The sequence below is a fragment of the Salvia hispanica genome, chromosome 1, assembly GCF_023119035.1.
Source record: "Salvia hispanica cultivar TCC Black 2014 chromosome 1, UniMelb_Shisp_WGS_1.0, whole genome shotgun sequence".
Taxonomy (NCBI): domain Eukaryota; kingdom Viridiplantae; phylum Streptophyta; class Magnoliopsida; order Lamiales; family Lamiaceae; genus Salvia; species Salvia hispanica.
In genome coordinates this window covers 15,649,227-15,721,315 of record NC_062965.1, presented here as the reverse complement: position 1 = coordinate 15,721,315, position 72,089 = coordinate 15,649,227, and the positions used below count along the sequence as shown (strand labels likewise).

The 72,089-nt window shown below is 36.4% G+C and overlaps 6 protein-coding genes and 4 pseudogenes across 7 annotated transcripts; all 10 read right to left on the bottom strand.

Annotated features, from left to right (window-relative positions):
* Positions 1 to 7,442: 7,442 nt before the first annotated feature.
* Positions 7,443 to 10,258, bottom strand: LOC125188159 (annotated as a pseudogene).
* Positions 10,259 to 19,874: 9,616 nt separating this feature from the next.
* LOC125188152 lies at positions 19,875 to 20,965 on the bottom strand (annotated as a pseudogene).
* A 504-nt stretch (positions 20,966 to 21,469) lies between these two features.
* On the bottom strand, positions 21,470 to 28,170 carry LOC125188144 (cysteine-rich receptor-like protein kinase 44). Its single transcript, XM_048084893.1, has 7 exons — positions 27,387 to 28,170; positions 26,889 to 27,017; positions 26,679 to 26,800; positions 26,385 to 26,595; positions 22,074 to 22,311; positions 21,857 to 22,010; positions 21,470 to 21,772 (listed from the first exon to the last, which is right to left on the bottom strand). Exons 1-7 carry the CDS (start codon positions 28,168 to 28,170, stop codon positions 21,470 to 21,472), a joined length of 1,941 nt encoding a protein of 646 aa, XP_047940850.1.
* A 3,296-nt stretch (positions 28,171 to 31,466) lies between these two features.
* LOC125188134 lies at positions 31,467 to 39,061 on the bottom strand (annotated as a pseudogene).
* Positions 39,062 to 44,475: 5,414 nt separating this feature from the next.
* Positions 44,476 to 47,937, bottom strand: LOC125188125 (cysteine-rich receptor-like protein kinase 44). Its single transcript, XM_048084872.1, has 7 exons — positions 47,118 to 47,937; positions 46,070 to 46,204; positions 45,870 to 45,985; positions 45,565 to 45,775; positions 45,249 to 45,486; positions 45,031 to 45,184; positions 44,476 to 44,949 (listed from the first exon to the last, which is right to left on the bottom strand). The coding sequence occupies exons 1-7, from the start codon at positions 47,935 to 47,937 to the stop codon at positions 44,635 to 44,637; spliced, it is 1,989 nt and encodes a 662-aa protein (XP_047940829.1). The 3' UTR covers positions 44,476 to 44,634.
* A 4,889-nt stretch (positions 47,938 to 52,826) lies between these two features.
* On the bottom strand, positions 52,827 to 53,465 carry LOC125188115. Its single transcript, XM_048084861.1, has one exon. It carries the CDS (start codon positions 53,463 to 53,465, stop codon positions 52,827 to 52,829), a length of 639 nt encoding a protein of 212 aa, XP_047940818.1.
* A 690-nt stretch (positions 53,466 to 54,155) lies between these two features.
* On the bottom strand, positions 54,156 to 58,648 carry LOC125188105 (annotated as a pseudogene).
* Positions 58,649 to 60,715: 2,067 nt separating this feature from the next.
* LOC125222061 lies at positions 60,716 to 62,382 on the bottom strand. Of its 2 annotated transcripts, XR_007176460.1 has the most exons (3): positions 62,192 to 62,382; positions 61,293 to 61,729; positions 60,716 to 61,121 (listed from the first exon to the last, which is right to left on the bottom strand). XR_007176460.1 is itself a non-coding variant. In XM_048124473.1 (2 exons), exons 1-2 carry the CDS (start codon positions 61,488 to 61,490, stop codon positions 60,823 to 60,825), a joined length of 345 nt encoding a protein of 114 aa, XP_047980430.1. In that variant the 5' UTR covers positions 61,491 to 61,840; the 3' UTR covers positions 60,716 to 60,822. The 2 variants fall into 2 exon arrangements, 1 of the variants encoding a protein (XP_047980430.1); XM_048124473.1 differs by lacking the exon at positions 62,192 to 62,382 and having other exon boundaries at positions 61,445 to 61,840.
* A 1,308-nt stretch (positions 62,383 to 63,690) lies between these two features.
* On the bottom strand, positions 63,691 to 64,318 carry LOC125188096 (cysteine-rich receptor-like protein kinase 15). Its single transcript, XM_048084839.1, has 3 exons — positions 64,307 to 64,318; positions 64,088 to 64,220; positions 63,691 to 63,929 (listed from the first exon to the last, which is right to left on the bottom strand). The coding sequence occupies exons 1-3, from the start codon at positions 64,316 to 64,318 to the stop codon at positions 63,691 to 63,693; spliced, it is 384 nt and encodes a 127-aa protein (XP_047940796.1).
* A 172-nt stretch (positions 64,319 to 64,490) lies between these two features.
* LOC125188086 (cysteine-rich receptor-like protein kinase 26) lies at positions 64,491 to 65,078 on the bottom strand. The gene has a single exon (XM_048084827.1). It carries the CDS (start codon positions 65,076 to 65,078, stop codon positions 64,491 to 64,493), a length of 588 nt encoding a protein of 195 aa, XP_047940784.1.
* Between the last annotated feature and the right edge of the window lie 7,011 nt (positions 65,079 to 72,089).

Genomic DNA, 72,089 nt, shown 5'->3' with positions numbered 1-72,089 from the left:
CTCAATCAGGAGAGACATCCTCAAAGATGAATCAAATGCATCCCTTGAAGCAGCCTACGGCTGGGTTAAACGAGAAGCTTCCCAGAGGAGTATCAACACCTCATCTCAAACCACCGAAGACGTCGACGGCAGAGGAGCCGATTCGACACCCAGAGGAGGAATTGGGCACGGTCTCACTGCCCAGAGCCACCGCCCTAACTATCGCGAACCGCCACGACCCACCACAGCCACCCACTGACAGAGAAGCAAGCCAAACAAATCCCGATTGATCTGCTCTCATTGCGGGAAACCGAGGCATACCCGGGAGGAATGCTTCCTCTTAATCGGATATCCAGAGTGGTGGGAGGAGAAGCAGAAGGCACGAGCTCAGGCAAAGGTGGTGGTCGCCATCAATGGAGGAGGGCAGCAGGGGCAATTTGCTACCGGAGTGAAGGAACCGGCGGCGGCTGACCAGGGGAAGCCACTGGGAGCTTCGACCAGCGGCGGCGGCGTGCGAGGGGTCGGCAATTTCGCTGAGAGGGCGGAGGAGATGAGAAGCGGCGCCGCTTCTAGAGGTAAAGGGTTTGGTTTTAAACCAAACCCTAGTATATTTTGAAACTATACTTTTGAACCCCATGGAATACACTTATCTCATAATATACCCCACTTTATTAAAACTAGACCCCCAGACTGTGTGATATATAAAATATCACCCCAAACTTTGATTAAATCCCGAAAAAACCCAAATATGTGTAGTTATGTGTCAAAAAACCCTTTTTCACCTCTAGAAAATGTTTCCGCTGCATTCCATGTTTATAATGATGATAGAACGAGAACTAAGGGTTGGATTTTTTATTGTGAAGCCACAGACACTATGACCCCCGATAGAGATGATTTTAGTAGCTATGATACAGTCACTGATACATATATTAAGATTGCAAATGGAGAATTGATTACTGTTGTTGGGTCGGGAACCATTGATATATCCCCTACACTTCGTTTGTCGAATTGTTTACACGTTCCTACATTATCTCAAAGATTGATGGCACCGAAGACTAGTGACATACTTGGATTTTACGTGGTTTTAGAGGGTGGTTATGTATGAATTTGATCATATTTTGTCTATTATTGGACATGTTTATATCTACTTCTCTATTATGTTGGTAGTTGACCATTTTGTTAAGAATGTGTAGAAAAGGTACAAAATATGTGGATGTACAGTAGCCTTAGTTTGAGATAATATTTACTGGATATTTTGAAGTCCAATCAGCCCCTAATGTATATCAATCTCTTCGTCTTCGAAAGAGCTTCGCGTGGGTATCTCGCACACCTCAATCGGAGTTCGGTAGAAGAAGTTATGGCCGTTACAAGAACACTGCGCTGTCCAGAAACTTTCACGCGGCCGGGTGAATTATTACACTATAAATTCACCCGGCCGGGTACAACGATTCTGCGCGAAAAGGGTCAGAAAGTGGTCGAAAATGACCACCCGGCCGGGTGAATTTTGCTCTTTATAATTCCACCCGGCCGGGTACGCTATTTTGGCGTATTCTCTTGCCAAAAATGCGATTTTTTATGGGAGATTAAAGGAAAAACGCCTAGGGTTCATATCATTCGACACTTACCGCCTCCATCACTCACACACACCCCCAAAAACACTTTGAGAAAGAGAATTGAAGATTGAAGACTTCCAATCGGAAGATTGAAGTTGTCATTCCATAGATTCATTATCACAGGAGTATCTTAATCTTTTATCCATGTATTTCATAGAATCTTTTGTTTCAAACATGGTTTTTGTGAAGAACATGGTTTCAAACACCTTTTTGTAGAATTCTTGGTGAAGATGCATTAATTTCATAGTTTTTATCCAATTGATTTTGTTCTTACCTTGCTCTTGTAGTTATTTGATTATTCTTGGATTTATTCTTTTCAATTGCTTGATCACCACTTGATTGTGTAGGATTAACTAGATCAATCAGGAGATGAAATAATTAATCTAGAAATAGGAATAGTTCACACCTTAATGCAATAAAACTCGGGAGAGTTGAGGTTTTGAGTGAGGTCTTTGACCTAATCGAGCTTTTGGGAGTTAGGGGTTTTAGGATTAGAAGGGGACTTCAATACTAGCACTTAATCTACAGGTTTCTCACCTCGGGAGGGGGTTTAATCTATAATTGTGGTCGACTTAGTAACTCTAGAGACACCAAAAGGTAAGACAATTTGATTGGATAAGAGCTTGGAATTGTGCATCGGATCCTTGAGTTCTACAATTTTCTCCATATTATCTTTTCACTCTGTGTTTATGCTTTTATTTATCTATTTGCTTATTATATGCTTTTCGTAGTGTTAGAACAAACCAAACCTTTCCCGATTCTCTAGATAGTAGTCAACGTTTGTTCGTGGTAGTTAAGTTGATACGAATTTGTCTCTGTGGGATACGATACTCTTGTTTGCTAATTGCTACACTAGCCCCGTACACTTGCGGGTATCACTTGTGTTAAAATAAGTTGAGTCAACTAGGATACCCTTCTCCTGGTTACTTTAAACTTCTTTTTCCGAATATTTCAATTCATGCTGATTTTTCATGTGAAACATGTGTTTTGGCCAAGAGCCATAGACAGTCTTTTAAACCTACAAACACTCGAATGAATTCCATTTTTCCCTTGATACATTCTGATGTGTGGGGTCCCACACCAATTTCTGGTGGGGGCAGTTTTCGTTATTTTGTGATATTTGTGGATGATTGCACTAGAATGACTTGGATATATTTTTTAAAACATAAATCTGAAGTTGTCGAAAAATTTATCCTTTTCTATAAAATGATCCAAAACCAATTCCAGACCACGATCAAAACCCTTAGGTCAGACAATGGGAGGGAATTCCTTAACAGTTCAATGACCCAGTTTTGTAAAGACAAGGGAATAATCCACCAAACTTCTTGTGCCTACACACCAGAACATAATGGGGTAGCCGAAAGGAAAAATAGAACAATCCTCGAGATGACCCGAGCCATAATGATCGAATCCAAAATACCAAAACATTTTTGGCCCGAAGCCATAGCCACATCTGTCTACCTCATGAACCGACTTCCTACAAAAATTCTCAACAAAAAAACCCCACTTGATATCCTATCCACAAAGACCAAAGTACCTCAACACCTAAACCTTTCCCCAAAAGTTTCCGGCTGCACCGTCTATGTCCATATCCCGAAACACGAGAGAACCAAACTATCACCCTGTGCAACCAAATGTGTCTTCATTGGGTATGAGATAAACCAGAAGGAATACCGATGCTTCGACCCCCACACCAAAAAAATCACCACCACCATGAACTGTAACTTCCTAGAAACCAAGTTCTTCTACTACACCCACCTTAGTAGTCAAGGGGAGAGTGAACAAGGTAGTTCATCGGACTGCGTAAGTTGGGTTGTGTCACTTCCAAACTCTTCGATTGAGGATCTAACAGAACCAGTTGTCATTGCCGCCGAGCAAATCTTACCATAAGAGTCATCTCATCCGCGATCCATAGATCCTCCTCCAATGATATCCGAGATAATCAACGAGGTAATCCCTGAACCGAGTCCCAATGAAAATACAGTTTCTCCTAACCCTATGAGTACAGAGTCTCTAGGAGAACACAACACAGTGGACAGTGACACTGGGAGGTATATTCTTCCTCATCGGACGACAAGTGTAATCCCACCAAAGAAGTATTCTCCCGAAAAGATTGGGAAGAAGAGTCGTTATGGAGTAGCAAACTTCGTGCAAGGGAATTTGGCTAAAATGGCACGAGCCTTTGAAGCCGCATTGTATTAAGAAGAAGATATTCCACAATCGGCAGAGAAAGCGATGAAACACAAACACTGGAGGGATGCTATGATCACAGAGATGAGAGCACTAATGAGGAACAACACATGGGTGAAGGGCAAGTTGCCTGAAGGAGTGAAGACAGTTTGGGTGCAGATGGGTGTTCACTATAAAGCGAAGGCCGGATGGCACGATAGAAAGGTACAAAGCCAGACTCGTGGCAAAAGGATACACCCAGACTTATGGTATTGACTATGATGAGACTTTTTCACCTGTGGCAAAGATTAATACTGTGAGAGTGTTATTTTCAATTGCTGCTAACAAGGATTGGCCGCTTCACCAGTTCGATGTGACCAATGCCTTCTTGCATGGAGAGCTACCAAAACCAGTGTTCATGGAGCCTCACCCGGTTTTACCAATGAGTTCCAGGTTGGGGAGGTGTGCCAATTGCAAAAGACATTATATGGACTTAAGAAATCTCCAAGGGCATGGTTTGGAAGGTTCACAGAGGTGATGAAGAAGTATGGATACAAACAGTGCAATTCCGACCACACACTATTCATCAAGAAGAGAAAAGGTAAAATTACTTGCCTGATTATATATGTTGATGACATGATTATCACCGGAGATGATACAGAGGAGATGACCGAGCTAAGGAGAAACTTGTTCACCGAATTCGAGATGAAGGATCTAGGACTCCTTAAGTACTTCTTGGGAATAGAGGTGCTGAGGTCGAAGAAGGGAATTTTCATAAATCAAAGGAAGTACATACTCGACCTCTTGGCAGAAGTCGGGATGTTAGACTGTAAGCCCGCAAAGACTCCAATGGTCCAAAATCACGGATTACAGATGAAAAAGGAAGCAAAACTGGTAGACATGGGGAGATATCAGAGGCTAGTTGGGAAATTGATTTATTTATCTCACACTAGGCTAGACATTTCCTACGCCGTGGGAGTAGTAAGTCAGTTTATGCATGCACCGCAAGAGGAACACTAGGAAGTAGCTATAAGGATCTTCCGATATTTGAAGGGGACAGCAGAGCATGGACTTCTGTTTGAGAAACAGGGGCACTTGGAAATACATGGATTTACTGATGCAGATTGGGCAGGTAATCTGAATGACAGGAAATCAACTGCAGGATATTTTACCTTTGTTGGGGGGAATCTTGTGACTTGGAGAAGCAAGAAACAGAAAGTAGTGGCACTACTAGTGCAGAGGCGGAATTTCCCGGGATTAAGAGTGGACTGACTGAACTACTATGGCTGAGGAAGCTTCTGCGAGAACTAGGCTTGCACTCATCTCAGACGTGCAAATTATTTTGTAACAACAAGGCGGCTATTAGCATTTCGGAGAATCCAGTCCAACATGATCGGACTAAACATGTCGAAGTAGACAGACACTTCATAAAGGAGAATATTGAGGCAAAGATAGTAGAGATGCCATTTGTCAAATCTGAAGATCCTCTGACAGATATCCTTACCAAGGCGGTGAACTCGAAGCTATTTCGAGAAGTGTTGTGCAAGTTGAGCATCGAAAACCCTGTAGCTTAACTTGAGGGGGAGTGTTGGAGAAGATTGCACAATATCAGTCGGGAGATACACGAGAATATTTCCTTACCAAAGATAGAAGATTGTAATCAATGTAATTATGCTAATTAGATTTACCATGTATAGGAATCCTTAGCATTATATATTGGTACTCATATATTGGTACTCTGTGTACAATGTAAATCATCAAGAAATAATATACTCCCTCCGTCCCACAAAAGATGACACACTTTCCTTTTTAGTTTGTCCCACAAAAGATGTCACATTTCCCTTTTTGGAAAAAGTTCTCTCTCACATGAATATAAAAATTATATTTTCTCTCTCCATTTAACACACAAAACAAAACCTCCTAAAATCCCGTGCCATTTTCAAAGTATGCCAACTTCTCTGGGACGGAGGGAGTACATATTTTCTACCGATCCTTTTATCAATGAGCATTCAGTATTCAAGTATTTTCACAATTACTTTTCCTTCATTACCCCTTTCATTTTTCGGTTCCCACTTTTTACCCTCTTTCTCTCACTAGTTTATGCAAAAAAGGTAAAGGATGTTTTTGTCTTTCCATAAGTAATACTCCCTCCGTTTCACTATAGTTGAGTCATTTTACCATTTCGGGAAGTTTCTTCATAGTTGAGTCATTTCCTTATATGACAATTTTTTTCTCTTTCTAACTTTACTCTCTCTTACTTTATTCTCCCTTCATTATTCACTTTATACTTTATTATCTCTACCTTTTTCTCTCTCTTACATTTTTATCTATTTATTTAACACATCCAATATTCATTTCTAAAACTCCGTGTCGAAAAGTTTCGCCTCAACTATGGCGAAACGAAGGGAGTATTAAATTAGTACACTCCATCACTCCTTCATTAATGGTAAATGCAATCTCATTCAATAAAGACCGAACAGTGCAAGTGAACTCACATTTGGTGGGCCCAACCTCCTCAATTCTAATCCAGAATTAAATCTGCTGAACCCACATCAAAAACACTGAACATGCCAGTAGAAAACAAATTGTGAATTGCATTGGTTGTTCAAAACAGATTATAAGGAGTAATAATTACATAAAGTACAATGAAAGTGTAAAGACAACCATGATTTGCGCGTGGACTGAATGACGAAGACTGGAGTGTATTTTGACAATGGAAGGAAGATGCCATGAAATAGAGACCAAGGAAATTAATTATGGAAAAAATTAAAAATTATAGAATAAATTGACTTGAGTGTATATTGACGTGGGCGTGGAATGAATAAGATTGGGTGTTTATTAAGAAGCATCCTGTTGATGCTAGGGCCTATATATGAAAAATCATTATGACAAGAAATTTTAAGATGAACTAATATATATAATAAAATGAGAAAATTTAGAGAAAAACTATGATTTTGAGTGTGAATGTAATGAAATAAAGAATTTAAATAAAAGTTAAGTAAGGATGAGCCCTAAAAATACATCCTTCTGATCATTATGGTTTATATATAGTTTAAATAGAGTTTTTACAAACCCGAACAAATATTTTTGGCCTCAATTCACAACAAGGAAATGGTAATAGTGTGAAACCGGTTGCTCAACTAGTAGTACTCCATCTGCACCCATTAAATGACCTGTTTTTCTTTTTTAATCCGTCTGTGTCTTATTTCATTTTTATTTTTACTTTTGTAAATGAATCTCAACGTCATACTAATTTATTTCACTTGCATTTTATTATAAAACCAATATATAAAGTAGTTTGGGCCTTTATTATTATTGTTTCAGGCAAACAAGTTATAATTATTTAGGATAGAGTTTGGGCCTTTATTACTATTGTTTCAGGCTAACAAATTAATTATTTTGGATTGAGTTATTTATCTTACTCTTGGGCTAGATAAAAAGTGTGGAGACGTGGAGTTTTAGTAGTTAACCTTATTTTGGGCCTTTGGCTATGGCTAAAAATTTTAATTATTTCAGAGCCGACATTCAATTCATGAATTCAGTTTGAGCCTTCAATATAGACTTCTTGGATCTTCGATTTTGGGCTTGGGCTCTATCCGAGCTCAGTTACATAACATGGCAAAACGTGAATTTGGAAACCCAAGTTGATGGGATAAATTTACTTATAAACAACACCGTTTATGTAAGCTATATTTCAAATTTAAACCAATTTGTAGTATAATACAAATCACAAAGTTGATAAAATTTCAGATTAACCTTAACACTTCAACCGACAAAGAAAAAAAATAAAATAAAAACTAGTAACATTTTTACAAGGACTCGGCGTGGATGCAAGTCAGTAATGGAGGTATCATTTTGCGAGGAACGGAGAGACTGCTGAGACGGTCGAGAAGTAGTCGTGAATCAGTGACGCATCCGAACCTTAAACAGTGGTAGGGTAAAATGCTGGCTTCGAAGGAAAGTTTAAGGTTATGGAAAAGCTACTCAACATAAGCACCACCGAGGCCATGGTTGGCCGATCTGCTGCATCATCCTGTACACACAGCAAACCAATATGGATGCATCTCAGCATCTCATTTGTCGACCCTGAATCCCTCATAAATGGATCCACCACTTCTCCACCTCTTCCTTCTTGCCAACTTTCCCAAGCCTGCAACATTCATTAATCCCCCTTTTCAATCACTAACTATAGTCAAGGGGTCAAAAAAGGTTATATGCCTAATACTTACAAAGCTCAGGAGGTCTCCTATGCTGTCTCCCCCGCTTCGAAAGCCATTATTTCTGCGTCCGCTGATGATTTCAAGGACTAATACTCCGAAGCTGTAGACGTCGGACTTGGTTGAGAACTGGCCGTGTAGTAGGTACTCTGGTGACATATAACCACTGCAGTTCACGGTTTTTAGTATTCTTCTAACTCAAAGGAAGTGTTTAACTTATTTAACTTACTATGTTCCCACAACTCGACTTGTATTTCCCCGAGTTTCGTCTTGACTGAACAATCTTGCCATACCGAAGTCGGCAATCTTGGGGCTCATTTCACTATCTAGAAGTATATTACTGGTTTTCAAATCACGATGAATGATTTTGAGACGGGAATCTTCGTGCAAGTACAGAATTCCCCTCGCAATACCTCCTATGATCTTGTAACGTGTATCCCAATCCAAATATGAATGTTTGACCGAGTCTGCATTTCCAAATGAAATGAGTTAGCTTAAGTTCACATATCATTAAGGAAGTAATTAAGGATGAATAAATGTTAGTACCGAATATGAAGTTATCCAAGCTTGCATTTTGAACAAATTCATATATTAGCAACTTCTCCATTCCTTCCAAGGCAAAACCCAAAAGTCTAACTAAATTCTTGTGTTGAAGCTTAGCCAATAAGAGAACTTCATTCTTGAATTCTATATTCCCCTGCCCAGAATCCGCCGACAATCTTTTCACAGCAATATCTTGACCATTTGGAAATTTCCCCTGAAATTGTGATACAACAAATTATAAGTATTTAGATTATGAATTTGTTACACGCCCACTCTTATATCTAATCCGTAGTATATCTACCTTGTAAACTATCCCAAATCCACCTTGACCCAACTTATTTTCATCAGAAAAATCATTGGTTGCGGCTTTGATTGTGCTGAAAGCATGCTGCAGAGATTCGGCTGAGCTAATATCGTCGATAGCTTCAAGAAATTATGAAGAAACATTTGAGTCCACTACTTAAAACAAATTTATAAAGACTGTGTGTATAAAAAAAGATGAGTAACTTACTTTGAGGAATTTCTGTTGGTTTCTGTTTCCTTCTCTTTTTTAGAAAGATGATAGCAGATACAGCCACTATCAAGCACACAACAATTACAACCACAATTATGATAATAGTTGTGTTACCATTTTTCTTTCCTGCAAAAAAAACCCCAGAAAACTGACGGATTGATTCAATTGGTCCAAGATGCTAATTCAATCTCAATACTAATTAATCATACTCAATACATGAGAATTCAAAGAGCTCATCTGACCAATAAACTAAAACTAAGAGAATCTAGAATTCAGACCAAACAATAGAATTTGATCAGTAAAAGCAAACACGAGAATTCGTACCAAAAGACTAATCTAATAAGCTTTAATGTCAGAGACCAAATTCATGTCAATTGAAGTACACCGGAAACAGAGCGAAACCTTAAGAAGCAGAGTTTATAACAAAAGATAGGCAGTTATGATTACCTGACGGAGGTGGAGGTGGCTGGATAGGAGGATGAGAAGGAGGAACAAACTCTAGTTCCTCAAGTCTAGTTTCATTGAAAAACGGAGTGGTGTTGAAACGAAGATTGCAGCTGGGCTTGAGAACTCTGCCCCCTCTTTTCCCATCACAGCATTTCGGTATTTCTTGAATGGCTCAATCAAACAACTTGTACAATCCTCCTTGCTCAAATCGGGGGTGCACTGAACTAACCCAAAAATCATTTGAAAATCGGGTCCAGTTGCATTCCCAGCTGCCACCTTCCTCGTAGACGAGCCCCCAGCGGCTCGTCCACGAAGATCTTCGAGCAGCGTCCTCAGATTCTCCTTAAACCGCCCTGGACTCGTCACGTTCTGTGCAGTCCTGGTGTAGTTACTGGGGAGAGTCGCTAGAGTCCCCTAGATTGTTTTATTCGAGTATCGTAGCATGCAGACTCCTTCCCACCCGATTCCCTCCTTCTGAACCGGGCACGAGTCCACGAGATTGGTGGCGACTTTCTGCACGCGTTGAGCTGCACGTCGCCTCTGCACAGCACGAGGGCGTTGACTCTGCCGGGACCCTGCCCGGTTGAGGCGTTGTAGAATCCATCGTTGTCGATGTTAGCAGAGAGAGAAGAGAGAGTGGCGTTGAGGTTAGCGCCGTATGCGCTGTTTCTGCTGTAATTGCCATTGCTGCCGCAATTCGTAATTTGGCCCAAGGCTAAGAGATCTGTCTGCATCAACAACACCAACAACCCCACCGCCAATCTTTCATAACTCATAATACTCATGAAAGTCTGAATGAATGCAGTTGTTCTGCAAATTTTAGAGCATAAGTGGAGAATTGTTGAATCTTCCGATTGCTTATCACCATTATTATTAACATTGACACCCTGATTAAATTATAGTACCTATTACCGAGTACTGATTGAATTTGTGACGAGGAGAGAATGTTCATGATTTTTTAATAATTGTACTCCGTCAGCGTCACTCTTATTGTGGGAACTGGGAAGGGTTTTTAAAAAAGTGTAAAGAATAGTGGGTTGAAAAGTTAGTGGAATTTGAGACTCACTTTTTTATATTGGTTTTATAATAAAATGTGAGTGAAGTGAGTTAGTGGAATCCGTGACTCACTTACCATTTATGGTAAAAATAAAGTGTGACTCTTATTTGGAACGAGGGAGTAATTCATTACATTGGTGCGAACCGGGGGAATAAATCTGGAAAGTCGTCATTTGAAGCTTTGTAGCTACTCCCACCGTCCTCAATTAGACATCCCGTTTTTGACCGATTCAGATTTAAAAAAAAATTATTTGATTTTATAAAAGAAAGATAAAAAAAGTTAGTGAAATGTTGGTCCTACTTTTATATATTGATTTTATATTAAAGTGAGTAAAATGAGTTATTGGAATGTGGGTCTCTTGCCAAATATAGTAACGATAAAATGAGAAATTTATTGACGAATAAAAATAAATAGAATACTTAATATTGGATGGAGAGAGTGTTTTATAAAGTTGATTACAATGCACCATAAAATGTGGTGCATTGTATACTTGTAGTTATTGGATGTTCCAGAATGACAAGTCAAAACAACTTATAGTTGTACTACTTAAGATAATTACATAAATAAACTAGCGTGATTCCTCCGAGTTATGGTGATTACATAATTATACAAACGTGATTTCTCCGAGTTACTACGTAATGGTGTGTAAATTCCATATATACACTTCACTTTTTTTTTTGAAATGGGCACAATTTTATTTTTATCTGACCCATATGGATTAAAAGAAATCTTCTCTCTTCTTATACTTTATTATCTATGAGATTCACCAATTTATTATATTATTTTAATTATTTTTTGACCTAATTATTGTAATGCTGATGAAAATAGAAATATCAAAGTTGACTTTGAACAATTAATATAGAGGAGTGAATTTATAATTTTGAGAGAGACAGAACTAGGAATTGAGCAAATCAGATAGAGTTTCTCCATTAATTTATTTCAAAGGCCAAAATCTTCATTCCGCATTAGCCATTGACATAGTCCTTTTACTTTATCGGTCACAATCAAGATTATTTAAAAGTGTATAAAATCTCCTAGAAATCACCAAATACTTTTCCTACACCATCTCCTACTTCACCATTCACAAACATAAAATATGATGGTGGACTTATTACTTATGTTTGTGAGAGAAAGAGTAGGGGATGGTATTAAAAAGTATTAGGTGATCACAACTGAATAAAATTAAAGATCATGATATTATCTCGTACACATAAACAATGTATTTGGCATTAGAGGATTTAGTTAATAATTTTTCATTATTTTCTATTTTTTAATTAATTTTGAAACATATTTATGTTGTTGGAGAGCAAATCACATCCACGTCGGAGAATGATCAAAGTTGCAAGTAATATATACGTGTTACTCCAATTCCGTTAGTATGAGACATTTTTGGGAGTATTCCACGAGCAAATTCGTGAGGACATTGTCCAAAACGGACAATATCATACTCCATCCATCCCACAAAAGGTGTCACACTTGTGGGACGGTAAGGGATTTTAATAGGTTTTGTTTTGTGTGTTAAATAGAGAGAAAAAATATAATTTTTATATTAATGTGAGAAAGAACTTTTTCCAAAAATTGAAATGTGACATCTATTGTGGGACAAACTAAAAAGAAAAGTGTGAAATCTATTATGGGACGAAGGGAATACTAATGTGGAGTTGGATGTATCGCCACCAAACCCTAACAGATGTGTTACCCTTCAGCTATTTCAGATTAAAAGTTTACAACAATTTTATTTTTAATTTTAATAAAATCATCTATATTTATCAACACAATAAATTATACTCCCTCCGTCCCGCTTTATCAGTCCCATTGACTTTTCTGCACTCGTTTTGTAAAAATGATAATAAATAGTTAAAGTGGAGAAATAATAAAGTAAAAAAGAGAATAATGTAGATAAGACTTATCTACATTATTCTCTTTTTTACTTTATTATTTCTCCACTTTAACTATTTATTATCATTTTTACAAAACGAGTGCAGAAAAGTCAATGGGACTGCTAAAGCGGGACGGAGGGAGTATATAAATCCAAGTCAAATTGGAGCATGGAACATAACTTTGCGATTGATGATGCTTTGAGCAATTACTTATTACACCTTCCGTTCATGAGATAATATCAATTTATTATTTTAGAATATCCATAATTCGAGGTCCTATTTACTTTTCTCTATTGTAGATAGTACCCATACTCTATTAAAAAATAGACTTATATTCCATTTATTTTTTGTCACTTCTTTTATTTCTATTTCTTAAAATTTGTGTCAATTTAAACTGAAACTTTAAATGTAGGACGGGGGAGAACTTTAAGAAATAGTTCAGACAATTAGTAATAAAGTGTGTATTTATTTCCTGATAAATTAAGCTTTGTATGCTTACTTTGAAAAAATGATGAAAAAACATGAAACATCTATGCATCGTCATAATGTAATTAATACTCCTTATATACAGGCGAGTGCAACAAAAATAAAAAACTTGAAACAGTTGGAAATTGATAATTCAAGTTAGATTTTGAAACAGAATGAACCATCTTTACTTGAAAAGCATAATGACAAGATGTAAACTGATGAAGATTCTCTCCCATTTACCACACTTGTCTAATGAAAGCCCCAAATATTCAACAGTATAAGAAATCATTGTAGATGTAAACGGTGAAAGAAACATCATTGTTAGATGTACTGATCCGCTACAGAAGCTCAGCTCTGCACCCCGTCGAACTGTAGTATGAAGTACGAACAGGCTCGGAAGGCATAGCAAGGCTTATAGAGCCGGCCACTCTGCCACATTTTACAGGGATTCAGCGCAGATGCAAGTCAGTAATGGAGGCATCATTTTGCGAGGAACGGCCAGACTGCTGAGACGGCCCAGAAGTAGTCTTGCAGTGAGAATTTATGGAGTCGGAGTCGTGAATAATTGACGCATCCGAACCATTACCATTGTCAGCGTAAAATGCTGGCTGCGAAGGCAAATTTAAGGTTATGGAGAAGCTGCTCAACATAAGCACCACTGAGGCCATGGTTGGCCGATCCGCAGGATCTTCCTGAACGCACAACAAACCAATATGGATGCATCTCAGCATCTTTTGTCGATCCCGAACCATTCCTCATAAATGGAGCCACCACTTCTTCGCCTCTTCCTTCGTGCCAATTTCTCCAAGCCTGCAACATTCATCAATCCCCCGTTTTCAGTCACTAACTATAATTAATGGGTAAAAGAAAGGTTACATATTTAATAGTACTTACGAAGGTTAGGAGGTCTCCTACGCTGTCGCCCCTGCTTCGAAAACCATTATTGTTAGAAATTTGGGCTTCAACATGACTAATTTAATGTGTCTGGCTATATTTCATCTTTTAGTTGCCCAATTAAAGTGATCCAATAAAGATTAAAGTTTGGCGAAAGTGTATTTAATTGTTATGGAAATAAGTGTAGATACCATAAAGTGATTTTCTATTGATGAGGTACCAAATAGAAAATAAAAGGGTTTATATTTAATATAAATATAAGCTAGGATTATGGTCCCCAGACGCCAGAAGAACGTTAGTATCTCTGTATTCTCTCGTCAGACTATTGTAAGGACGTCTCTGATCGTTTGGAAGATCCATAGCCGCTGCAAAGCAATTCCGCCTTTCAATTCGTTATGAATCAAGGTACGCTTCCGCTCTACAGTTTATGCTCCTTCTCCGTCGTTCTGGGTTAATCATCATAGATAGCTTTAGGTAATTGTTCATTCAATTATTCCAACAAGTGGTATCAGAGCCATTCTATTGATGATTCTCTGAGAATTGGAAAAAGGAAAATTAGGTTTTATTTTTGTTCTCGCTTGTTTTTGGTGAATCCATAAAATCTAGGGTTTATATTTTGTGGATTTATTTGATGATTTTGGTTGAATGATCTTCCCTTCTCAATTGACGTTACTGCACCTTGTATGCATATGCTGCTGCAATTTAAGTTGATTTAGATTGGCTGGTTTATGAAACAAAATTTCACCGCACATGTGCTATGTTTTATTGGGACATATAAGCGTTGATAATTATGTGTTATTCTTTTAGAATTGCCGCCGCAACTTTTAGAATTAATGGTTTAGATGTATTGGAATTAGTGAATTCCTATATTTTATTTTTGTTGGTGATCTGTTTCGCACAATTGCGGAGAACTTGTTTTCATATAAATGTTAGTATGGAAATTTTGGTTTATGTTTTTGATTCTCAATTCGTGCGAAACAAAATTGCGTATATATACTTGCACACTTACCGAGAATCGATTGGTTACTTTTGTGTTATTTATGTTCATTCCAATCTTGCCGAGAATTATTGGTTGTGGCTATGGTGGGTATATGTGAATTGCAATCATGTAAATGTGTGCTTAAATTATTTGAATTATAGGAGAATTCTTTGTGGAATTATCATCATGCACGCTTTTATGTATTATTTGGATGATTAATTCAGAATGAAACGGTTGTTTCATAATTGTGGTTATAAATTCATTGTGATGGTGAATTCAATTTTTATATATGCATACATTACAATATGGAATGTGAAATTGATGATTCAATTGATTGGGTATTATATATGTTAAATTTTAACGTTAAAAGTTTAGGAATTGAATAATCAATTCACATAAAGTCTCTCAAATTTATTGGCTAATTAATCGAGAATCAAGAATTCTTTTGAGAATTTAATTAAAAGTTTTAAATTTAATAATTTTGGTGCATCTTAAGTTCCTTTACTGATGTGTGTATTTTAATGCGAATATTAGTCGGCTCACAAGAAGATTAATATTTGGCACGAGATACACACATACCTTTAGTGATAAATACGTGACAATTATTTAGTTTTCGTGTAAGTAATGTGTGATGCCCACAGGTGGACACTGCTTAACATGATCTTATTGTCAGTGTTTGATCATTATAAAGAGAATATCACTTACAAATTCACATTACTGTCAAAGGACTTATTGTGAATGTTGTGCTCGGTACCTCGATATGGTTTACTAATGTTCAAATAGATTAGTCGAAATAAGACGTTGCAACAGTAACCTCTCTTGTCTAGACTTCTTTACTGCGAATGTTAGGACGGTAAGTGTTTGTGTATTTTAATGCGGATATTAGTCGGCCCACAGGAAGATTAATATTTGGCACGAGATACACACATGCCTGTGGTGATAAATACGTGATGATTATCTAGTTTTCGTGTGAGTAAATGTGATGCCCACAAGTGGACATTGCTTGACATGATCTTATTGTCAGTGTTTGATTACTACAAAAGGTTACCACTTGCAAGTTCATATTACTGTCCATAGACTTGATTTGAATGTTGTGCCGGTACCTCGAGATGCTACCATTTTATTTGAATTTTATGATGTGAGCATGACAATTAATTTGGTTTTGTTCTCTATTCAATTGTGATGTCTGCTTCTGCAGTTTCTTCCAACATGAACAATATGTTAGTGTTGAATGGGTCATATTTTAAGGATTGCAAAGATTATATTTGGATTGCTCTGGGTTGCATGGATCTAGATTACGCGCTAAGGATTGGGCAACCTACTTCTCCTACGGACTATAGTGCTTCTTATCAAAGGAGAAACTATGAGAAGTGGGAATACTCTAATCGTGTAAGTCTACTGATCATTAGGTGTGGCATCCCAGAAGCCTTTCGAGGCACTGCATCAAAGTATATCACTACGGCCAGTGAATACCTTGCCAAAATTAAGGAACGTTTTGCAAAAAACGATAAGGTTGAGACAAGCATGCTTGATCTCAATAAAGTATATATGGGCAAGGGCAACATAAGGGAGCACATTATGAAAATGTCTCACGTTGCTTCATTTAAGCTTGAATTCTAAAGACTTGTTAGCACATTTGGTGTTGCACATCTGGTCAGTATCTCAAGAAATAAAGTAAAGGGCATTAAGAAAAAGTGTATTGAGAATGCTGTTATGGATAAGGGTTTATCCCAAAAGAAACAACATAAGGATAATGATAGTTGTTTCTTTTGTGGTAAACATGGATATAAAAAGAAGAATTGTAAATATCACGCATGACGTGCAAAGGAAGTCAATTCTTGTTTTGGTCTGTTCTAAAGTTAATTTGGATTTAGTCCCTAATGATATTTAGTGGGTAGATTCTGATGCTACTACTCACATAAGGTTATCAGTGCAAGGCTGTTTGAGCTACCGAAAGTCAATTGATGGTGAAAGATACATCTATGTGGAACATGACAAATCGGTGGAAGTAGAGACTATTGAGAATTATAGATTGTTATTAAAGACTGGAATTATTCTGTATTTGAAGGATACTTTATTGTACTGTCTTTTAGACAAAATTTGGTTTCTATTTCTGCTTTGAACAAATTTGGTTTCTCTTGTTCATTCAGAAATAGTAAAGTTATTCCTTCAAATAATTCTAGTATTATGGGCACTGTTTCCTTAAGTGCATATAACAATCTTTGTATGCTCAATTATGTTACTTCATATTCAGAAGCTTTACATGTTGAATCAAAAGGGACTAAGCAAATTAAATAATTAGAATTTGGTTAATTTATGACACAAGTGTTTTGGTTATATCTCAAAATAAAGGATTGTGAGACTTATGTCATATGTTGTATTGAATACACTTATCTTTTCAGAACTTGATTTGTGTGTTTAATGTATCGAAGGAAAGCAGACCAAACTTAAGAAATTAGGTGCCAATAGAGCTATACATTTTAGAATTAATATATACGGACATTTGTGGTTCATTCCCTTCGGTTACTTGGAATGATCAACAATATTTTGTATCATTCATAGGCAAATATTCTTGTTTTGGACACCTACATTTAATATATTATAAGTCTGGGGTTTTGGACAAGTTCAAAATATTTAGGGATGATGTTGAGCTCCAACTCAACAAAGGCATTAAAAAAGTCGAATCTGGCCGTGGTGACGAATACTACGATAGAAATGACTGCTCAAGTGAACAATGTCAAAGACCTTTTGCCTTCTATTTGGAGGAGAGTGGGATCGTCGTTTTGTACACCATGCCGGGATCGCCTAGCATGAGTGGTGTAGCTAAAAGACGAAATAAAACTCTTAAAGATATGTGAAGGAGTATGATTTATCATTCTTCCTTGTCGCATTAGCTTTAGGGAGAGGCATTAAAGACTATAGCATATATTCTCACTATGGTCTTCTGGAAAAATTTAGGGGTTTCTAAATATTATGATCCCACAAAAGGAACTAATTTTTGGGACGAAAAATATAGTATTCCTTGAGGAACAGAGTTTGGGGGGAAGAATGTGTTAAGGAACATTACTTTTGAGGAGGAGTCTGTATACACACCTACTACTGCTCCTGACAATGATCAGGTATCAATTACTATCATTGAAGAACAAGCATATTAAGAACTTCAAGATGATATTGTTGTAAACATTCAATCTCATGCGAATGATATCATTTAAAGTCAATCTCAACAACCTCATTTAAGACTCTCGTTAATGGTACCACAAAATTTATGAAGTAGCTCTTTCATTTGGATTCAGAAAGAATGCTATTGATGGTTGTGTGTATTACAAGTTCAGTGAGAGCAAATGCATCTTTTTTGGTATTTGAAATCAAAAGAAATAATTTTCGATAAGGATATGTTGCACCAACACCAAGAATTCTCCCGAAGAAATTTGAGATGAAAGATCTTGGGGAAGCCTCTTTTGTATTTGGAATCGAAAGAAATAATTTTCGATTGTCACAGAAGGGATATAGTGAAAAGGTGCCTAAAGTATTTGAGATGCATAATTGCAAGTAAAGAAATACTCCTATGACTAAAGGAGACAAACCTAGTCTCATTCAATGCCCTAATATAAATCTTGAGATTTAGAAAATGCAGAAGGTTCCATACGCTTCGGTGATTGGGAGCCTAATGTGTGCTCAAGTGTGTATTAGACCCAATTTGGTTTTAATTGTTTATATGTTGGGCAGATATTTCAATAACCCGATATGGATCATTAAGAAGCAGCAAAACGGGTTATGAGATATTTATAGAAAACTAAGCATTACATGCTCGCATACAGAAAATCAGATCATTTGGAGAGATCTTTAGGCATTTTGATTCTGATTTTGTTAGATGCCAACACAATAAATGATCCATTTTATGTTACGTGTGTCTGTTGGCTGTAGAGCCATTTCGTGGAGAAGTGCTGAGCAAACTCTCGTAGCTACTTCTGTCATGACAACAGAATTCGTAACTTGTTTTGGGGCATCTAGTTATTGAATATGACTGTGAAATTTTGTCACTAGGCTGCATACTGTAAGGCATTGAAAGACCACTTAAGTTATATTGTGACAATAACTCTGCAGTATTATATTCTAAAACAACAGGAGCTTCCTGGTTGTTAAATAAATGGTTCGGAATGGACAAATACATATAGAGCATAAGGGAATGGGTTTGGTGATTACAAATCTAGTCATTAAGGGACTATCACCCAAGGTCTTTCATGGGCATGTAGCCTAAATGGGTGTTATGTTGTTTAAGGATACTTCCGATCAGTGGGAGTAGTTTTGGTTATTGCTCTATATTGTGTTTTGAACATGTAGTTATAAAACTCATGTTATTCTCTGCATAACTAAAGTATTATGTTTTGTCAATTATTTTTGGTTTGATCTCACTTTGGGAGGACCAGTTGGAAATAGGCATGTATGATCACCTTGCATGAAATTTTCATGCTACACTCCATAATTGATCTGTTGTTGATTATATTTGCATATGTGATTACTGATGGGTTTAATCATGAAAAAATATGGTGACTGCCCCTTTAGTCCTATGTTGATATGGTTGATGATATGATTGTTCGGAAATACACTATGTGATAGCACTTTTGAGCGCTCATTCGGTTTGTACACATTTATTTGGTGTCATGTGTTGTCCAAGTGAGAGATTGTTAGAAATTTGGGCTTCCACATGACTAATTTAATGTGTATGGCTATCTTTCGGTTGCCCAATTAAAGTGATCCAATAAAGATTAAAGTTTTGCTAAAGTGTATTTAATTGTTATGGAAATAAGTGTAGATACCATAAAGTGGTTTTCTATTTGATGAGGGACCGAATAGAAAATAAAGGGGTTTATATCTAATATAAATATAAGCTAGGGTTATGGTCCCCAGACGTCAGAAGAACGTTCAATATCTCTGTATTCTCTCGCCAGACAATTGTAAGGACGTCTCTGATCGTTTGGAAGATCCATAGCCGCTGCAAAGCAATTCCGCCTTTCAATTCGTTATGAATCAAGGTACGCTTCCGCTCTACAGTTTATGCTCCTTCTCCGTCGTTCTCGGTTAATCATCATAGAGAGCTTTAGGTAATTATTCATTCAATTATTCCAACAATTATTTCTGCGGCCGCTGATGATTTCAAGGACTAATACGCCAAAGCTGTAGACGTCGGACTTAATTGAGAACTGGCCATGTATTAAGTACTCTGGTGGCATATATCCGCTGCAGTTTACATATTTTTAGTGTATTTATAATTCAAAAAACAGTGTTTCTGTAGTGTAACCTACTATGTTCCCACAACTCGGCTTGTATTTCCTTTGTGTTTCATCTTGTCCGAATAATCTTGCCATACCAAAGTCGGCAATCTTAGGACTCATCTCTCTATCTAGAAGTATATTATTGCCTTTTAAATCACGGTGAATGATCCTGAGACGAGAATCTTCGTGCAAGTAGAGGATTCCCCTTGCAATACCTCCAATAATCTTGTAGCGTATCCCAATCCAAATCTGAATGCCTAACTGAGTCTACATGTCCAATTGCAAATGAGTTAGACTATCCATGTTCACATATTATGTGATGTAAAGCGATCAAGAATAAATGTTACCAAATATGAAGTTATCCAAGCTTGCATTTTAAACAAATTCATATTCAATCATATACTAACAGCTTCTCCATTCCTTCTAAGGAGAAACCTAATAGTCTAACGAAATTCCTATGTTGGGGCTTAGCCAATAGAAGAACCTCATTCTTAAATTCGATATCGCCCTGCCCGGAATCCATTGATAGTCTTTTCACCGCAATTTCCAGACCGTTTGGGAGCTTCCCCGGAAATGATGACACAACAAAATATGTGTGTTTAGATTTTGAATTTGTTACACAATCACTCTCATTATGATCTGTTATACAACATATATATCTACCTTGTAAACACCCCCAAATCCACCTTGGCCCAACTTATTATGATCAGAGAAATTATCTGTTGCAGCTTTGATTGTGCTGAAAGCATACTGCAGAGACTCCACTGTGCTAATCTCTTCCACATCTTCAAGAAATTATTAAGCAACATTTGAGTCCAATACAATAAACAAACGAATAGTCTATAGTGTGCAAGAAATATGAGTAACTTACTTTGTGCAATTTCTGTTGTATTCTGATTCTTCTTCTTTCTTATCGAGATGACAGCTGACATAATAATAAATCAAGCACACAACAATCACAACCACACCGACCATAATAGTTCGAGTCTGTGCTGCCATTTTTCTTTCCTGCAAATTAACTAGCCCAATTTGACTTGGTTTGGATTTTAAGAAATGTTATTGAAAGTAGGTCAAAAAATTAGCAAAGGTAAAACCTTAAGAAACAGAGTTATAACAGAGTCGAACCATAAAAGCAGAGTTTATAACAGAAGGTAGGAGTGATCTTAAAACAAAAAGATTACAACTAGGCATGAGGACTCTCCCCCCTCTATTTTCAGCACAACATTGCTGCACATTTGAAATGGAACCAACCAAACAACTAGTAAAATCCTCCGTTTTTTAGGGTCTAATTTCAAATTTAACTCAAATAATATACAGAGGCACAGAGCAAAAAAAGAATTCAAATTACAAGAAAATTGCAGTACAAAATATGTGAATATTGTATTACAATTGGGAAAGAAAAAAAATAGAAGAAATACAAACTTTTTAGGAGGGAATCAGCGTGGTTGTAAGTCAGTAATATATGCTTGATCCGGCGAGGAACGACGAGGCTGCTCTGAAGCACAACCACCACCAGCGGTTGAATAAAATGCAGGCGCTGAAGGTATATTTAGGGTCATGGAGAAGCTACTCAGCATAAGCACCACAGAGGCCATGGTTGGCCGATCCGCCGCATTTTCCTGTACACACAACAAACCAATATGGATGCATCTCAGCATCTCATTTAATGAACCCGAACCACTCCTCAAAAATGGATCCACCACTTCTCCACCTCTTCCTTCTTGCCAACTTCTCCATGCCTGCGACATTAATTTATCTCACTTTTCAATCACTATTTATACATAAAAGGGGTGTAGAAAAAAGGTGACATGCTTAATACTTACGAAGCTCAGGAGATCTCCTACGCTGCCATTCCCGCTTCGGAAACCGTTATTTCTGCAGCCGCAGATGATTTCAAGGACTAATACCCCAAAGCTGTAGACATCGGACTTGATTGAGAACTGGCCGTGTATTAGGTACTCTGGAGGCATATATCCACTGCAGTTTATAGTTTTTAATAATCTTGTATCTCAATAAAACTGTTGAAGTGAAGTAACTTACTATGTTCCCACAACTCGGCTAGTATTTCCCTGCGTTTCATCTTCTTCGAACAATCTTGCCATTCCAAAATCAGCAATTTTGGGACTCATCTCTCTGTCTAGAAGTATATTACTGGCTTTTAGATCACGGTGAATGATCTTGTGACGAGAATCTTCATGCAAGTAGAGGATTCCCCTTGCAATACCTCCTATGATCTTGTAGCGTCTATTCCAATCCAAATCCGAATGCTTGATTGAATCTACATGTCCAATTGCAAACAAGTTAGCATATACTTCCTCCCTCCACAAAAATTAGTATAATTTTGCCATTTTGAGATATCTACAAAAAATAGTCTCATTTATAAAAATAGAAAGTTTTTTTCTCATACTTTATCCAATTTTTCTCCTCTCTCATGCTTTACATACTTTTTCTCTATATCTTTCTAACCTTACCAATTTTTTTTCCCTTCTCACTTATTTTATCAATTTCTCAATAAAACTCGTGTGGTACACAAATGAGACTATTTTTTGTGGTCGGAGGGAGTATAAGTACTATGTTAACCAATGCCAAATGTTACCAAATATAAAATTATCCAAGCTTGAATTTTGAACAAATTCATATACTAGCAACTTCTCCATTCCTTCTAAGGCAAAACCCAAAAGTCTAACTAAATTCTTGTGCTGAAGCTTAGCCAATAAGAGAACTTCATTCTTGAATTCCATGTTCCCCTGCCAAGAATCCCTGGACAATCTTTTCACAGCAATTTCTTGACCATTTGGAAATTTCCCCTGAAATTATGATACAACAAATTATTTGTCTTTAGATAATATTACATAGTTTACATTTAATATTTTACATTTACCTCATTTGGATATTTCCCCTGAAATTATCTAAACTATGTAGATGTAAATGAGGTAAATAATTAGAAGAAGATTTACAGATTTAAGGAGAACAAGAAGAAGAGGAAGATGAAGAAGTGATCAAAAGGAGAGCAGACGAGATGAAAATTTTCAGATGTGGAAGAGGTAACTGTAAAAAATCTTTGCGGAAGAGGGCTGAACTATTGAGAGTGACAAGATTTGTTTGCCCTGATCCACTGCGAATGAAATGTAATAAATCTTGGTATATACAGTTTAGTGACACGCACAAATAAATTGTGAATAAAAAAACAGTAGAAACATAAAAATTACTACTATCAAAAAGACTATGAAAATCAACAGAAATATGAAAAAAGAAAAATCGGGTTCCTGCAAAATTACACCACAATTTATTGTGCAGGGCTTGATCGAAACTTCTAATAATAGATTTGAGTTGAATGAAACAAAATCAATAGATATACAGATCAAATTGTATATTTAAAAATTAATTTTATGAACGAGATGGCTTCATAGATCTACTTTTAATCGGCATTAGTTGCCAAGTTCCATAGAGATACACTTTCTTTTGTAGATATTGATTCCAAATGTATAAATACAGTAGAATCCCAAATCGATGAAATACAATGAAATGAAAAATAATATCCTAATTAAATAAAAAACAATTCAATATATAAAAAGTAAGTAATTAATTTTTAGATCTATGTTTCTGGGCATTGTAATACGCCAAATTATATACTTTGGGCGTAGAGTTTGATGGGTTACAACTTACAAATTCGTTTTACAAAAGACGAATACAAAATTTAATTATTTAACCAAAAATGTGTAAAAATTGATAAGAACTTAATATATAAGACTGAAATAGAATGGAACGATTGAACATACAAATTGTATGACGATGAGCGTGTGTGTATACGGCTTTGAAGAGGATTAACGAAAGCCAATTTAGTTAGAAAAATGAAGGTAGTGGACTTCTTTTATTTCTTTATTTCTCAATAAATTTAATATGAATATATATTGATCCACACTACTTGAATGAAATTACATGATTTCATGAAGTACTTATCATTTCTAACTAATCTACACTAAATTTTGATTAAACAATACGAGTACTATTAATTAAAATTAAGTCTACAAAAATACATTTTAGTCCACATAAAGTGTTACTTTTACACGATTAACTATCTCAATTTAAATATCAAATTTATTTCATCTATAAAAATATTTTATTTGCAGTAATAAAATAGAAAAAAATCTTCTGGGAAAATATTTTTTGATTTTTTATTTTTATATCATTTTATGGCTCACAAGTATAGAATGTATAATTTGCAATTAGTTTTTAATACATTAATGTATATCATACCTGAATATTTCAATGATAATCTTTCACTACATTTTTTTATAACAAAAGTAATTATTTTATTAGTTGTAATTTTTATGTATAAACTGAAAGCTACAGATAATAAACATATGCTAAAAAGTTTACATATCGCAATTTTTATTGTAAATATTATTAAACCATTACACTTACGTATAGAAATAATATTTAAAAAAAATATATATATTGATTTTAATAAAGTGTTAGTATATAAATGAAATATGTCTTTTTCTAATTAACATATTTACTAAAATAGAAACATAATTATTTCTATGTTATAGTATGTCTTTATTGCTTATCTACTCAACTGACAAAATAAAAATAAAAAATACTATGCCGAATAGGAAATGTTTCACAGAGTGAGAATGGAGAATTACATTTTTCTAAATTGTACATAAGATATAAGTTTTTATTTCTGTTGAATTATTTATAATTTGTAGAAGTATTCATTTAAGTGAAAATCATATGTGCCGTGCATAGCAGGGTGTTAATACTAGTGTGATTAATTTTGGAGTACCATCAGAGCTAATTATCATGAACACTTTATAAATAATTTTAGCTCACATTTCGCATTAATCTTTATTAAGTCCATAAATGATATCCCCTCCGACTCAAGCTATTTGCAACATATTATATTTTGGATTGTCACAAACGAGTTGATATGTATTCTATTTTTTGTTGTCACAAGTTAATTACTATATTTTTTTGCAAACAATTTTTCTCTCTCTCATTTTTTTTTTTTTTTTACTTTATTCACTTAATTAATCTTTAAACATCAATTTCTTAAATTTTGTGTTCAAAAGAGATTTGTAAAATTGCTTAGGACGGAGGGTGAATATAAGAAAGTAATAATGAGATAAATAAAATTACTTACACTCTTCGTGACTTAACGAAACTTCTTTTTTCATGGTCAGGTTTTTGAAACATGATTTTCTTACTCGGGATTAAAAGGTGCAAATTCTATTTTCTAGAGTTTAACTCATATTATTAAACTAAGCATAAAAGGAATTTAATAGAAAAGAAAATTGTACGTAGTACTACAAAATATGTGAATCATAAACTAACATTACTAATGGCAAAGAAGAAAAATAGAATAAAAACAAACTTTTTGGGGGAATCAGCGTGGATGTAAGTCAGTAATGGAGGCTTAATTTGTCGAAGAACGATAAGACTGATCCGATTTACAACCAACAGTAGAATAAAATGCAGGTGTTGAAGGTATATTTAAGGTCATGGAGAAGCTACTTAGCATAAGCACCACATAAGCCATGGTTGGTCGATCCGCTGCATTTTCCTGAACACACAGCAAACCAATGTGGATGCATCTCAGCATCTCATTTGTGGAACCCGAACCCGAACCCGAACCTGAACCACTCCTCAAAAATGGATGCACCACTTCACCACCTCTTCCTTCTTGCCAACTTCTCCATGCCTACAAAATTAATTAATCTCACTTTTCAATCACTAACTACATATAAAGGGGTGTCAAAAAGGTACATGCTTAACACTTACGAAGCTCAGGAGGTCTCCTACGCTGCCATCCTCGCTTCGAAAACCATTATTTCTGTGGCCGCTGATGATTTCTAGGACTAATACTCCAAAACTGTAGACGTCGGACTTGATTGAGAACTGGCCGTGTATTAAGTACTCCGGTGGCATATAACCGCTGCAGTTTACAGTTTTTAGTTCTATTGTAACTCAATAAAACTGTTTTAAGTTGTTTAACTTACTATGTTCCTACAACTCTGCTTGTATTTCCCAGTGTTTCATCTTGTCCAAACAATCTTGCCATACCAAAATCAGCAATCTTGGGACTCATCTCTCTGTCTAGAAGTATATTACTGGCTTTTAAATCACGGTGAATGATCCTGAGACTAGAATCTTCATGCAAGTAGAGTATTCCCCGCGCAATACCTCCTATGATCTTGTAGCGTGTATCCCAATCCAAATCTGAATGCCTGAGTGAGTCTACATGTCCAATTGCAGACAAGTTAGCATTAATATGTTCACATATCAATAACTGATATGTTGTGTGTATAGGGTTCACAAACAAGCAAGTAAATTAAGTATGAATGTTACCGAATATGAAGTTGTCCAAGCTTGCATTTTGAACAAATTCATACACTAGCAGCTTCTCCATTCCTTCTAAGGAGAAACCTAACAGTCTAACCAGATTCCTGTGTTGAAGCTTTGCTAATAACAGAACCTCATTCTTGAATTCCATATCACCCTGCCCGGAATCCCTGGACAATCTTTTCACTGCAATTTCTTGACCATTTGGAAATTTCCCCTGAAATTATGATACAACAAATTTTGCTTTAGATTTTGAATTTGTTACAGGCACACTCTTATTCTAATCCATAGTATATCTACCTTGTAAACCATCCCAAATCCACCTTGACCCAACTTATTTTCATCAGAAAAATCATTGGTTGCAGCTTTGATTGTGCTGAAAGCATGTTGCAGAGATTCGGCTGAGCTAATACCGTCGATAGCTTCAAGAAATTATGATGAACATTTGAGTCTAATACTTTAGACGAATTAATAAAAGGCTATGTGTATAAAAAAAGCTGAGTAACTTACTTTGAGGAATTTCTGTTAGTTTATGTTTCTTTCTCTTTCTTAGAAAGAGGACAGATGATACAGCCACTAGCAAGCATACAACAACTACAACCACAATTATGACAACAGTTGTGCTACCATTTTTCTTTCCTGCCAAAAAACCCAAAAAACTTATGTATTGATTCAATTGGTCTGAGATGGTTAGTGCAATCACTATAAAAGTTAACCGCATACAAACATGTCCAAATGCATATAAGCTGAACTATGATATGACTCAATTATTAACTTTTTATCATTTTTTTTTTGTTTTAACTCCCTAATTCATACTCCCTCATCTCCTCTAAGAACAAGACGGTATGACATGAGTTTTAATACTAAAATTGGTGAAGGTTGAGAGATTAAGAGATAAAGTAACTGAAGTAGTAGTAGTATAATGTGTAATGACATTTTCTAAAAAAAAAAAAAAAAATTCCGCGTCGAAAGCTCTAATTTTACTTAAAAGGAAGACGGTATGATTACCTGATGGCGTTGGCTGTGTAAGCGGAGGCGGAGGCAGAGGAACGGACTCTAGTTCCTGAAGCATAGTTTCATTGTAAAACGGAGTGGACTCAAACCGAACATAACAACTGGGCCTGAGGACTCTAGCCCCTCTTTTCCCTTCACAACATAGCGGTATTTCTGAAATGGCACCATCCAAACAACTATTACAATCCTCCGATGTCAAATCCGGGGTGCACTGAACCATACTGAAAATCGTTTGATAATCGGGTCCAGTTGTATACCCAGCTGCCACCTTCCTCGCAGACGAGCCCCCTGTGGCTCGTCCACGAAGATCATCGAGCAACACTCTCAAAGCCTCCCTAAACCGGTCTGGACTCGTCACGTTCTGTGGACTAATCACGTAGTATGCGGGAGCAGTCGCCAGAGACGCATAGACGGTAGCATTCGAGTATCGCAACGTGCAGTTCTCTTCCCAGCCGAAGGCCTGCTTCTGAACCGGGCACGAATCCACGAGATTGGAACCGGCTTTCTGCACGCAATCGCGGCACTCGTTGAGTTGAACGTCGCCTCTGCACAGTGCGAGGGCGTTGACTGTGTCGGCTCCCTGCCCGATTGAGGCGTTGTAGAAGCCATCGTTGTCGATGTTTGTATAGAGAGAAGAGAGTGTGGTGTTGAGGTTAGCGCTGTATGCGCTGTTGCTGCTGTAATTGCCGTTGCTGCCGCAAATGGTTTGGCCCAAGGCTAAGTGATCTGCTTGCATCAACAACACCAACAACAACACCAACAATATTTCATAACTCATAGTACTTTGAATACCGGTAGCTAAATTCAACTTTTTTGATCAAGTTTTCTGTATTTACAGTCCCTTAATAATTCGTGAGTTTTATAGTAGTAGTACTTCTTTCTTCATATTACCTTTATTAAATTATTATTACTATTACTTTGAACTTTACAAAGCAATTGAATTTGTCGAAGCGAGGAAAAGTTAATGCAGATGAAATGTTCACCCGTGTGGTGCCAACCGGTTCAAAAATAACTTCATAATTTTATAAAGAGTCAATAGCTGAAACAAGGTAAGGTACAATTCATTCGGCAATATAAAATCAAATATGCTGACTATTAAAAGCGGTCATTGTATACAATCACGCGGTAGTCGGTTCTATTGGAGTCTCAATTTGCTATCTCAGTGTGTCCGCAATTAAAAGTCCAGAATAATTTATAATATAAAAGGTAAATAGGCCCCCGTATTATAGTTATTCATTCGATTCATATTTTATTAACTAACAATTACTCTCTCCTTCCATAAATATTATGAATATGTGATTTGATACGGGTTTTAATGTATAATTAGAAAAGATAGAAAAATAGAAAAAAAAGTTTTTAAAATATTATTAATAGAGAATGCGACACACCTCATTAGAAAGAAAGAGGCCTCCAATATTAGACGGTTCATACTTTTTAGGGACGGACTAAAAAAAGAAAGAGTTCATACTTTTCGGGACGGATGGAGTATAAATATGCAATGTTTGAAATGGTAAAATGAGGGGAAACTTCCCCAACCTTGTCTCGTACTCCCTCCGTCCCTTAAAATTTGGCACCATTTGACCCGGCACGGATTTTAAGAAATGTAATAGAAAATGGGTTGAAAAAGTTGGTAGCATGTGGGTCATACTTTTTTATATTAGTTTTAAAATAAAATGTGAGTGGGAATGAGTTAATGGAATGTGGGGTCGACTACCAAAAATGATAAAAGTGAAAGGTGACAAATTTTTAGGAACGAAAGAAAACGGAAATAGGTGACAAATTTTCAGGGACGGAGGGAGTAGTACATTTCTAACACTAACAAAAAATTACTCCCTCCGTCCACGAAAATTTGTCCCAAGCTTTCCATTTCGGTCCATCCCCCAAAATTTGTCTCATTTCACTTTTACCATTTTTGGTAGTGGACCTCATATTCCACTAACTCATTCCTACTCACATTTTATTATAAAACTAATACTTTAAAAGTAGGACCCACAATCCACTAACTTTTTCAACTCACTTTCAATTATATTTCTTAAAACCCGTGCCCGATCAAACCGGGACGAATTTTCGTGAACGGAGGGAGTATATAAATAGTGAAATGGACGGTAGACCAAGTCTACCCTCACAAATCATTCAACTCGAATTAAAGCATTCTATTATTGAATGTTTATATATTTCTTTTGTGATTTTTTAAGGACCAATATCTTTGTGGTAAATCTTTGTATATTATCTTAAAATAAATTATTTAAATTTTTATAGTGTTATCTAAAAATTAATTATTTAATTTTTTTTTTAGTCTTATTCAAATTATTATATTACAATCGGGAAATTAATATGCATTGGTAGTGTTGGTAGCATTACTTAAAATATATTGAATGATTTGTTTTTAAAGAATTTGGTTTTAGTTTAATGCTTGATTGCAATATTAATTTAAATAAAGCCATTTAAATAAAATAAACTACAATTCAGTTCAATTTAAGTCAAAAAAATTACAAGTTGATTCATGTAGAAAATTCGGTATCTAATAAATTAGAAATTATTATTGCAATCAAGCATTAAAAATGAATGCTTAAAAATAACCATTCAATATTTTTTAAACAATACTATAAATGCATATTAATTTCCTGATTGTAATGCAATAATTTAAATAATACTACAAAGGTATAAATAATTTATTTTTAGATAACACTACAAAGATTTAAATAATTTGTACTGAGATAATATACAAAAAATTAATAATACCATCCTTAACAAATTTCAAAAGAAGTACATAAACATTCAAAACTCACAAGTTTGGTCCTCAAATCAAACTAAATGGACGAATATATCCTTCAAGGGCTAAAGGGTGGAAAAGTAAAAATCAGGACTGAATTTGGGATTTATGAAACTTTTTTTACTGAAAATGTGATTTTGTAAATGTTGGATATTAAAAATGTGCAACCTTATTTTTTCGGTACTAGTCTTGTAGTTCACTTTAATCTTTATTAAGTCCAAATGATACTCCCTTCGTTTCAAGTTACTTGCAACATACTCCCTCTATCCGCGAATAGGAGTCCTGTTTTTCCATTTTGCTTCGTCCGCGAATAGGAGTCCCGGTTCACAATTACTATAAATGGTAAAGATGTCTCACATTCCACTAACTCATTCCACTCACATATCATTTGAAACTAATATATACAAGTGGGACCCCTATTCCACTAAATTTCTTCCCCCCACTTTTTTTAACATTTCTTAAAACCCGTTCCGGAAACAAATGAGACTCTTATTCGCAGACGGAGTGATGCAGTCCAGACGTAGAAATCGGGCTAAAACCTGCGGTTTCAGAATTACTTGAAATTCGCTCGGTGCTTGCGAATCGTGATTTGGAATTAAACTCATTGATGATGCACGATGGATTTTGGCCATTTGACATCATTTAGGAGGTGAAAATGACATTTTACTGTTTTTTGGACTTATTTTTAATTTTCTGTTTTTGCGTTTTATTTCCTTTTGAATTTCTATGGTTTCCAGACGCTTATAAATAGCGTTGTTTTGTTTTTGGGCCGCAGTTGATTTTGAATATTAATATTTCCGTCTTCACAGAAACTAGGGTTTCTCTGATTTCTTCTGCGTTCAGTCAGTTTCTCTATACGTTTTGCATCATGGAGGGAGTATCTATTTTGAGTTATCACAAGTTGCTACTTTTGTTTTTGTCAAAAATTTAATCTATCTATCTCTTTTTCTTTATCTTCTCTTTTCTCTCTTATTATTATTATTATTTTTTTTACTTTATTCACTCTTCAAAATCTTTAAACGTAAATTTCTTAAATCTTGTGTTTAAAAGAGATGTTTCAAGTTGCCTAGAATGGGGGAATATAAATTAAATTACCAGGTCTTTAAAAATGATTTTCTTACTCAAAATTAAAAGGTGCAAATCCTATTTTTCAGAGTTTAACTCTAATATTAAACTCAGAAAAAAAAAAGAATTTAATAGACAAAAAAAATTGTACGTACTACAAAATATGTGAATCATAAACTAGCATTACTATTGGCAAAGAAGAAAAATAGAATAAAAACACACTTTCCGGGGGGGAATCAGCGTGGATGTAAGTCGGTAATGGAGGCTTGATTTGGCAAAGAACGATGAGACTGATCCGAGTTATAACCAACAGTAGAATAAAATGCAGGCGCTGAAGGTATATTTAGGGTCATGGAGAAGCTACTCAGCATAAGCACCACTGAAGCCATGGTTGGCCGATCCGATGCATTTTCCTGAACACACAACAAACCGATATGGATGCATCTCAGCATCTCATTTGTCGAACCCGAAGCATTCCGCAAAAATGGATCCACCACTTCTCCACCTCTTCTTTCTTGCCAACTTCTCCATGCCTGTGACATTAATTTCTCATTATGTATACATAAATGGGTGTCAAAAAAGGTTGCATGCTTAATACATATTTAGCTCAGGAGGTCTCCTACGCTGCCATCCCCGCTTCGAAAACCATTATTTCTGCGGCCGCTGATGATTTCAAGGACTAATACTCCAAAGCTGTAGACATCCGACTTGATTGAGATTTGGCCTTGTATTAGGTATTCTAGTGGCATATATCCACTGCAATTTATAGATTTTAGTACTCTTTGTAACTCAATAAAACTGTTTAAGTTGTGTAACTTACTATGTTCCCACAACTCTGCTTGTATTTCCCTGCGTTTCATCTTGTCCAAACAATCTCGCCATACCAAAGTCGGATATCTTGGGGCTCATCTCACTGTCTAGAAGTATATTACTGGCTTTTAAATCACGGTGAATGATCTTGTGACGAGAATCTTCGTGTAAGTACAGAATTCCCCTCGCAATACCTCCTATGATCTTGTAGCGTCTATCTCAATCTAATTCTGAATGCTTGATTGAGTCTGAATGTCGCATTGCAAATGAGTTAGACTATATACGTATATGTCACATATCATTATGTCATGTGTAGTGTGCAAGTAAATTAAGGGTGAATGTTACCGAATATGAAGTTATCCAAGCTTGCATTTTGAACAAATTCATATATTAGCAACTTCTCCATTCCTTTTAAGGCGAAACCCAATAGTCTAACTAAAAATTCTTGTGTTGAAGTTTAGCCAATAAGAGAACTTCATTCGAGAATTCCATATTCCCCTGCCCAGAATCCCTCGACAATCTTTTCACGGCAATTTCTTGGCCATTTGGAAATTTCCCCTGAAATTATGATATAACAAATTATTTGTCTTTAGATTTGAATTTGTAACACTCTCACTTTGATTGTAAACTATTCAAAATTCGCCCTGACCCAACTTATTGTGATCAGAAAAATCATTGGTTGCGGCTTTGATTGTGCTGAAAGCATGCTGCAGTGATTCGGCTGAGCTAATATCGTCGATAGCTTCAATAAATTATGATGAAACATTTGAGTCCAATACTTAAAACAAATTTATAAAGCATGTGTGTATAAAAAAGCTGAGTGACTTACTTTGAGGAATTTATGTTGGTTACTTTCTCTTAATTTCTTATAAAGATTATAGCTGATACGCCCACTATCAAGCACACAATAATTACAACCACAATTAGGGCATCTGCAACGCTATCTCTTATCCGTCTTTTAACCGTCTCATCTCTTCACTATTCATGGGCCCCACTGTACTTTTCAGCTCATCTCTTAACTAAGAGACAGCACCTGAATCCCTCCATCTCTTAACCATCTCTTAACTATTCATTCAATTTCATTTTTTATTTTTAATTCCAACAAATTCAATTAATAAAAAACACACTTCATTATAAATAAAATAAAATTACAATTTAAATACCTAAAAAAATAAAAAAGACATAATTAAAAAACTAGAAATTACAAATTGCACACTTAAACTCAAATAAAAAAAAATGGAGGCAAAGAAGCAGAAGAAGGAGTTCTCTAGTGACGATCATCTAACGGTTGCCAAATTTTGCCCAAATGTGCTCCATTAGATCCTCCTGGAGTGGGCGGTAGAATCACGTGTCCTTACCCGAATAGACAACCGCTCTTGCAAAGACGGATGCACTCCCGTTCGAGGCGGACTACTTGCGGTTGAGCTTCCCGGGGTTTCAGGGTCGAACCAATTTCCCACCTCAGGTCCTTCGTCGGCGACAATCATGTTGTGCAAGATTATGCACGTATACATGATGTCGACCATATTCTCCATAAACCACCTGTCGAGCCGGGGCTTTGATAATGTTCCATCGAGCTTGGAGAACCCCGAACGCTCTCTCCACATCCTTGCGAGCAGACTCTTGCTTCTGCGCAAAAAGAGACTGCTTTTCGTCCGTAGGCCTGTTGAACGTCTTCACGAAGGTTGGCCACTTCGGATAGATGTCGTCGGCAAGATAGTACCCCATTTTATACTGGCGATTGTTAGCGACGAAGTTGATGGCCGGCGCTTTACCATTCAGAACTTCAGCGAAGAGGTCGGAGTTGTTGAGCACGTTGATGTCGTTGTTCGAGCCGGGGACCCCGAAATATGCATGCCAAATCCATAGCCGGTAGTCGGCGACGGCCTCGAGTATAACGGTGGGGTGGGTGCCTTTGTGGCCGCTCGTGTATGACCCCCTCAACGCCACAGGGCAATTCTTCCATTGCCAATGCATGTAATCGACACGCCCGAGCATCCCGGGGAATCCGTGCACTTGTTCGTGAAGACGGAGCAGAAACTGACAATCTGCGGTGGTTGGCTTCTTCAGAAATTCGGCGGTGAAGGCTGCCCGCACGCCTTTGCAGAAGTTCAACAAACAAAGTCGCCCAGTGGATTCTCCGACGTGCAGGTATTCGTCGAACGCATCCGCCGTTTGTCCATTAGCAAGCCGACGGATCGCCGCAGTACATTTCTCGGGAGCGTCGTGTGGCTAGGACGGCCAACAACGGCGTCGAACCCTTCTCTCGAAGAACTCTTCTCGTGCCGCCAATGTATTCGCGATATGCAAAAATAGCGGGCGTGGTATACGGAAACGGCGACGGAAGTAGATATCTCCCCACACCGGATTCGGACTGAAGTAATCACGTTCCAACCTTGCGGCGGCTTCCTCCCGGTTACGGTGGATGTATGTCCGGCGTCGCCTAGGAGGCGCGGCGGCTTCCTCCTCCCTACGTCGATCTTCTTCTAGCGATTCTTCCATTATTCGACGCATTTGCTCAAATGGATCCATAATTGATTAAATTTGGGAGAAGAAAAAAATAAAGGAATGATTTTATAGAAGTGATTGGAGAGGAAAGAAAGAGAGATGAGAGAATAGATGTGTGTTTGTGTGTAAAATGGAGAATGGAGAAGAGTATATATAGAATATATAAAAAATAAAAAATAAAAAAAAATAAAAAATATGACCGTTCAACGGTCATATTACCGTTTTTAATTTTAATTTTAATTTTTTTTTAAATCTGATTTTTTTTTAAAAAAAATTGAATTATGACGTCATAAATCCGACGCCCACTGCGAGTGGGCGTCACGCCAGCAGCCCGCGCGCGCCACGTGGCGCCGCGCGCGTGTCTCGCCAGCTCGAGGCTTGCCTCGCCGGGACGCGTCGGGCGTCGAGACATCTCGTCTCGTCGAGACGAGACGGGAGCCGCAACGCTGTCTCGATGCCGTCTCATCTCGTCGAGACGAGACCGAGGCCGCAACGAGGCAGCGTTGCGGATGCTCTCATGATAATAGTTGTGCTACCATCTTTCTTTCCTGCAAAAAAACCCAGAAAACTATTGTATTGATTCAATTGTTTCGAGGACCGAGATGCTAGTTCAATCACTATAAAAATTAGCCACATATAAACATGTACTACAAATTTATCTAAATTGATCTATGATACATATAGTGGACTCTACACCTAGTAATGTGTAATGGAAATTTTTATCAATAGAAAAAATACTACTGCTTTTTCGTAATATACGGAATCTATTTATGCTAGATTTGGACATGGGCTTTGAGAAAGGGCTTCCCGAAAGAAGGTGCAACCACCGAGATGTTTGTTGTCAATTCACTATGCCTCGTTATCCTTTCCCTCTTTTTTTGCGTTATGACAATAGTCATACCTCTTGAACTAATTTGCATCTATTCATCGTTTTTTCGCCCCTTCCCCCGCAAGGGCTCATCTAATTACACCCTGAAGTCTAGAGATGCCTATAGTTCAGGATGGTTCGGAATCGCCGGTTTCAGTTTTAGAAATTGTTGAACCGGAACCGAACCTCAAGGGTGTTTCTCATTTACGGTTCTGGTTCGGAACCGCTGGTTTCTGGAGATTTTTAACTGTTCCGAACAACCATTTTCCGGCGTTTTTTTTTTTCAAGTTCTGCTCGATTTAATGGTTTTTCACGATTCCGGTCTAGATTAACCCTGAACCGGCGGTTCCGGCACAATTTCAGTTCCGGAAATTTTGGAACAGTAACCGCCGAGTTACGGCTTCTCGGTTAACCGCCTGAACTGAATCTAACCATAGTTTTAAACAGAAGGAGGAGACAGTACGATTACCTGACGGTGGAGGCGGAGGAACAACCTCTAGCTCCCGAAGTCTAGTTTCATTGAAAAATGGAGTGGTCTCGTAACGAAGATTGCAACTGGGCCAGAGTACTCTTCCCCCTCTGTACCCATCACAACATAGCGGTATTTCTGAAATTGTAACATCCCGAATTTCCGAACCCTAATTTTAGAGCCCTAAAATTTATTATTGATGACGTGGGAGATGTGAGATGTGAATTATTTTGATAAATGAATTTATTGCATGAGTTTCTTTGACCGGGAAGTTTGAAAAGTCAAACTTGTTGACTATGTGAAGTGGCATGTGATTTATTAAATTATGAGGTGAATTATTTGTTTAAGGGTGAGTGAGAATATTTGGGAAAATTTTCCATAAATACTAGCCACCTAAATAGTGAGATTTTCGAACCTTTGGACTTTTGGAGAAGGAATTCTATTTTTTTCCGGATTTAATTTAATTCTTGGCATATTTATCCGAAATAAATCCAAAACCCAATTATTTCCCTATTTCTTAATGGGAAAAATCGAGCCCTATTAATATTAAGGTGATTTTCGAAAATCACCTAGCTTTGGGAAGGAGGAATTTATTTCATTTTTAATTGATCCCTTATTGATTTCCTTCCATACCTAGAATTTAAATATTCTACCAAATCTTTCCATACCTCAATATATCTTGCCATATCTTATTTTAGTTAATATAAAAAAAAATCCATTCCTTATATATCAACCATACTACACGCCTATTTCCAATCTCTAAGTGGGTGATTTAATATTTTATTTTTCTCCGTGATATTTTATTCTACTCCGTAAAATATACCAAAACAAAATCTTGGCTAATTGGGAGCCATATATTTCGAAAATTACATGCCTTGATACCCTAGTCTATTTTTGTTAATTCTTCTTCCCTACCTCACAATATTTATTTATTTAATTGTGGAGAATAAAATCTTACCAAATATTCTATTTTAATTACCTAAAGATCTTGTTGAGCACTATAAATAAGAGAACCCCTAACCCTTGCCCCAATAAATTTCGCCCCTCTCCTCTCTCCCACTCTCTCCAATTTTTCTTCCATTCTCCAATATTTTTGTCATCTTTTGAAGAAGAACTGAAGTTCAATCCAAGAATCTTGAAGAACCAAGGCTAATGCTTAATTTCTACCGATCGTTTTTCTCATAAGGTATTTTATATTCATCTTCTTCGTTTCTACTCGACTCCTCTTCTTTCTAACCGATTAATCGGTCTTCTTGAACCCTCATGCATCTTGGTTGAGTGAAAGTGGGATAAAAGGGATGTGGGAATATGTTACATGTGTGTGGTGTGTATGTGTTTGGCGTGTGTGTGTATGCGTGGCGTGTGTGTGTGTGTTGTGTTTGTGTAGTGTGTTTGATGGCTAAATATTCTTGTGTGATAAACATGATTTTTATTGATTAGTAATGATAAGATAAATCGTTGGGAAAAGGGAAAAGTATTGAGGCATGCATGAGTAAGAGTAGTGTTATTCGTGATATGTGTCTATGTGATTAAAAGGTGAAACTTTGGTTGCGAAGCCGGATAACGGAAAAGCAAAACTACTTGAAATCTAAGCAGTCGAGGTAGGCTTTATTCTTAAACTCTTTTACTTCTTGCAAAAAATATTGATTGGTGTTATAAGGGTGGTTTAACTGTTATGCCATGCCTATGTTTGTTTTGTTGTGATATTGTGCGCCCGATGCCTAGTTTGTGAGTTCGCTCCATTGGGTTAGGGCTGTGGATATGTTATACGAATTCGGGTCCGAGTACGGGCCGCAAACCCTACCAGGCTGTGTACACGTGGGGATCGGGAGCCGTCCTTGCTAGTCGGCCGGTCTCGTGGGCGAAAAGTGTGGCCACACTTTCGTCGCACCATGGATATGACTGTGATTGTGGAATTTGATGAGAAAATGGGGGATTGTTTGATTGGCCAATTATGGAAATATTTTTGTGATACTCGTTGAACATTTATTTTGAAAAGTGTAAAACCTCGAGTTCACTATGGTAAGGGTGTCATAACTTGTAAAATGTTTTGGCAACGAGCTCACTGAGTATTTCAAAATACTCAGCCCTGCATGTGTTTTCCTTATGTGCAGGTTGAATGGCGACGAGCGGTGGCGGGTGTTGAGCACATTAATTAATTAAGATGGTTATTTTGAACAATCGAGTGTAGTTATGTCTTCATACATGGCTCCACTTTCTCTTGGCTTTTTTCCGCTGAATCTTTGAACACTTTAGCATCACTTGGTTACTTTGAGCTTATTCCTTTTGAATTCGGTGTTTGAGACTTGTTGTGGTTTTCGTTGGAATTATGTTGAACCCTTGTTTTTTATCACAGTTATAATATTCATCCTTCATTTATTTCTCTCGATTTAATCGTTGACTAAATTCCTAGTAGTTCGTTCAATACCTTGGTCAAACCTCTTTAATTGAAACCCTAGGCTTTATTCTTGGTGCTTTTAAGTCCGCTTTGGTAGCAGCCCCCGTAGTTATTGTACCCTAGAAATCCGGGCTGTTACATAAATAGTATCAACCAAACAATTATTACAATCCTCGGATGTCAAATCCGGGGAGCACTGAACTAACCCGAAAATCATTTGAGAATCAGGTCTAGTTGAATTCCCAGCCGCCACCTTCCTCATAGATGAGCCAGCAGCGACTCGTCCCCGAAGATCATGGAGCAACGCTCTTTGAGACTTCCTAAACTGCCATTGACTCGTCACGTTCTGTGTATTCATCAAGTAGTATACGGGGCTAGTCGCCAGAGTCCCGTAGACAGTAGCATTCGAGTATCGCAGAGTGCAGAAATCATCCCTGAAGACTGCCTGTTTCTGAGCCGGGCACGAGTCCACAACAACAGGAGGAACGACGACGACAGCAATCTTTGATAAGTCATGCTAACTGAATACAGGCTACTATTACACACATTGTTTATTTGGTTTAGTGTTTATATTCACTTTGAAATCATTATCAATAGCAATGGCGGAGCCACATGGGAGCAAGGGGGCATGATTGTACCCCAAAAACTTGTGCCGAAATCGAAGTGGATAATTACTGAGGGACAGAGTGAGTAATTAGTTTTTTTTTTAAAAATGAAAAGGAATTGGTTAGATTTTGAAGTTCCGAGTCAGTCCTATAAGTATTTTTCGTACCCTCATGCGAAAAATCTTGTATTTGCCATTGATCAATAGTATAATAATAATTACAGAAAGCGGAGTGAGAGCATCCACAATAAGAATAGGTCAGCCATAGATCAACCATAGGCCAGCCACTCTCTCTTTGCCACATCATCAGCACTAAAAATCCACCTGCCACATCAGGATTTTTTACTCAAATAGGCTAGCCTAAGGCCAGCCGCAATAAAAATAATTCAAAAACAACTACATTTACGGAATTAAACACAAAATACGGAATTAAATTTATGACACATATACGGGAAAAATTCGTTAATTTTATTTAAATAAAAAAAAGTACATTAACTAAAAATAAAAAAAATTCATAATAAAAAAAATTTGGGCTTCCACACACGGCCACCGCCCCACTCTACTCCTCACTAATTAATGAAAAAAATACATTAAAAAATGTTAGTATGCCTTGAATAAAAAAATACATTTAGAAATTACATAATTAAAAAAAATTCATAAAAAAAGTACATTAAAAATGCAATAAAAAATGCATAAAAAAATACAAAAAAAAATGCAACCGGATAAAATGAAACTAAAATCGCGTATATATAGGTTTTCAAAAATTTTCAAAAAAAACGAAAAATGGGCGTTGGCCGATCAGCACTCCACAATGGCGGCCAGCGCATCGGCCAACGCCCTCAAATCGGCTAGCCCACGCCGATTTTTTCGCCGATTCGCAGCTGGCCGATTCCAATAGTTTGGCTAGCCGACCGGCTAGCGACGCGAATCGGCTAGCCGCTATTGTGGATGCTCTGAAAGTGTAATAGACGACCATGACTTGGGCGTGAGAACTGAATGAACGAGACTAGAGTGGATTCTAACCAAGGAAGGAAGAAGGAATGGGATCCCCTGCTGTGCAAAATGTCACAGCAGGGGGTGTTGTGGTGATCTTCACCATTAATTAATTTCATATACTTATAATATTTTTTTTCATTTTACAAATGAAGGGTTTGATTCACCACAGCAGGGGGAGCACCCCCTGCTGTGGCATTTTGCCACAGCAGGGGATCTCATTCCAAGGAAGAAGCCAAGAAATGTCCTAGCAAAAGGAGTAGTGGAGTACTATATAATAGGGACCCGTTTGATAAGAAAGGTGTGAGATGAGAAGATATGTAAAACAAGAAAAGAAATACGGGCTTCATGTTAAGATACGAAGAGATAAGATTTTTTTCGTAATAGTTTGATAGAAAAGAAAATATCAAAATTTGTATAGTAGTATTAAATAATAGTGGCTTAACTTGACAAATTAGTGGATTACATAAACATGGTTAAAGTTTTAATTATGGCAAGATTGGGTAGGGTCTTTGTCTTATATTGGACTTTGAGTTAAGCTTAAATATGATATCAAACAATTAAAAATATCTGCTTATAATTTATCATGGTATTACATCTAATCCCTAATTAAAAGTTGGCTATTAAATAGAGACTGGAGTGGATTTTGGCATAATAGTGTCAGTTGATTCAACCTCCAAGTAGGTTATGAAAATTTATTATGAAAAGGAAATTGGAAATAGACTACATATAAAATAAAATGAGAAAATTTAAAGAAAAACGATGATTTTTAGTGTGATTGGAATTAATTAAAGCATATAAATAAAAGTTAGAGAAATAAGATGAAAGATGATGAGTCCTAAAATGTGACGCGACGATTTTTCTTCTTTTTTAAAAAAAAAAATTGTTCTTGGAAGAAGGTCGAACTTTTAGCCAAATATCATCTTGTTTTGTATTGACAATTTATGGATTAGTTTTATCTAAGAGCTTATGTTCTTTTAGGTTTTATTTGATTGACGATAAAGATTTCCGAAATACCAAGGGATATGAATTTTTTTAGTCTGATCTTTATTTGGGTAACCACTTTTTATTTTCCGGATTACGCGACTGACGAGAAAGATGCAAAAGAATGAGATATGTTTTTATTGAAGATTAAAAAAAAGAAAAAAAGAAAAAAAAGAGAAATACATTAAATTTTAACTTTGGGCCTATCAGCTTACACGAGGGAATTGAAACATTTTCTAGCCCAATCTATTAGCCTACTTATGGGAAGCCCAAATTCTCCTCAAGAGATTTATATCGCCTGATTTCTTTCTTCACAATCCGTTGCATAAAATCTGGCTTGAACAAACATTAATCAGAGATACAATTAGAGATTATCTATATATACCAGTCCTCACACGTCCTCACAGGTCTAGTTGAATGTTATTATTTTATTGTAAAATGGTTATTTTTGCGAGCGAAGTAAGATCAAAAAGAAAAAAAAATCAAAGTTTAGGAACTAAACAAATGAGGTGGACTTTCTGTTTAAATATGGACTATGTCCTAACTATATGCTTTGATGTGAAAGTGATGTTACAAATATTTATCATGCCACGTGTTTATCTCAACTTTTCTTTTTTGTGTTTTTTCCATATTTGATCGAAATGATTTATTGACATATTTTTGAGCTGAAATTTTGATCATACGCTAGTTGAATCTCTAAATAATTTAAACTAAAAATTCCTTCGAAAACAATGTTGACATGATACAAAAACACAATACGAATACATAAACTTCAAGTGTTTTTACAATTATAGGACCACACTGTTCCACTTGGTTTTGGGTTGAAATTAAATCTGATGATATTTGAAACTGCATAGGGAAGCACACCCAGAAATGAAATTACTTTTCCTTCATTACCTCTTTCAATTTTTCATTTCCGACTTTCCCCCCTCTCTCTCATTGGTTTATGAAAAAAGTTATAAAGGGTGTTTTTGTCTTTCCATGATTAAGATTAAATTAGTACTACTCCATATTAAGGTAAAGGGTGTTTTTGTCATTTAATAAACACCGAACAATGTAAGTGAACTCACATTTGGTGGCAAACCTCCTCAATTCTAAGGAGTAATAATTACATAAACACTGAACATGCCCGTAGAAAACAAATTGTGACTTGTGAGTTGCATTGGTTGTTTAAAAGTTAAAACAGATTATAAGGAGTGATAATTACATAAAGTATAATGAAAGTGTAAGACAACCATGATTAGCGCGCGGACTGAATGACTAAGACCGGAGAGTATTTTGACAAAGGAAGGAAGATGCCATGAAATAGCAAGAGACCAAGGAAATTAATTATGGAAAAAATTAAAAATTATAGAATAAATTGACCTGAGTGTATATAGACTTGGGCGTGGAATGAATAAGATTGGAGTGTTTATTAAGAAGCATCCTGTTGATGCTAGGGCCTATATATGAAAAATCATTATGACAAGAAATTTTAAGATAAACTACTATAGTCTATATATAATAAAATGAGAAAATTTAGAGAAAAACTATGATTTTCAGTGTGAATGTATATAAGAATATAAATAAAAGTTAAGTAAGTTTGAGCCCTAAATATAAATCCCTCTTATCATTTTGATTTCTAGTTAAAATAGAGCAAGAACAAACCCGAACAAATATTTTTGGCCTGATTTCACAACGAGGAAGTTGGGGTATATGTTATAAGGACTAAGTATTTAAATTAAACTAGTATTAACCCACGCGCTATGCACGACTTAGAATATTTTTTACTCTTATTTTGATAGCATGAATAAATAAAATAAAATAAGTGATAATATCATTACATAAGATTAAAAAAATATAAATATATACCAAGAGTATATAAATCTAATAAAATAAAGAAAATTAAAAAGTAAAACAAAAACTCAACAAAACACTCACCATCATTAGTGTGTTGTAACTTTTCCCCTACTTATTTATACCCAAAAGGCCTAAACTATCGTTGACTCTGTATCTCAGCCTTATTTTCCTCTTTAGTTTCCAATTTGATGATTTATGTACGTGCGCATAAAGAATGTGATATTTTATGTTCTTCATCTTCTTTGCTCCCTTTCGCCATTTCGTTGACTTAGGGTGTTTTCTTTGCATAAATCATATGGAACTATCGTTGACTCTTTACCTCAACCTTATTTTCCTCCTTAATCTCCAAACTGATGATTTATGTGCGTGCGCAAAAAAAAGTGATATTTTACGTTCTTCATCATCTTTGCTTCCTTTCGCCATTTCGTTGAGTTTGAGTGTTTTCTTTGCATGAAACCTATGGTAGTAATAAAGTTGGCGATAAATGTACAATTTTAGCTTCCAAATGTTATAGATAGTCAGCTTCTACTATTTCTTTATTCGAGAAAAAATAACTATCATAGCTAAGATAGAAAGTACTCAAACAAAATTAACAAAAAATAAAAAATAATAACATTAGGAAAAAACTTAATTATGAACTAAAACACTCAAATAGGGAATGATCTTAAAATAAAATTTAAAAGTTCTATTTTCTTTTCACCTCTCTTACACGACCCTATCTCCATAGCCTCCGACTCGCATCTTCAGCTCTTTGCCTTTTACAGGACTATATCTCCATCGCCTCCGACTCCATTAAACGTTGCAAAAGAGCTCCCGTCGTCGACTGCTGAAGTTGAATCCCTTGAGGAAGCAATTTTAAAATTTATTTAATGTTTGCACTGAAAAGATAATTCTACAACGAAAAAACATGTATTTATAGACAAAAACTAAAGGCTACCAATAATTTCTAAAACCTTTTAAATTTCACTGTACATTGTAGAAACAAAAATGCATTTTCTAGGTAATCAATAATAATTAAAATGAATATTAATTTATGATTTAATCAATGGATACATTTAGTCGTAGGTTTGAAATGTTAAAAAACGCATAAGTTGAAAACTCCTCATAAATCATTAAATTTAATGACATAGCTATACCATAATCACACCATCATCGGCCGTTACATATGTGGTTACATTATTTGGCCATAGATTTCAAAAGTCATTAATTTTAATATTTTCCGCACACTATCGGTAGCTATATATGCCTACACTATTTTATAAATGGCATTTACTTTAGGGAGTTATTATGTGATTTTATTAAAACGTTACGAAACCTTTTACATCCATCACCCAAAATTCCTAAATTTTCAAGATGTTACCCAAACTTATAAACATTTAAAATAATGGCCAAAACTCGCCTTTTACATATGTATAAATAATAATTGAACAATGCAATGATGATAAAATTGACATTTATTAACTCTATAAAATAAAGCACTGAATTAAATTATTCATACACTCTTCATGACTTCAAGGGAAAAATAATCCTACGAGACACTTCAAACGTGATTTTTGACGTTCAAGTTCGTGAAACATGATTTTTCTTATTTCAATGACAAAAAGGTGCGAACACTATTGTTGAGAAACTAATTCTAAAATTAACTCAAATACATTAAACATAGAGAGAAAAATTTAAAAGACAAATAAAATGTACTCCTCCATCCCTCATTATGTGTCCCAATTTTTGACCCGGACCCCACATTATACTAACTCATTTTATACACATTTCACTAACTTTTTCAACCCAATTTTCTTTATATTTTTAAACTCAAATCGGATCAAAGTGAGACACGTATAGGGGGCGAAGGAGTAGAAAATATGTGAATAAATAAACTAACATTGCAACTAGTGAAGAAGAAAAATAGAATAAAAACACAGTTTTTTAGGGACTCAGCGTGGTTGTAAGTCAGTAATGGAAGCTTGATTTCTTGAGGAACCAATCCTCAAAACCTCACAACCACCACCACCACCACCACCACCACCGTTAGAATAAAATGCAGGCTCCAAAGGTATATTTAGGGTCATGGAGAAGCTACTCAACATAAGCATCACAGAAGCCATGGTTGGTCGATCCGCTGCATTTTCCTGAACACACAGCAAACCAATATGGATGCATCTCAGCATTTCATTTGTCGAACCCGAACCATTTCTCAAAAATGGCTCCACCACTTCTTCACCTCTTCCTTCTTGCCAACATTTCCATGCCTGCACATAAATTTTCCCATTTTCAACCACTAATTATAATTAAGTGGACATTAACAATGTTATTTGCTTTGTAGTACTTACGAAGCTCATAAGGTCCCCTAGGGTGCCATCCTCGCTTTGAAAACCATAATTTCTATGGCCGCTGATGATTTCAATGACTAGTACTCCAAAGCTGTAGACGTCGGACTTGATTGAGAACTGGCCATGTCTAAGGTACTCTGGTGGCATATATCCGCTGCAGTTTTACAGATTTTAATATTCTTAAAACTCAATAAAAGTGTTTAAATTGTCTAACTTACTATGTTCCCGCAATTCGTCTTGTATTTGCATGCGTTTCATCTTGTCCGAACAATCTCGCCATACCAAAGTCAGCAATCTTTGGTCTCATCTCACTGTCTAGAAGTATATTACTCACTTTTAAATCACGGTGAATGATTTTGAGACGAGAATCTTCGTGCAAGTAGAGGATTCCCCTTGCAATACCCCCTATGATCTTGTAACGTGCATCCCAATCCAAATATGAACGCCTAACGGAGTCTAAATGTCCAAATGAAAATGTGTTAATTAGCTTATGTTCTTATGTCATTAGGTAAGTAGATTAAGGCTAAATGTTACCGAATATGAATTTATCCAAACTTGCATTTTGAACAAATTCATATACTAGCAGCTTCTCCATTCCTTCTAAGGCGAAACCCATTAGTCTAACCAGATTCCTGTGTTGAAGCTTAGCCAATAAGAGAACCTCATTCTTGAATTCGATATCGCCCTGCCCGGAATTCCTAGATAATCTTTTCACTGCAATTTCTTGACCATTTGGTAGTTCCCCCTGAAATTATGACACGACAAAATAATTGTCTTTATATTTTGAATTTGTTACACAATCACTCTTGCTGTGATCTATTTATATGGAGAATATCTACCTTGTAAACAGCCCCAAATCCGCCTTGACCCAACTTATTATGATTAGAGAAATCATTTGTTGCTGCTTTGATTGTGCTGAAAGTATACTGCACAGACTCGACTGTGCTAATGTCGCCTTTAAGAAATTATGAACAAACATTTGAGTCCCAACGTACTGAGAATTAAAGCATGTAGTGTGTAACAATGTTGAGCAACTTACTTTGATGAATTTTCGTTGGTTTATGTTTCTTTCTCATTCTCAGAAAGATGATAGCTGATAAAGCCACTATCAAGCACGCAACAACGACAACTATTACTATGACAATAGTTTGAGTCGTGCTTCCATTTTTCTTTCCTACAAAAAACCAAGAAAAATAATGTCTTGATTCCATTGGCCCGAGATGGTAATTCCATCTATATAAAAATTAAACATATACAGACTCACCAAATCAACAAATGACTTCAAAATAGTATAATCATAATATCATATAATAATAAATGTTATATGCCACACGCAAGATTTCACAGAGCTCATTTGATCTAAACCCAAACTCAAGAATTCAGGCCAAACTTAATAGAGCTCATTTGATCTATAAATCCAAACATGAGAATTCAGACAAAAAATTTTATAAACCAAAATACAAGAATTGAGATCAAATCTGATTTATAAATCCAATCACGAGAATTCAGATCCTAAAAAACTACTAGCATAATAAATAACAATATCAAACAATGAGCGGTAAAATTTTTGAAATTACTAGTCTATCATAAACCCACAAAAACAACAATTGTACCGACGTAAATTTTTGTGGGTGATTCCTATTTTTCTATCAGTAAACCGACTGAAATTTTGGTAATTTCTTTTTAGCGACGGCTACGGTCATTCCATCGGTAAACCACCTATTTTTTGTAGCGATACGAGTTGCCTTACGTAACCATGAACAAGTCCAAATTCATGTCAGCTGAACAACACCGAAAAGGCGAAAACAAAACGTAAAAATTTACGTGGTTCACCAACATTGTGTTGGCTACGTCCACAGGCAGAAACGAAGAACAGATATTATTCAGAGTGTTTTCAGATTGTGGCTACAGATTGGATCTAATTTGATTTCAGATCAAAGATTATGTGTTCTACTCCCATATAAATAGGCACACATGAGACAGACTGGGCCTAGGAAACATAATCATATCCCAATTAGGAAAACTAATCCTATACAGATTCAAGGCATACTAACAATTTATAACAGAAGGTAGACAGTTATAACTACCTGGCGGCGATAACTGTGGAGGCGGCTCAAGAATAGGAGGAGGCGGCTCAAGAATAGGAGGAGGGGACGGAGGTGGAGGGACAAACTCTAGCTCCTGAAGTCTAGTTGTATTGAAAAATGGAATGGTCTTGTAACGAATATTGCAACTGGGCACGTAGATTGCACCCCCGGTGGGCATACTCTCCTCACAGCATAGCGGTATATATAAAATGGCACCAATTAAACAACTAGTACAATCCTCGGTTGACAAATCCGGCGTGCACTGAACTAATCCAAAAATAGTTTGGAAATCGGGTGCAGTTGCGTTCCCAGCAGCCACCTTCCTCGTGGACGAGCCCCCAGCGGCTCGTCCCCGAAGATCATCGAGCAGGTTCCTCAGATCCTTCTTAAACTGCTCTGGACTCGTCACGTTCTCGTCACTATAGACGAAGTATCTGGGAAGAGTCGCCAGAGTCCCGCGGAAGGATTCGTTCGAGTACCGCAAAGTGCATAATTCACCCAAGTATATGTTCTGCTTCGCAACCGGACACGATTCCATGACAGCGGCTCCGGCTTCTTTCACGCATTCGCGGCACTCGTTGAGTTGGAGGTCGCCCTTGCATAGGACGACGGCGTTGGCTCTGTCGGGTCCCTTCCCGGTTGAGGCGTTGTAGAAGCCATCGTTGCCGATGTTTGTTGAGAGAGAAGAGAGAGTGGCGTTGAGATTAGCTCTGTATGCGCTGTCGCTGGTGTAATTGCCGCAATTAGGTTGGCCCAAGGCTATTAGATTTGCCTGGATCAACAACACCAACAACCCCACAAAAAATCTTTGATAAATCATACTTGGATTGGAATACAGTTGTTCTGCTCATACACCACTTATAACCATCTCGTTTATTCCTACCACATGCTTCTCTCTCAAATGATTTTGTTTTATTATACTTCTCCCTCGTTCCCCCCATTAATTAGCACCAATTTTCTTTTTCGTTCGTCCCCAATTAATTGAGACCCTTACTTTTTACTCCCCCATCCTTGAAAATTTGTCACTTATTTCCTTTTTCGTCATTCCCTAAAAATTTGTCACCTTTCACTTTACTATTTTCAGACTCATTCACACTCACATTTTATTATAATACAATTACTCCTTCTGTCCTATTAGAAATGAAACATTTTTCTTGTTAGTTTGTCCCATTGAAAATGAAACGTTTCCTAAAATGGAAACATCTCTACCTCTACTTTTTCACCTCTCTTATTTTACCTCTCTTCATTAACTCACAAAACAACATTAAATAAAAACTCATGTCGATTCTCAAATGTTGCATATTTAATGGGACGAGAGAGTATATAAAAGTAGGACCCAAATATCCCCAACTTTTTCAACCCACTTTCTATTATATTTCTTAAAACTCGTGTCGGGTCAAATACTGCAGTGGTGTATCCAGGATTTTCGATTTGGGGTTGCAAAAAATAATTACGACTTAAAATTTCAAAATGTTTCTAATTTTTTTTTTGTTTTCGTTGTTACGTTTTTACAATTATTTTATCTTTTTAATTAAAATCTTTATCGTTATTTTTTTATTTCAAAAAACTTCATTTTAAATAAAAATAAAGTATTTTATAGTATCACGTAAATTATACATTTGAAATACAAATATCCATGTTTTGCTAATTAGCAATATATAATATAAATATGAATATAATGAGAAGGTTAGTTTAATAAATATGGAGTTTTTTTTAAACGAAAAAAAAATATACTTTATATTAGCCTTAGTATCTATTAAAAATAGTTAATGAAAATTGAATATGAAAGAATACAAAATTAACTTATAAAAGAGCAAGTTAGTGGTTAAACTAATAAATGTATTTGTTAAAAACAAAATAATTAATGAAATTAATGAAACTTTAATATGAAATGAGAACAAAATAAAATTTATTAGAGGTGATATAGATTAAAACAAAGTTAATTTGGAGAAGAGAAAGTTCACGTAAAATTGAATTATGTGCTCAGAGGTTTTGAACTCAGACCTCTGGCTTGAAGGAAGACCCAACTTACCACTAGGCCACTGATGGATTTTGTTATAATAGGACTAAATAATATAGGAATATTGGCATCTAATATCACGAAACTTTCAAAAAGTTGGATTTTTCCCACGAACTTTAAAATTGGCAAATAATATCACGAACTTTACCACGTGTTTGTTTTTTCCCACGAATGAAAAAATTCCCACAAATAATACTATGATACCCATTTTTTTTCGTAATTTCTCGACAACAATTTCGAAAGTTTCAAGTTTTTCAATATTTGAAGATAGTTTTTCTTGAAGCACACCCTCAAAAATTGTTCTTCAATATATTAAAATAACATGAAATTTTTCATTCGTGGGAAAAAACAAATCCTAGGTAAAGTTCGTGATATTATTTGCCAATTTTAAAGTTTGTAGGAAAAACCCAACTTTTTGAAAGTTTCGTGATATTAGATGCCAATATCCCAATAATATATTAATACATAAAATTTCGGGGTTACATTGTACCCCCTTGTTCCAGCGTGTATACGCCACTGGGAGGGAGTACTACTTTTGATAATGGACTCACATTCCACTAACTCATTCTACTCACATTTTATTATAGAATTAATATTACCTATGTCCCTGAAAGTTTGACGCACTTCACTTTTTACCATTTTTGGTATAGGTATCATATTCCACTAATTCATTCATACTCACATTTTATTATAAAACAAATACTTTAAAAATAGGACTCACATCCCACCAACTTTTTCAACTCATTTTTCATTACATTTCTTAAAACCCGTGCCGAGTCAAAGTGAGTCAATATTTGGGGGACGGAGGTAGTATATAAAAATAGAACTCACGTTCCACTAATTTTTTTCATTACATTTCTTAAAATTCGTGACAGAGTCAAATGGTGTCAATTAATGGCGGATTGCATGTGTAACTTTTTAATCTTACACTGAAAATGATGTTTAGTATTTTTTTTATTTTTTTTGGATAAAAAACAATATATTTCTTCTCTCTTCTTTTCTCTACATTTTTCTTTCTTACTTTATTCTCTCTTCATTTAATTCACTTTTGCTATAAAGAGAGTAATATTTACAGTCAAGGTTAAAGTTCACGAAAAAATTCAATTTTACTAAATTTTGTAATATTAGCTACCAATTGTCTTATTTTTTATTGGGAATCATGAAAAATTGGCAACAACAACAAAGTTCATATATTTCCGACCAAGTTTTAAGTTTGTGGAAAATCCAGAATTCGGCCAAAGTTCGTAATGTTAGCTACCAATGGCTGCTGCTCGCTCTCGATTTCATCTAGCCAACGATTATTATAGTCGTCTCTGAATTTCCGTATACCGCACTATATGAAAATTCATAGTGCCGGTAAGATATTGTATTGTCCCAAAAATCCTAGTATATCGGAAATTCGGTATTTTATGGCTTTTTTCCCGTATGCTAAGACTGATATTTTGGTATATTTTTTTTACCCATCCCAACTATGACTTAGGGCTGTGGACTGAATGAATAAGACTGGATTGGATTTTGGGCATGGAGCTATGGACTAAATGAATAAGATTGAAGTGAATTTTTAAAGGAAGAAGCCATGAAATAGAGACCTAAGGAAATGTCATAACAAAAATATTACTCCCTCCGTCCTCCATAATTTGTCACCATTTGATCCGGCACGAGTTTTAAGAAATGTAGTAGAAAGTGGATTGAAAAAGTTAGTGGCATTAAGGTCCTACTTATATATATATATATATTAATTTTATAATAAAAATATGAGTGAGAATGAGTTGGTGGAATATGGAGTCCACTACCAAAAATGGAAAAACAAAAAGGTGATAAATTTTTTGGGACGGACGAAAATGAAAATAAATGACAAATTTTCAGGGACGGATAGAGCAGTAACTACAATTTGGTCTCATCTATCTGTTTCTCAAGAAGTCTGGTAAACACTTAGACTGCGGCGGATATATGCGATTTAACAGCTGTTGGTATTAATTTGTCACATGAAATGCGATTCCTTAATAATTCAATCTCGTGGTGCGGCGTAATAAAACTCCAAAGTCAGCTTATACTTATTTATAAATGTCATAGAGATAAGTTCGTGGATACGAATAGTACTGTCGGTGATTTAACCATACTGATTAGTTGTTAAAAAATTTGTAGTACATGGCATACATGCTTGTAGTGGACAATTTTATTAATTTATGCAAGCGCCATTACTCCGAGGTTAATTTTCAACGATTCTGATATAAATAGCATTATCGTTGACTTTTAACAATGTGCATGGTTAATTTAGGAATTTCAATTATTTCTATTTTTTTTTTGGAGTAAATTCAGTTTTCAACGATAGAGGTGGGCAAAACAACTGTAAACCACATATATTCAATTTGAAGCAAATCGAAACTTAAAATTTGGTTTTTTTTTTTCGTTTTTTTTGTTTCAGTTCGTTTTTTTTTTCTGGTTCGGTTTATACTTTCGTCAATTTTTTAGTTTTTTAACTTGGTTTGGATGTATAAATCTAATATCTTTTTTATATTATACCTAAAAACAAACTTTATTCGTGTTTTTTCAGACATAATTGTGCAATTTCAGTTTTTTTTTAGTTTGGATTCCAGTTTTCGATTCGGATCAGTTTTATTGTTCTGATTTCGATTTATCATGTAATTTGATTTGGTTTGGATTCCATTTTCACAAAATTTTTATTTTCAGTTGGGTTTGGTTCGATTCGATTTGTCCAAAAACCGAATACCAACGTTATTGAAGAAGACCCCATTCCAAAAGTTGCACCATGGATTGGACCTGTTCATTAACCGATTTAACTAGATTTTATTGATTAATTTTACAGACCGCGTTAATTAATCTCAAATAATTGGGATACTTATCCGACCATAGATCAGAAGGCGCAACAAGGCTTATGGATGCGCTCCTCAGAATATCCACAACGGATGCCCTAGTGAAAGTCCTAATGAGAGTCATAGTGGTTGCCACATCGGCATGCCATATCTTTCTGCAATGGTTTAATCCTAGTGGGTGCTCTATCTATTATCCATTTTTCATTTCAATTTTAATTTTATGTTTTTTATGTTTATCAATTATAAATAGCAAAATTAGACTTCAAATTAAAGAACTAGCAAAAAACATACATTACTTAATTTTAAAAATAATACTACGAAAATACTTAAAAAGAGGTACAATTTGAACGATCACTACGTGTCCAAACTTCTTTAATCATGTTGTTCATGAGTTGAAGATGAGCTTGTTGGTTGCGCATGCTCTCCTGAGCTTGTAATCTCTCGCTGACTCCTAGGGTAAACCCCGAATGACCGGCGGGGTTGCATGACCTGAGCTTGGACCGGCTTCATCGTCGGACCAATCGCTAGATGTTCGACCTTCATCGTAAATAATCATGTTGTGCAAGATGATGCACGCGTACATGACATTGGCGATATGATGCCTGTATCAGGAACAAGCTGGGCCTTTCACTATTGTCCAACGCGCTTAAAGCACATTGAATCCTCGTTCCACGTCCTTCTGTGCAGCTTCTTGCCGCAATGCTAAAAACTCTCTCTTCGCATCAGTTGGGTAGGAGATCGTCTTCAAGAAAACTGGTCATCTCGGTAAATGCCGTTACATTGCTCAGTGAAGAGACTCGACGAGTTCAGCACATTGATGTTGTTGTTTGACCCCGCCACGCCAAAGTGAGCATTCTAAATCCAAAGACGGTAGTCAATGATGTCTTCAAGGATCATCGTCGGGTGGGTACCCTTATACCCACTGGTGAATTGGTCTCTCCACGCTGCCGGACAATTCTTCCACTCCCAGTGCATACAATCAATACTCCCTAACATTCCAGGAAAGTCGTGCACCCTATCTTGCATCCCCATCAGGAACTGGCAATCTTCGGTATTCAGCCGACGCAAATATGTGGCGCCGAAGGCGTCAACAACGCCCTCACAAAATTTTACCATACACTCCCGGTCAATTGTATCCCCGACGTGAAGATACTCGTTGAACTGAAAAAGCGCAACCTTGCACTTCATGAGCGGGGATAGACCCCTTCTGTGGGCCGCATCTTCCCGCTGCTGGAAGTACTCATCGTGCGCCTCCATCGCGTGAACAATCTGGAGAAATAGTTCTAGCTGCATCCTAAACCGTCGGAGAAAAACCGAAGGTCCCCACTGGGGCTCATCGGCGAAGCAGTCCTCGAACAGACATTGATGAGCTAGGCCATGCTCTCGACGGACGGATGTCCGGTGGTGAATGGGCCTCGGGACCTGCTGTTCGGCCTGCTCTTGCTCTTGTATTGCACGAATACCTGCGAGAATCTGGTTCCTGAAAGCAAACATTGCGCGTTCCATAGCCCGACCCATATCATCCCCGGGAAACATTTTGGAAAAGTGAGTGAAAGAGAGATTTGAGAGATGTATGAGAGTTGTGTGAAAAATAAGCGAAATTGAGGTATATTAATAAAAAAAAACGCGTCGGTCGAGCGTCCGCGTCATCGGGCGCAACGCTGCTATGGATGCCCAATCTCACGCCCGATTGATCGGACGAGAGATCGGTCACGACCGAACGGTTGGTCGTCGTCGGGCGCGCCCGACGATGCCCTAGCCCGATCTCGGACGATCGGGCATGAGATCGGGCACCCATTGTGGATGCTCTCAGCATGTTCATAACCGACGCCATGGTCGATCGCTCCCCTGCATTTTCTTGAACACACAGCAAACCAATATGCATGCACCTCAGCTTCTCACTTATTGAACCGGATCCCAATCTCAAATAGTCAATTGAGGCACTTCAAACATTACCTTATTCATGTTCATGTCTCTGAAACAAGATTTTCCTACTTCAGGATCCAAAAAGTGCAAATCCTATTTTCCAAGGTCCAATTTTAAAGTTTAACTGAAATATTAATCTAAGCAAAAAAGGAAATTAAAAGACAATAATATTGTACAAAATATGTGAACAATAAACTAACATTACAACTAGCAAAGAAGAAAAATAGACTAAAAACTAACTTTTTGGGGGGAGGGGAATCAGCGTGGATGTAAGTATGTAATGGAGGCTTGATTTGGCATGGAACGATGAGACTGATCCGAGTTATAACCACCGGTAGAATAAAATGCAGGTACCGAAGGTATATTTAGGGTCATGGAGAAGCTACTCAGCATAAGCACCACCGAAGCCATAGTTGGTCGATCTGCTGCATTTTCCTGAACACACAACAAACCGATATGGATGCATCTCAGCATCTCATTTGTCGAACCCAAAGCATTCCCCAAAAATGGATCCACCACTTCTCCGCCTCTTCCTTCTTGCCAACTTCTCCATGCCTGCGACATTAATTTATCTCACTTTTCTATCACTATCTATACATAAAGGGGTGTCAAAAAAGGTTACATGCTTAATACTTACGAAGCTCAGGAGGTCTCCTACGCTGCCATCCCCGCTTCGGAAACCATTATTTTTGCGGCCGCTGATGATTTCAAGGACTAATACTCCAAAGCTATAGACATCGGACTTGATTGAGAACTGGCCTTGTATTAGGTACTCTGGAGGCATATATCCACTGCAGTTTAAAGATTTTATTACTCTTCGTAACTCAATAAAACTATTTAAGTTTTGTAACTTACTATGTTCCCACAACTCTGCTTGTACTTGCCTGCGTTTCATCTTGTCCGAACAATCTTGCCATACCAAAATCAGCAATTTTGGGACTCATCTCTGTCTAAAAGTATATTACTAGCTTTTAAATCACGGTGAATGATCTTGTGACGAGAATCTTCGTGTAAGTAGAGGATTCCCCTCGCAATACCTCCTATGATCTTGTAGCGTCTATCCCAATCTAAATCTGAATGCTTGATGGAGTCTATATGTCCAATTGCAAATGAGTTAGAATGTTCACATATCAATAATATCATTCTGTAATGTGTTGTGTGTAAGTAAATTAAGGATGAATGTTACCGAATACGAAGTTATCCAAGCTTGCATTTTGAACAAATTCATATATTAGCAACTTCTCCATTCCTTCTAAGGCGAAACCCAATAGTCTTACTAAGTTCGTGTGCTGAAGCTTAGCCAATTAGAAAACTTCATTCTTGAATTCCATATTGCCCTGCCCAGAATCTTTTGACAATCTTTTCACTGCAATTTCTTGACCATTTGGAAATTTCCCCTGAAATTATGATACAACAAATTATTTGTGTTTAGATTTTGAATTTGTTACACGCCACACTCTTATTCTAATCGTAATATATCTACCTTGTAAACCATTCCAAATCCATTATGATAGAAAAATCATTGGTTGCGGCTTTGATTGTGCTGAAAGCATGCTGCAGTGATTCGGCTGAGCTAATATCGTCGATAGCTTCAAGAAATTATGATAAAACATTTGAGTCTAATACTCCAATAAAAAACGAATTAATAAAGCATATGTGTATTAAAGAGACGAGTTACTTACTTTGAGGAATTTCCGTTGGTTTCTGTTTTTTTCTCTTTCTTAGAAAGATGATAGCTAATACACCAACTATTAAACACACAACAATTACAACCACAATTATGACAATAGTTGTGCTACCATTTTTCTTTCCTGCAAAAGAAAACCAAAAAACTAATGTATTGATTAAATTGGTCATAAAAAATATCCACACATAATATATAGCGGAGTCTACTTCTAATAGTAGCATAATAGAGAACTATAATGTGTAGTGAAAATTTTACCAATAAATAGAAGTGGTCTTTTATTATTGGACGAATCAAAATAAAAGAAATAATGTTCCCTCCCTCTCAATAAATATGAAACATTTCAGTTTCGACATTAGATTTTATCTAGTGTTTTTTTTGAGTTAATGAAGAGAGTAAAATAAGATTGATGAGAAAATAAAGATGATGATGCTATTAGTGGGTCAATCTTATATGAATTTTTTTTTTTAATAGGACGGAGGGAGTACTATATTTTTGAAATAGATGGAATGTATTATGCTAGATTCGGATGCGGGCTTTGAGACAGTACGATTAGAGGTGTCAAGTGGGCCGGGCCAGCCAGCCAAGCCCGGGCCCGGTGAGGCCCGTCGGTATTTGAGCCCAGCCCAGCCTGGCCCAGACCCACGTCTGAAACGGTCCGGCCCGGGCCTGGGTTTTGGTTGACATGGATGGGCCCAACCCAGTCCGAGCCCAGTTAGTAAATGGGCCGGGCCGGGCTGGGCTAAATTTAATGCATGCTTTTTAGTTACAAAACTACTACTGTCAATCTATAATTTTTGTTAAGTAGTTCGTGTGCAATTGAGTTGTAATATTTACATAAAGAAGGTTAAAAATTAAAAATGGAAGAAGTAACTTGTTTACATATTAATTTATTGATTTACATAATCCCATAAATTTAGGAATCAAGAAACTAAAATACACTATTTAGAAGGAAACGGCTAAAATCAAAGATTAATTGGAACTAAAATCATGGAAATATTAATTGGGAGTAGAGAATGAAAATATATATTGAATATAGTGAAATGGCTAAATCATGGAAAGATTAATTGAAAAATTAATTGGAACTAAAAAGAGATGTTCCATAATTCATGCATAATTAATCCTCTATATTAGCATGTGATCGTGTCTATGTATATGGATATATAGGTATAGGATAATATGCCAATACCATATAATTATATATAATCCCACAAAATCAGGATTTAAAAGATATCGACTAAAATAACGATTTCGTATATACATATCGTAACATACACATATTATAATACACGATCTATTAGGGAGTGATCAATTGCTAACTCATTATTTAATTGCTAACTACAACTAATTTAAGGCCATAAGATTTTAGAAAACGTGTGGTCTACTGTTTGCCGCGTGTAATTTTCGTTTTTTATTAATGAAATTAAAAAAGATAAAAAAAAACTCTAAATTAGGGTTTTGGATGAAAATGTCATTATAGTGTTTCAAAAATATCAACACAATGCTTTGAGAATGTCAACACAATGCTTTAAGAATGTTAACCCATTGCTTATATTGATATTCTACATGTATTATATTGACATATTTTATATAGTATGTTGACATTTCTGCTGTACGAAATTTTTTTCCGAAAAAATTAAAAATTTTCAAAAAAATTTCAAATTTTGACGTCGGAACATATGCATGTAGGATATCATTGGAATCCTTATGAAATTATCTTTAATTTGATATATGCTATATGAATTTAAAGTTTTGGGATTCTTTTAAAAGTTAGTTATAACTAAACATGTTGTTAATTGACATTAATACCCTTATTGATATTTTTTGGAATTAATCATATGGTCTTATTAACGTTTTTCGTTGATCGTATTGACATTTAGGGATTAATGATCTAAGCCTTTAATTTGAATATCTAATGACTATTATTTAGTTGTAGTTAGCAATTAAGTTATGAGTTAGCAATATAACACTCCTCCGATCTACTATATATATATATAGGGGAGTGATCAATTGTTAACTAATTAGCAATCTCAAAGTAAGACTAAATCTTAGTCATTAGATTAGAAGATCTAGTGGTTGAAATAATGCCACATGGATTATATTTTTAATTAAAAAAATTAATAAATAAAATTAGAGGGTATTAATGTCAATTCCCTCTCATTAAAATCATCTTAAAACTTTAAATTTACGTAACTCTCACGATTTAAATTATTTTTTCGCAAAAAAATATAAAATTAAAGATAATTTTATAAGGATTCCAACGAGATCTCAATTGCATATGTTCCGATGACGTTCGGATGATGAAATTTGATATTTTTTATTTTAGTTTTCGTAAATGTTGATAACCAGATTTTTATCAACAAATACATCAAAAAATCTCAATAAAACCATGTAAAAATCTCAATAAATATGTGTTGATATTTTCTTGTACTAGTGTTGCTATTCTTATGTCATATTGTTGATATTTGTAATACACAATGTTGATATAAAAAAACATTCACGAAAATTATCATATGATAACATAATGACGATATTACCCTTTTGTTGATATTTTATCTACTAATTATTGAGATTCGTAAGATTTAATCCCATTCACTCATTTTAAAATTTAAGGATGGAGATTTGGTCTTGATTTTGAATTAGGTTGCTATAAGCATTAGAACATGACCCTATATACATACACCTAAAAAATTTAACTATTTCATCACTATAATCATGGAAGAATTAATCTCTATAATTATGCAAAGCAATTTTAGTACTCGAATCTACTATTCAGTGAAGAAAGAAATTAGGTAAAAATGAATCTCCTATAATTAATGATAATCATGAATTGTAATTTCAGAATGTTATATTTAAATCTCCATGGTACTGGGTCATCTTCCAATGAGTTTAGCCCCTTAATCCCATATTGAGACTGAATATGGACCCTTTGATCTAAAAATCAAAGGCTGAGATTGAATAAAAAAAGTATCAATACACTGAATTAACAATCTCAACGAAAGGTAAAATGGACAATTTACATAAAATTCAGTGCGCATATTTCAATCTCATTTCTCAAACCATTCATTCCACCTTCAACAACCACACCACTCACTCCATTTTCTCTCTCAATCTGTCGCCCCGTTCACTGCATTTTCTCTTTGAATCTCTTAAACTTTCGCCCCGTTCACTACATTTTCTCTCTGAATCTCTCAATCTCGTCGCCGTTCACTGCATTTTCTCTCTCAATCTCCCAATCTCGTCGCCGTTCACGTCATTTTCTCTCTCAATCTCTTTCGCCTCCAAAACCAGATTCACGACTCCAAAACACATATTTCTCACTCAAACACAGAAGAACAGCTCGAAAACTCCCCTTCTCCTCCGAAGAAAAGCTCGACCTAGGGCAGATTCACAAATTTAAAGAAAAACGACGGTAAATATGAAATTTAAACTCCGAAATTTGTTTTAAACTTGCTAAAATTTCAACAGAAATGAAACTGATAGATTTATTTTTTGCAGTGAACGACTTCAAAAAAGGTGGAATGGTTTCAATTGAAAATGCTCCAGCTGAATTGAAAGGTATTTTTCAATTTGATTTACCGATTTCTGATTTTTTGCATTGCAGTTTGAGATTTCAGATTTCAACAAAGAATTAGGGTTCAAATTTTAGTGCAATATGTTTATAAGCTTCTGTAATTGTATTGTTGGTAGATTGATTTCTGATTTGATAGCATATGAGAATATGAATCTTCATTTTCTGAAAGCTTGAAGCTCTGATGAATTATTTAGAAGTTCTGTTAATATTAGAAAGCTTTTATATCTAGTACAAATATGGATATTGAGGTAGCTAAATGTTGATATTGGGTAAGCTATATGTTGATGATGTGTAAGCTATATGTTGATATTGGGTAAGCTATATGCTGATGATGTCTTAGCTAAATGTTGATATTGGGTAAGCTATATGTTGATATTGGGTAAGCTATATGTAGAATGATTGTAGTACAAAATGTGAAATAGGTATTCTTTCCTGTCTATGAAAATAAACACTATTATTTAGTGTGTTTTGAGATGAAAGTAGTGAGAATGTCTGTTATAGACAACTACATGCATTTTGATGAACGAGAGCAGACTGACACATATGGAATCACACTTGTCTTGCTGGTAAGTATTTTTTCTAAAACTATATTGAATAACAAAATTTAAACTTGTTGGCCTATTGATGAATAATCTATGTTTATATATGATTGAATGTGTATGGCAGCGGAAATTCTTTTCCATGTATCTTAGCTACAGTGGAAATATAAAGCTCGGAAATGCTGTCAAAGAACTGAAGATGGAACACTTACAGATGCCATGGAAATCATCCACCAACAAGACTGATAGTGCAATATATTTAATGAGACACATGGAGACGTACAAGGGACAAAAGATCAAAGATTGGCAAACAGGACTGCCAATTAGAGGATTGAAGACTCTGAGAATCTTGCGTGCCAAATATTGCACAGCTCTAGTGACGTCTACGTTTAATTGCAACTGCGAGTTGGTGAAGGAGAAGGCAAAACACCATCTGAATGCAATAAATTTGCCAAGGTTGATGTGGAAGATCTTATTGCAAATTGGGGAAAATAGTAAGAGCTTTGGAGGATTATAAATAAACTTCTTTTGTGATATTTTTGTATGTAGAAATACTAATGACATTAGCTATATCATTTTGGACATGTTATGTTAGTGTTCCTTTTGTCAGTATTGAGAAATATCGCAACTCATCTACAAAATATTAAGAAGTACATGATTTGGTATTGTTTCGATGTTGTGTTGATATTATTTTGTTATTCATAGCTATATGAGAATGTGTATAGGCCAATTATTGAGAATTCCAAATAGTAATATTGAGAAAGTATACACGAATTATTGAGAATTCCAAATAGTAATGTTGAGAAAGTATATACGAATTATTGAGAATTCCAAATAGTAATGTTGAGAAAGTATACACAATTATTGAGAATTCCAAATAGTAATGTTGAGAATTTATAAAGTTGTATTGATGTCCATTCGTTTACATGTAATTGAAAATTTAAGCAACACGAAATGTTTTGAACAAACTTGATAGTATATGGAAAATAAAATGAGATAACATTCAGAACATATGTTTGAGATTATTATTCTTCCATAAAAACATGGAATCAAGAATGCTAAGGAATATCCAAAACAAGGAATTATGTATGCCAATAAACAGAAACCACAGTAATAGGAACAACTAATTTATTTCTGTTTTTTACTCTTCTCTTTGCCGCAGTCCCTTGAATCATGACTAACCATTTTATGGCATTTCCCACATCGTCTAGGAGGTTTAGACGCTGCCTTCTTCGCCGCTTCCATCTTAGAAGCCAACCTGGATCCAGATCCTTTACACTTCACCACATTTGGCGGATGAGCATGTATAACATCAGGCCTCACAACACCATACAATTCCTCAAACCTCTTCTTTTTCTCCAACACGGACATCACATAAGAACCATCACCAAAAAGATGATTTTCAACATCCTCAATCGCATCTATAACTGCATTAATATCAGCAATGCTGCCCTCAGTTCTCTCTCTGTACTAATCTGTAATATGTTGTGTGCAGTTTGTTGATGGCATTATGCTTGTCATCGTAAAAGAAATCTGTAAATAATACCAGACCTCACAACATCAAAATATCAACAATCAAAGTAGGCTATGTATAGTACCTGTTTGATCCTAAAAAGTTGAGGTAGAAGAACCATGCACAGATATTAAAAGATGTTTCTTCAGCCACCTCTTTCTAATATAAATTTCAGGTATCAACTGCACATCATTGTTCTTGAAAACAAAAAACATGTGACGACACAGAATCCCACACCTCTGATATAGCTTGCATTGACACTCGTACAAATCATCCTCAGCATTGTTCGTAACAGTCCAAGTCCTATGGCCCCGGTCAGTTATATAAACGCGAATGTTTGTTTCAACAGACATGTGGGTCATCATGCATTAATGCCGCCTGTTGTTTTTCTACCAGATTTTCGAGGATCAAATCCAACCTCTTTAGCATAATCTTCATAGAAGGAGATAGCAGCATCAAATGACTTGAAACTTTTTCCAACAAAAGGCCTTAATTCTTCTTTGCACAGAGGTGTAACTTTAACTAAAACATAAATTCAACATTTTAGAAAACAACTTCAACATATCAGGTTACAAAATCAATAATAAAGTACAGAAACATCAATAAACTACATTATCAACACACAACATAAAACATACAAATTAAAACTAAGAAACAGAGAATAAGAACAAAAAACAGGAGGAAACAACCTATGAATAAAACTGATAGAATAATCATCAAACAAACCGAGACAAAAAAAAAACACTAAAACTAGTACTAATCAATGAAAAAACTATTAAAAGCATAAACATGTATCAGAACATGAACATCAGAATAAAAAATTACAAAAGTTACTAACGAATGAATGAAACAACAACTCAATTAAAAACAAAAACTTCAGATACAAAAATTGAGAAGATGCATATCGAATGATTCAAAATTAAAACATAAAAGCACAATTACTAACACATACCTGGCATTACTGAACAAAGACAAGCAAAATACCTTCGGAAAGGAGACAATCGCGATAGGTTGATGAGATCGGCAGAAATTGACAAGCAAAATAGCTTCAAAAAGGAGACAATCGCGATTTGATGAGACAGAATTTGATGAGATCGCCAGATTTTGAACAACTAGAATCAATTCCTCCAATTTATAATCGCGTGATTCAGAAAATATAATTTTGGAAAGAAATCTCTGAGATTTGAAGACCGATTTGATGATACGAAGAAGAGAAGAGAAATTTGAGGGATGAGAGATTTTAGGAAAAGAAATCTGAGCGTGAATTAGAATATTGGATGCAAAACAATTTGGATGGACTAAAATACCCTTTTCATATTATTTAAACTAATAAAAGGAAAAAAATATCTCAAATCTAGACTAAATCAAGCCCTTGGATTAGAAGAATGGATAGTTATGATGAAGTCTTAATTTGGGATTAACAATTAGTTAGCATATGATCATGCCCCCATGGTACTAATATAGTTTTGGTGATTTAGTTTGTATAGGCTTATATATAGTTTAAAAGATACTAGTATGAAATCATAGGTATAACTTATAAGGCAAATACATAAGCTTGGCCGGGCCTGGGCCGGGCTTCAGATGGTCCTGGGCCTGGTCCTGGGTTTTAAAAAACAGCCCAATTGGAGCCTGATTAAACTCCTCAGCCCAGCCCAGGCCCGCTCTATTTCGCTAGCGGGCCGGACCGGGCTGGGCTGGCGATCGGGCGTGAGATCGGGCACCCATTGTTGATGCTCTCAGCATGTTCATAAACGACACCATGGTCGGTCGCTCCCCTGCATTTTCTTGAACACACAGCAAACCAATATGCATGCACCACTACATCTCACTTATTGAACATTACAACTAGCAAAGAAGAAAAATAGAATAAAAACTTACTTTTTGGGGGGAGGGGAATCAGCATGGATGCAAGTCTGTGATGGAGGCTTGATTTGGCATGGAACGACTAATACAAGTTATAACCACCGGTAGAATAAAATGCAGGTACCGAAGGTATATTTAGGGTCATGGAGAAGCTACTAAGCATAAGCACCACCGAAGCCATAGTTGGTCGATCTGCTGCATTTTCCTGAACACAGCAAACCAATATGGATGCATCTCAGCATCTCATTTATTGAATCCGAACCACTCCTCAAAATTGGATCCACCACTTCTCCACCTCTTCCTTCTTGCCAACTTCTCCATGCCTGCAAAATTAATTAATCTCACTTTCCATTCATTAACTATATATAAAAGGGTTTCAAAAAGGTTACATGCTTGATACTTACGAAGCTCAGGAGGTCTCCTACTCTGCCATCCCCGCTTCGAAAACCATTATTTCTGCGGCCGCTGATAGTTTCAAGGACTAATACTCCAAAGCTGTAGACGTCCGACTTGACTGAGAACTGGCCATGTATAAGATACTCTGGTGGCATACATCCGTTGCAGTTTAGAGTTTTTAGTACTTGTGTAACTCAATAAAACAGTTTAAGTTGTGTAACTCACTATGTTCCCACAACTCTGATTGTATTTCTCAATTTTTCATCTTGTCCGAACAATCTTGCCATTCCAAAATCAGCAATCTTAGGACTCATGTCTCTGTCTAGAAGTATATTACTGGCTTTTAAATCACGATGAATGATCTTGTGACAAAAATCTTCATGCAAATAGAGGATTCCCCTCGCAATACCTCCTATGATCTTGTAGCCTCTATCCCAATCCAAATCCGAATGCCTGACCGAGTCTACATGTCCACTTGCAAATGAGTTAGACTATCCATGTTCACATATTGTGTTGTGTAAAGCGATCAAGAATAATTGTTACCGAATATGAAGTTATCAAAGCTTGCATTTTGAACAAATTCATATATTAGAAACTTCTCCATTCCTTATAAGGCGAAACCCAATAGTCTAACTAAATTCTTGTGCTGAAGCTTAGCCAATAAGAGAACTTCATTCTTGAATTCCATAACGCCCTGCCTAGAATCTTTTGACAATCTTTTCACTGCAATTTCTTGACCATTTGGAAATTCCCCCTGAAATTATGATACAACAAATTATTTGTGTTTAGATTTTGAATTTGTTACACGCCACACACTTATTCTAATCGTAATATATGTACCTTGTAAGCCATTCCAAATCCACCTTACGGAGGCGGAGGTACAAGTTCTAGTTCCTTGAGCCTAGTTTCATTGATAAACGGAGTGGTCTCGAAACGAAGATTGCAACTGGTCCAGAGTACTCTTCCCCCTCTGTACCCATCACAACATAGCGGTATTCTTGAAATAGCATCAACCAAACAACTATTACAATCCTCCAATGTCAAATTCGGGGAGCTGAACTAATCCGAAAATCATTTGAGAATCGGGTCCAGTTGCACTCCCCGCTGCCACCTTCCTCGTAGACGAGCCAGCAGAGGCTCGTCCCCGTAGATCATGGAGCAACGCTCTTTGAGCCTCCCTAAACTGCCATGGACTCGTCACATTCTGTGTATTCCTCACGGAGACAGCGGGTCTAGTCGCCACAGCCCCGTAGATGGTTCCATTCGAGTACCGTAAACTGCAAAATTCACTCCAGACGAAGGCCTCCTTCTGAATCGGGCATGACTCCACCAGATCGGCGCCGGCTTCCTGCACACATTGACGGCACACGTTGAGCTGAACGTCGCCTCTGCACAGCGCGATGGCGTTCACTCGGTCGGGCCCCTGCCCGGCTGAGGCGTTGTAGAAGCCATTGATGCCGATGTTTGTATAGATAGAAGAGAGAGTGGTGTTGATGTTAGCGCCGTATACGCTGTTGCTGGTGTAGTTGCCATTCTTGCCGCAAACTGTTTGAGCTAAAGCTAAGAGATCTGTTTGGATCAACGACACCAACAACAATCTTTGATAAGTCATAAATACTTTAATTTGAACGCAGTTGTTCTGCAATTTTTAGAGTAGATTGTTCAATACTACCTTGATGTTTTTATCATCGAGAGCTGGTTGAATTTGTCACGGTAAGAAAATGTTCCTCGGTGATTGTAACAGCCTATTTTCCTAGGGTACAATAAATGTGGCGGCTGCTACCAAACGGACTCTAAGGAAGTAAACATAGGCTAGGGTTTCATTAAAAGAGTGTTGGCCAAATTATTAAAGGAACCATCAGAGCATTTAAAACAACAACTTAACCTAGAAGTTTAAAAGCGGGTACAATAAATGTGGCGGCTGCTACCAAACGGACTCTAAGGAAGTAAACATAGGCTAGGGTTTCATTAAAAGAGTGTTGGCCAAATTATTAAAGGAACCATCAGAGCATTTAAAACAACAACTTAACCTAGAAGTTTAAAAGAAAAAGGAAGGTATCATAAATGACGATCAAACATCTTAAGAGTACGACATAGTTTCCAAGGTAAAAACCACAAGATAGTCTAAAGCCTCTAAACCGAAAGTAGAGTGCAAAATACTCAAAATAAACATAAGTGTATCACAAACTCAACGGAAAGCGACCAAGAGAAAGTGCAGCTATGTATGAAGACACAACTACGCTTGAAGTTAAAAAAAAACATCCATCTTAATTAATTATCATGCTCAACACCCGCCACCGCTCGTCATCGTTCAACCTGCACATAAGGAAAACACATACAGGGCTGAGTATTTTGAAATACTCAGTGACCTCATTGCCAAAACATTTTATAAGTTATGCCACCCTTACCAAGTGAACTCGAGTTTTAAGCGGTTATAAGAGAAATATCACGAGTATCACAAAATATATTTTCATAGACTGGCCAGTCAAAATAACTCCCCATTTTCCTCAACAAAATCAACAATCACAATCATTCCATGGTGCGACGAAAGTGTGGCCACACTTTACGCCCACGAGACCGGCCGACTAGCAAAGACGGCTCCCGATCCCCTCGTGCACACAGCCTGGTAGGGCTTGTGGCCCATACTCAGACCCGAATTCGTATAAACATATCCATAACCATATAACCCAATGGAGCGAACTCACAAACTAGGCATCAGGCGCACAATATCACAATAAAACATACATAGGCATGGCATAACAGTTAAACCACCCTTATAACACCAAACAATATTTTGATAAAATAAAAGAGAGTTTTTAGAGTAAAGCCCACCTCGACTGCTTAGGTTTCAAGTAAGTTTCTCTTTTCCTTTGTCTGTCTTCGCAACTGAGGTTTCACCTTTTTAAAGCACATAGGCACACATATCACGATTCAGATTCTTAGTTCGACTCCTAAAACATGCATGTCTCGACGGTTTCCCCTTTTTCCCATTGATTCATCTTATTATTACTAATTAATCAAGATCATGTTTATCACACAAGAATATTTAGCCATCAAACACACTCTACACAACACAAAACACACACACATACACGACGCACACACACACGCCACACACACACACATGTAACATATTCCCACATCCCTTCTATCCCACTTTTACTCAACCAAGATGCATGAGGGTTTAAGAAGACCGATTAAGCGGTTAGAAGAAGAAGAAGAAAAAGAGGAACTCATAAACAAAATACCTTTTTAGAGAAAAACGATGGGTAGAAACAAAGTAGAGACTTGGTTCTTCAAGAATCTTGGCGTTCAAACTCTAAATTCTTCTCAAAGGATGACAAAATATTGGTGTATGGAAGAAGAAAAATTTGAGAGAGTGAGGGAAGGGGGTTTCGAAAATGTGGGGGCTAGGGTTAGGGGTTTTGGTTCTTATTTATAGAGTCCAATGAGATCTTTAGAATATTTGGTAAGATTTTATTCTCCACAATTAAATAATCAATATTATAGAGTAGGGAAGAAGAAATACCAAAAATAAACTCTAGGTTCCAAGGCATGTAGGTTTCGAAAATTTGCCCTTTTAATTAGCCAAGATTTTGTTTTGGTATATTTTACGGAGTAGAATAAAATATCACGGAGCAAAATATAAATTGAGAATTCTCCCAATTTGGAGTGGAAAGTGGCGTCTCCTATGCCCCTTTAATTAAGGCATGGATTTTTAAATATTGACTAGAATAAGTTAAGGCAAGATCCCTTGAGGTATGGAAAGATTTGGTAGAATAATTAAATTCTAGGTATGGAAGGAAATCAAATAAAGGATTAACTAAAATAAAATAAATTCCTTCCTTCCCATAATAGGTGATTTTCGAAAATCACCAAGGCACAAGGGGGCTCGATTTTTCCTCTTCAAAATAAGGAAATAATTGGGTATTGGATTTAATTTGGATAAATATCCCAAGAATTAAATTAAATCCGGAAAAATAGAATTCCTCCTCTAAAATCAAGGGGGGTTCGAAAATAACAAGAATTGGGTGGCAAGTATTTATGGAAATTTTTCTCTAACATACTCACTCACCCTTAAACAAATAATTTACCACATAATCTCATAATTCAATAAATCGCATGTCACATCACATAGTCAACAAATTTGACTTTTCAAACTTCCCGGTCAAGGAAACTCATGCAATAAATTCACTCATCAAAATAATTCACATCCTCCATGTCATCAATAATTAATTCTAGGGCTCTAAAATTAGGGTTTGGAAATTCGGGATGTTACATTGATCAAATTGGATTTTTTAAGAGCATCCACAATGCAAATAGGCCAGCCATAGGCCAGCCACTCTCTCTCCCTGCCACGTCAGCACTAAAAATCCACCTGGCACATCAGATTTAGGCCAGCCCCAATAAAAATAATTCAAGAAATACTACATTTACGGAATTAAAATTACGATTAAATTACGAAATTAAATTTACGAGACATATACGGGAAAATTCATTAATTGCATTAAAAAAAAGGTACATAGATAAAAAAAAATTACATAATAGGGGTGTGCCCGGGTCTGCCAACCGCATCGTGCCTGAAGCGGAAATACAGATATCGACGCTCCAAAGCGTCAACGATACGCATAAACAACTCCCCTGCGCATTCTAAAACGCCGCCTGAACATGTTTGCGGGAAACCGCGGGTTCTCTGGAAAGTAGTCTTCATATAGCCGCTGATGTGCAGCTACGTGATCCCGATCAATCACCGCTCGGCGGTGGACAACCCGTGGAGGGCGAGGTATCGCTTGCTGTTCCACCCTACGCATGTACCGCTCCATGTCGCAGTTCATGTAGGCCTCCATCGCCCTGTTCATCCTCCGTTCGTACTCCTCAGCATCCCCACCACTGCTACCACCCGCGTTACTCATCGCTCGATGATGCTCTTGTACAGAAATTTAGAGAGAGAAAAAACTCGTTAAAATAAGTGGTGCAAATGAAAATGAAACTAAAATCACGTTTATATAGGTTTTCAAAAAAAAAAAAAAAACAACAACGAAAAAGGGCGTTGGCCGATCGCTGGCCGATCGGCACGCCTCAATGGCGGCCAGCGCCAGGCGATCGGCTAGCCCACGCCACTTTTTTCGCCGATTTCGGGCTGGCCTGCTGCAATGGTTCGGCTAGCCGACCGGCTAGCGACGCGAATCGGCTAGCCGATTGACTAGCCGGCATTGGAGATGCTCTAATAGATGTTTCACTAGCTTATTCAATTATTATTTTAATATAGTAATTAATAGTATAAAAATAATAAATTCTACATTTTACTCATTTTTTCACTCACTCTCTTTTATAGTATTTCTTAAAATCCGTGATGAAATCTACTGGAACTACTAATGATGCAAAAAAGGAGTATTATATTCCTACGGATTTGTGACAATATTTCCTTGGTTCCAGAACAATTATTTTAATGCAATATTTGAAACGGTAAAATGATGGGAAACTTCCCCAACCTTGTCTCAAAAACACTTCTCACTAACAGAAATTAGAGACGCGGTGAAAGGGACGGTAGACCAAGTCTACCCTCACAAATCATTCAACTCAAATTAAAACATTTGGTACATAAATTTTACTTTTCGTTTAGTATAGCCTATTGGACACGTTACTTTCCTAAAATTAACGAGTCCGCATATAAAAATTTATAAAAGTCATAGTTTAGCAAATTAAAAAAACACTAGACAAAATAAAATCTAAAGTACTCCGTGAATCATTCAACCAACAAATTAACTAAATACTATTCCTCTGTTTCGTAGCAGTAGAGTCATTTCATGCGCACTTATTTTTAAAAAATAATTATAAATAGTTAAAATTAGGAAAAAGTAAAGTAAGAGGGAGAATATTGTAGATAATACTATTTTCTACATTATTCACTCTCTTACTTTACTCTCTCTCCACTTTAACTATTTATTATTATTTTTCCATAACGAGGGCAGAAAATGAAATGACTCTAGTCACTCTATTACTGTGGAACTGAGGGAGTATTATATTAACCGAAATGTAAAGCTTAATTAAATAAAACCCCTCAAAATTAAAATACAAACTCCATAAACTAATTAACAAATAATATACTCCTTCCGCTTCCCCCCTATTTGTCTCATTTTGTTGGTGATAGTTATAAGAAATTATTTGAATTTATTAAGAAAATTAGAGGAAAAATTAATTGGAATATGTGTCCTAATTTTATATATTAATTTTATTATAATTGTGAGTATCATGAGCTTATAAAAAAAATGAAATGAAATACTCATTTCGTCTCACAATAAGAGTCATATTTTATTATTTCCTTTGGTCTCACAATAAGAATCATATTTCATTTTTACTATAAATGAAATCTAGATCCCACATTTCAACAAATTATTTCACGCTCATATTTTGTTATAAAATTAATATATATACTTATTCAACGTACTTTTCTTTACATTTCTTAAAATTTGTGTCAAAACTAAATAGGATTTCTACGGTGGACGGAAGGAGTAATTAACGAGATTGGTGATAAAGGCCAAATAAGGAGTATTTAACAGGGACACGAGGAAGTAGTAATAAATTACTCAGTCCTGTCCAGTTTCTGAGTGGTGTCAAGAGCCCCTGCTTTCCTGCATTCATCATTCCCCCAAAGTCCATATCTCAACACTATATTTCTTGCTATGAATCATCAAAGATTTTTATTTGTTGCCATATTCGTGTCGATCGAGGCAGCGCAGTTAGCCTCCGCCCAAGTCAGCTGCCAAAACAACGGAAACTAAACAAGAAACAGCGCCTACGCCGTCAACCTCAACAACACTCTCTCCGATCTATCCCGAAACGTGGTCGACACCGGCTTCTATAACGCCTCCTCCGGAAACGGCACAGACACAGCCAACGCCGCCGTCCTCTGCCGAGGCGACGTCCAGCTCAGCGAATGCCGCACCTGTATCGGAGAAGCCCGGGAAGAGCTTCTCCGATCCCGCCCCTACCAAAAGCAAGCCATCCGCTGGGATGAGCGCTGCATGGTCCGTTACTCCAACGCCTCATTCTACGGATAAATGGAGACTTTCCCGATGTGGTACGTGTGGAACGTGGCCAACGCAACGGATCCCGAGCGGTTCGAGGAGGTTTTGAGAGATCTGTTAGAACGGCTACGTAACAATGCTGTTGATGGAGGCGCTCTTAAAAAAAAAACTGAACCGCGTCGCATCGTCCGTGACCCATCGTCCGCGTCGTCCACAGTGGCGGACGATGCGACGGACGATGGGTATCCTCCGCGCATCGTCCGCATACGATGTATCGGGCGCGGACGATGGGTTACCCATCGTCCGCGATGCTGCAGTGGCGGACGATGCGACGGACGATGCATCGTCCGTCGCATCGTCCGCCCCATTGCGGATGCCCTAATGCAATAATTTAAATAATACTACAAAGATATAAATAATTTATTTATAAATAACACTACAAAGATTTAAATAATTTGTATTGAGATAATATATAAAAAAATAATAATACCACAAAGAATTTTGGTCCTTAACAAATTTCAAAACAAGTAAATAAACATTCAAAAATCACAAGTTTGGTCCTCAAATCAAACTAAATGGACTAATATATCCTTCACGGGATAAAGGGTAGAATAGTAAAATTCGGAACTGAATTTGAGATTTATGAAACTTTTTGACTGAAAATGTGATTTTGTAAACGTTAGGTACTAAAAATGTGCAAACCTTATTTTTTGGGTACTAGTCTTGTAGTTCACTCTAATCTTTATTAAGTCCAAATGATACTCCCTTCGTTTCAAGTTACTTGCAACATACTCTCTCTGCCCGCGAATAGGAGTCTCGTTTTTTCATTTTGGTTCGTTGATAAGGCTCGTTTCATGCATTGGTTTTGGGTTAAAATTATATGCTTTTGGGGGAGATAATGCACAAATTTTGAGCTTAAGTGTGCAGAAATCTGTTGGATCCGGGAGTTTGTGTAAATTGACCTGGCAGATGCAAAATAGCTGATTTTGAAGTAAAATACCAGAAGTCGTCGCTCGGACCTAGGAGAATCAGGAAGTTGACGACAGGAGTAGAAATGGAGCAAAAGCGCAGAAAAAGTCATCTACCTGGTCAAGGAGACAGAATGGCATAATGGAGCTGAAGCGCAGAAAAAGTCATCTACCTGGTCAAGGAGACATAATGGCGTAATGGAGGTGAAGCGCAGAAAAAGTCATCTACCTGGTCAAGGAGACAGAATGGCGTGCTGACATGAAGATCCTCAATTATTGCAAGGGTAAAATGGTCAAATACCGACAAGAAGTTGCCTTAGGGTTGAAGTTAAAGCCACTCTATAAATAGAAGCTTTCCACAATGAAGAGGGAGCGCTTAACGCTATCGTAGTTTAGGTAGGAAGCTCTCATAGGCGCTTAACGCCACCGCTCTCTTAGTTTAGTTAGATAGTTTGTTGCTTTCTTAGCTTAGTTCAATGGTTTCATCGGAGGAATTGACGACTTCACCGTTGGATCTCGACTCATTTCCAGTTTTATGAAGCTTTGGTGTTTATTTTCATGTTGATGATGTTTTTACTTATGTTTCTTGGATGCTTTTCGCAATTGGTAGCTTAGATGTTTAGATCC

Coding starts and splice junctions, on each gene's coding strand:
- LOC125188125 (XM_048084872.1), bottom strand. CDS start 47,937: ATGATTTATCAAAGATTTTTTGTGGGGTTGTTGGTGTTGTTGATCCAG. Junction 46,205..47,117: donor TCCACAGTTATCGCCGCCAG/GTAGTTATAACT, acceptor GGTTTTTTGTAG/GAAAGAAAAATGGAAGCACG. Junction 45,487..45,564: donor TTTGGATAAATTCATATTCG/GTAACATTTAGC, acceptor TTGGACATTTAG/ACTCCGTTAGGCGTTCATAT.
- LOC125188096 (XM_048084839.1), bottom strand. Junction 63,930..64,087: donor GAATTTAGTTAGACTATTGG/GTTTCGCCTTAT, acceptor GTGGACATGTAG/ACTCGGTCAGGCATTCGGAT.
- LOC125188086 (XM_048084827.1), bottom strand. CDS start 65,078: ATGACTTATCAAAGATTGTTGTTGGTGTCGTTGATCCAAACAGATCTC.
- LOC125222061 (XM_048124473.1), bottom strand. CDS start 61,490: ATGCTGAGGATGATTTGTACGAGTGTCAATGCAAGCTATATCAGAG. Junction 61,122..61,444: donor CAATGCAAGCTATATCAGAG/GTGTGGGATTCT, acceptor ATATTAATGCAG/TTATAGATGCGATTGAGGAT.
- LOC125188144 (XM_048084893.1), bottom strand. CDS start 28,170: ATGAGTTATGAAATATTGTTGGTGTTGTTGTTGGTGTTGTTGATGCAA. Junction 22,011..22,073: donor AGCCGAGTTGTGGGAACATA/GTAAGTTACTTC, acceptor TATAAACTGCAG/TGGATATATGCCTCCAGAGT. Junction 21,773..21,856: donor TAGGAGATCTCCTGAGCTTC/GTAAGTATTAAG, acceptor TTAATGTCGCAG/GCATGGAGAAGTTGGCAAGA.
- LOC125188115 (XM_048084861.1), bottom strand. CDS start 53,465: ATGTTTGCTTTCAGGAACCAGATTCTCGCAGGTATTCGTGCAATACAA.